Below are 72,089 nucleotides of genomic sequence, written 5' to 3'. Positions count from 1 at the left end.
GATGGAACAGAGGGACTCATCATCTGCAAATGTGCAACGCTACGACGGCGAAAACTCGCACATCAAGACGGTGCAACTGTACCTAAGTTTCTGTTACACCTTGCAGGTTCCGGTCAGAATATGTTACATCCTTTGACGCAGTTAGCGAATAGGCCGAAGAAAACTCGAATTCATTCTGACCTTCTGGCGAAAATTCGTGATGTACAATACCATTGTAGCCTATGTAAACTGTGAGCATCTCTTCTTTTTTGACAGACAACTACGTGGTTTTTTTTATCTTGATTCATTCGGAGCTCTCCACTCAATCGCATGATATCTGAATTGTATGTCGTACTTACAAAAACACGTCTCGTCTCCAGTAATGAACAACTTTGATTTAGTGGAAAGGCCTGGGCTCGAATTAATGCGCTTTACTCGAATTGTACTGTAATAGTAGTGCGACGGATTACGAAGTTTCAAGATTTTTTTTAATTTTTAAACATTTTTTAATTTAAAAATTCAATTAGTTAAATTAGTTATTTCTTTTATGTTTTTGTAAAAGTGTAGCGTATTCAACAATAAATAAAAAAAATTGTTATGTTATGTTATGTTATGTTATGTTATGTTATGTTATGTTATGTTATGTTATGTTATGTTATGTTATGTTATGTTATGTTATGTCATGTTATGTTATGTTATGTTATGTTATGTTATGTTATGTTATGTTATGTTATGTTATGTTATGTTATGTTATGTTATGTTATGTTATATTATGTTATGTTATGTTATGTTATGTTATGTTATGTTATGTTATGTTATGTTATGTTATGTTATGTTATGTTATGTTATGTTATGTTATGTTATGTTATGTTATGTTATGTTATGTTATGTTATGTTAAAGTATATTATGTTATGTTAATGTTACCTCATTCTCTATATCCATACAAAATATCTATCAAACAAATAAAATTAAAATTTTCTTTTGAAAAATGCAACCATCCAATCAGTATTTTCTTATGACGTTATCACCTTAAACTATCGTCAGTAAACCGACTTTACAGACAACCTCTTTTTTTATGGACATATAACCGCTATTCCATAACGTATGGGTTGGTACGTGACTACTATTTGAATTTCAGAGAGAACGTAGGTTGGAATCTCGGTGAAAGACCAAAATAAAGAAAAAGTTTTTCTAATAGCTGTCGCCTCTCCGAGTGTATTTCTGCCACGAAAGAGCTCCTCATAAAACTATCTGCCGTTCGGGGTCGGCTTGAAACTGTAGATCCCTTCATTTGTGGAATAACATCAAGCCGCACGCGACAAATAGAAGGAGGAGCTCGGCCAAACACCCAAAAAGGGTGTATCATAGGATTGTGAAGTCTAATTTAGACGACGGATATGTCAACTGATAAGTTTAAGGAATTGAACCACGATTTACAAAATAAATCTTCACAATTTTCATACAACTCACAGTTTGGATTTTTTTTTTTTACTCTTAGTCTATTGAAACGCAAACATACCAACTATGGCTATAAAAAGTTTGGTGGATCTAAAAATCAAAATTCTAGAGAAAGGCTCCTCAAATGCATTTTTCTTTAATACGCAAACTGAACCGCCATCCTCAATGTGATTGGCTACTTACTTTCTATGACCACAGCTTAAAATTTACGACTGTAATGCCAAGTTAATAAATTTCAAATTATTTTAAGTAATCGATTTTCTGCAAAAAAAAATTCGCGTTACTCATTTCAAATTTTGAATTACGTTCAAACACTGTAAAGCCAACGCGCCTATTTTTCAACAGTGCAGCATGAAAACAAGAATACCCATCTGAACATACACGCACACATATGGACATACATACATATATACATGAAAATGAGTTTGCAGATATTTTTAAAAATAGCTTACGTGTTTTATGTCATAAATCGTGTGACAATCTATGGTTCATTAAACGTTATTGCACATTCTTACATACGTACAGCAACAAATACATTGCAATAAACCGGGGTAAATATGTAAATAAAGTTTTACTCACCATGCCACATATGAATATATAGATATAATATTCGACCTCTGCTTTCAAGTTTACCTCACACTTATATTTATAGATTGTAGAGATGTCAGCCAACCAAGCTGCCAACGAACTCCACTCGCTCTCTCTGGCACGCCACTTTTCTTGAAAAGCTCGGCGACGACCAGAAAAATCGAAAAATCTAGTAAAATTGTGGGCAAGTTCAAGGAGAATATACCATATTATCTATAGTTTATTTGGCTATCTGTATGTGTGTTCGTGCATATGTATGTATATGTATTTATGTGCATGTTAGTCTTCGTTGTGTTCGCGACAGAGACTCATGCGCTTTAGAGTTAGACAAACTTACAGTAAGACCTTGAAAGTTTTCAGCGGCAAACACCATCCGCCGCATGCAGCTCGCTGAGGTGGTGGCTGCACAAATATTGATTGTTTTCGGAAATTACCGTTACCTTAAATTACCGTTAAATGTTACAGCAGCAGGGTTATGGTCAACACACACATGCATACATACACTTTAACAGCAATTGCATTACGAACTTGGCATGACGGCTGCAGTGGTCGTAAATTTGTTATTGCCTTTGCGACTAACTTTTGTCGGCATTGTAACAAATGGACACTTTCATACTCACACACACACATGCTATTTTATTTTGTACAAGTGTGTGTGGATGAAGAATGTGCATTTGTATATTATATATAGGGGGAATTCCATACAAAATAGTTCAAAAAAAAATGAGGAAAAATGTCTAATGTATTTTATTTATTTATTTATTCAAATAATAAACTCAAAATGCACAGCATTTCTTATAGATTATGAACTAAGAATAACAGTGCGTTTTACAGCTAAGACTTGGAAGATGAAAAATTCAAAGCCAAAGAATTCGAGAATAAGTTAGATTCTCTTAAAACCTTCAATATAGGATCTTGAGAAGCATAAGTTCTAAAATTTTAACTCGTTCTAGAAAGAAAGGCTCATTACTCCGAAGGTTTTGAGGAATAAGAAAATAAATGTGCACAAGAAGGTTAATAGAGTCAATGGCTTCACCTATAAAACCAAGCAAAAAAGAGAAAGATTACTCCTTCTATAAGGTCAAGATCAAAATTAATCAACCAGTTTTATTTTTGAAAAAATTTTCTGATAAATAAAAAAAGTAATAATTTGAATGAAGGACACCTTTATTTTGACCTTAACATACTCTATTGCTTGTCGGTTTGTATACTGTAGCTGGTCAGAAGTATATCATTGATGTATGACGCAATTTGCCAAAATTATACATTTTCCGATAGGATGATTAATTTTGCGCCACCTTGTAGCAAGAGTAATTATTCACTCTCTCTTTGTTTGACATTATAAGGGGAGCCACTGGCTCGACTCTCGTTATTTAGCACATTTTTTTTTCTTATTCCTCAAAGAAACCTTAGTGGTAATGAGCATATTCCGACTTACATATGTAGATTGAACGAGGGAAGTGTATGTCCCTTAAAGTATAAGGATCAGTAAAGCCTGAAACAAACCTTCGAATAAGAGCTAACGCAGAATAATATTTCGCAATTATGTAGCTTAAATGGCTGTGAAACAAAAATTTCGTGCCAAACACAACTCCAAGATCAGTGATTTACTTAAAAGTAGGTAGACATGAGCTACCAATAAAATAAGAGGATGAGATTAAAGAAAAAGATTTAGCGACAGACACAGGAAAACATTTATTAATATGCAAATAATGTGATGGACCAGGTAATAAATGAGGTCGAGCAATTAGAAGCTTACCGAATGTGACACTCAAGCATCCCCATAATATGCTATGCGGACGACGCTGGTTTAATAGCCAATTCAGAGGATGATCTACAACGTCTAATACACAAATTTGTAGTTACTGTGAAAATATTTAAATGGAGGTATCGACTGAAAAGACAAAGAGCTTAGTCATATCAAAAAATTCAATAAGGCGCAAACTGGAAATAGATCGAAGTGTTATTGACCAAATGATGAAGTTTAAATACTTCAGGGCGGAGATCTCCAGTGACCGCAACATTATTAAAGAAGTACGAGAAAGCTGTACTCAAGGGGGCAATGTATCAGCGTGCCTTAGAGACTTAATATGGAGGAATAAATACTTAAAAACGGAACGTATATATAACCCATAAGACCTATTCCGACCTATCGTGCAGAGGCGCGAGCTGTAAATGCAAAAAAAAACAAAACAAATGCTAGGCACTTTTGTTTTTGTTTTTTTTTTTGTTTTCCTTGTTCGGATAAGACTTAGTCTTGCGTTGGTTTCTTTAATCTGTTGTTTTTTTTTTTTTTTTTTGACAGGGTAGGTGATTAGCCTGCCGCTGTCAGTCTTAAGTAGTGGGAATACCCACCTGTCGTTGCTAAGGAACAACACCTTCTTACTGCTTGGAACGCCATCTGCGTCTTACATTTTTATGGCGGAAGGATCGCACAGATGGTTGAGGACTTCGCTAAATTTGGTATGTCTGCGCTATTATCGCGATTGCACGCTTCCTCTTGATGGCGCCAATGATGCATTGTGTAACTGTGTGGTTTTCTTTGTGTTTTTGCTTGTTTTAGCAGCCACAAAGCAAATAATGTGCAGACTATTGTGCGGGAGTAAGGATGGAAGGAATTTTTTTTGGGGGAGAATGGGATTGGAGGATTGTTTTTTTTTAGAAGCAGGGGAAGTAGGTATATTTGGAAAAGTGCGAGGACCATGCTTTACGTGGAATTCGAACCCACAACTTCCCACTTACGCTAGACTACCCAGCCCGCTAGGCTAAGCACTACGGAAATGCAAATTTTACGATCCAGGAAAACTCGTCTAAATTACGTAGGAAATGAAACAATATGGGAGAAAACGAAAGTTGCTGACATTATTAAACTTGTAAGGCTAGAAGACGAGCTTGGAATAACCAAATAATAAGGGTATCCAGTGACTGAATAATAAGGATTGCTGGAGATTCTAAACCAAATGGAAAACGTGCACTGAAGGGACCTCCAAAATGATGGAAGTAGAGCTGGATATCTATGTCAATTGAAGACACGTAAAATTCTTTCTATTATATTTTACTACATTCGAGCTGTGATTTTAATGAATTTTATGTTTACTCGTGTAATGAAATGTGATTTATGTAATAGTAGAGTAGAATGGGGTAAGATAGGTATGGGGGCACAATAGGTAGGTGGGGTTTTCGGCGCACTGTTTTCGCAGAGATCACTCGACTTATGTGAATTGAATACGTGGTGGGGAACAACGTTCGCGATTGTCATTTCTGCCGTCACCATTGATTAGTTATCCTAGTTCTGGCGTCTTTTAGTTTTTTGTGAACTTTCCTCCGACATAGCATTTTTTTTATTCTACGGTGCAGTGCATTTAATGTAAGTAAATATTTGTCAGGTGACTTTTATTTTACGTAGAAAATAATGCTGAACACGAATAATGTGTCAGTTTTTTGATATTTTTGTTTTTTAAAAAAATATCGACACTAACATAAAACATGTGCTTGGGGGCACTATAGGTCAGCCGTCTGGGGGCATTATAAGTCACTACTTTTAATGGAATAAAATAAATTTTAATTGTTTTGCAGCAAAATGGTGCATAATTATGTGCGAAAAACGCCGAAACGAAGTGAAGAGGACATAAAAAACGCAATCGCGGCAGTCCGAGATGGCGCTAGTGTTCGATCAGCCTCTAAACAATTTAAAATTCCGTTCGAAACATTACGTGCTTGCGTGATGAATTAAAGAAAAATTCCTAACTTTTATAACATGTGCAGTGTTCATACTCTATAAATAAAAGTTAAAACGTTAATTTCCAAGCCATGTACATTGTTCTTTTCCCCTCTCATATAGTGACCTATCGTGCCCCCCGATTTTGAAAATATCGAAAAAAAGTACCTTTGCCTTATTGAATGCAGCTTCCAAAATATTTAGCCAAACATAAGTCAGTATAACCAAAATGTTAGCAGATAAATAACCTTTCAAAATCTTGCTTATTTTTCAAAATCCATGCAAAAACACCGTAGCAAGAGCTCTCCAAAAAAAAATGACCTATCTTACCCCATTCTACTCTACATGAAGAAAATCAGGCAAGAAGCCTATAATAAAAGACAAAGAAGAAGAAGAAGCAAATGAAAACGATTTTGTACCACCAAGTAGCTACGTTATTGAGATCCCACTGCAAATACAATATATTTATAAGGCTTTTCAGACAGAACCACGACATGGTTGAGTTTCAGTAGCTATTGAAGAAAGAAATTTGGAAAATGTGAAAGTATGTGGCTAAGTAATTATGCTAAGTAAAACTGATGATGACGTACAAAATAAGTGGGTGCTGAGCGAAGTGTGACTCAAGGCGACACCTAAGTCGAGAATTACAAATGTAAGGAAATTTATTACAATATTTTGCGAAATAAAGTTAAAATTAAAAATCAGCAATCCTGAAAACCATCGAGTAATAAGTTTAAGTTGGAGATCTGACATCAGATTCGTAATGTGTGAGGTGGTTCTTGGCGTTGCATCCCAACAGGAACTGCTTCCTGAGCATCTTATTATACTCCTTAACTAAGAGCGCAGTAGCCTTGCTGTGAAGATGTTGTAAAAAGGGCGCCGGGAGACAACTCGTGGCTATTCTGATTGCAGTATTTTGGTAGGTTCAAAGTAGGAGACTGCTTGCCACTGGTGCCAGGTGACCAGATGGGCGCTGCATAATTCAGAACGGACAAGCCAATTCCTTTAAATGTCACCAGCAATATTTATTTATCTTTGACCCAAGTGCAACCGACTAACGATTTTAGGACTCTGTTACGGTTTCGCAGATTGCAATTGCAGTTATATGCACCGAGAAGGAGGGCAAACTATGAAATGTAGCGCTCAGTAATTTGGATTTACTGTATCTGTGACATCGACTTTGACCTTCAGTTGTAGTTTGACCTCATATGATCAGGTGGTGAATAGAGTCGCTATGGATTTAGTGTGAAGTGAGAAAATCTGCAGTTACAGTCGTTTACTTTTGAACACAAGCCAACGATGTCATTGGCTGACGTCAGTCTCAAATAATCGTGAGCGTGTGAGATCAATGAAACTCCCTCTAGTGGCTGCGTAAGCTTCGAGATATAGAAGTTGAAAGGCAGGGGAGCAAAGTCACTACCATTCAGCACACCTTGGTTTATCTTCCTCTGTTTAGAATTTCGATCTCAAAATATTACTGCCGAGTATCGACCACTCAGATATTCACATACTCGTAAAAATTATTAATAAAAGTCTGATGGATAGTGAAATGAAACGCAGTGCCCACATCAAGTTTGACACAGTTCGATAGAACGATTTTTCAGATAGCCAAATGCTCTTAAAATTGTAAAAAAACTTCATTCAAAAGAACTTTAATTGAATTTTGTGTATTGATACTTTAAATATCCTCTATTTTGCACCTGTAAAATCCACTATTTGACATTTTTGAAAATGATTGCTATAAGAAGGATCCGCATGTTCATTATTCCATTTTCCTTCATTTCAATACCAACTATTCCCACGCTAAGGGCGATTAATGCCCCGCTTTTTGAATAGCTCGAAGAGCTGGCCGGCGTAGACATAAAGAACATTTTAAGGTTTCTCAATCGCACAGATTGGATATAGTCGTGAAGAAATATTATAATTTATTGTTATTATTATTTGTAGGGGATATATTCAATATAACGCTAACTTAATTAGAGCACTGGCTACCAGGGCCTAATAATAAATAATCGTATAACTTGTTGATAGCGAGGATGTGGCAACAAAATGGTGCGGAATCACTGCTTGGATTCCTGGCTAATTACCACTTCTACCATAGTACCAACCAAATTGTTGTTCGGCTATTCAGTATTTAATATCCACTTCTTGGATGATTTTTGTAATAACAGTCAGTCTTCGGCAGGCCATGACAAACTTTCGGTCCTACATCTGCCAGTAAGAGTTTCTGATAAAAACCCTCCATCATTCGGAGACAAGATAAAACTGTAGGGAAACATTTCTAGGACAACACCAGAAATTGGAATAGAAGCTAAACGTACCTATGAGCCTTAGTGCCACCGAGTGTCTTGTCTCGGACATGCAACCTGGCTAACCTAAACGGAAGCACCTGCTAAGGAGTTAAGAGCTCACACTATTATTATCATTGCATTATTTATTGAATATCTAAGCGTGAAATGTCCCTTTCGGTAAACTTGTTTCGCAGCAGTATTTTATGGTTTAACTACTCCTTTCCCAACCATTTACCACCCCATCCAGCTATTTCAAATAACTTTGGATGTATGTACATTTAAATAGCTATTCTATAAGTACACTTGGAAATCTAAATAAATTAGTAAGTATGTATATGTGTTAGCATGTGTTTAGAATTTACACTGTATATACCTGTCAGGATATCAGTGAGCTCGAAATAAAACATGCATATTTTATGCGTTGCAATCAAACAGAACTGGACTCGTGTGGAAGGGCTTTAACGGGAGGAAGATGAATGAATAATTGATTCTTTCCAAATAGCGATTTAGCAGATTTTAGTTGTCTTCACAAAATATAGACGCCAACTCGTTCTAGTTCCCTCTGTATTTTGGTTTTCTGCAGCAAAGTAGTACTTTTCTTCTCTTACAGCAGAGATGGATCTTAATTCGCTAAACTATGCAAATACGTATCGTCTCTGCAGTGCAGAGTATAAACAAATGCGATCGGCTCTTGCCTCTTCTGGTAAAAAAATTTCTAAAGGGTTTTCCAATAACAGGTGTTGTTTTGAATAGCCCGCTATTTCGGTATATGTCACTTTTGAAGCTGTCATTTTTTGATATTTGACAAGTAGAAACTACGCCACTAATAAAAATGGAACGATACACGCTTACAAAACGCATTGCATTTATTAAAATTCACTATGAAAATGGTGAAAATTTGGCACTTTACTCTCTTAAAGATTCAACGAAATATGCATGTTGAATATTAAGGTGTCATATCGGTTTTAAGAAAAAAAAATATTGATAACATAACTTTCAAAATCAGTTTAATTCCAGCTAGATCTATAGCATCTCCCCTTGTGCGTGGGCAAGTTGAGATTATCGATAACTTCTAAGACTACTGAGGATTTTTATGCAAAATAATAAAATCTTTGTTTTATGTTGTATCGACGACGTAGTGCCTGGAAAAACTTCACCGAATTGCTGTTACTGTCTGTCTTTTCCCGGCTGTGGTGTACAAAATCTCACACGAAAGCATTAAAAATTAATATAATAATAATAACCAATCGATTTTTAAATTGCACAATCGAACTTCTGTACACCTGTTTGAGGCACCTGTGAGTAAAGTATTGATTAAGTCACCTTCTCCTACGCCACCGTCAAACTAGTGACGAGTAGTGAGTGAGATTTGGCTACCTGGCATGGCTCGGTAGAGTGACATTTCCATGCTCATTTAATGTGTTGCTGACGGTATAGCGCCTGTTCTTCACATGATTTGCATGATTCAAAATACACCATACACAAAGAAATATATAGATTTTGCTTTATTATCTTGATGACGCAGTTGAAAGTGATTTATTGAAGAATGTTTGAAAATATTTTCATTACAAAAAAAAAAAAACAAAATAATAATGTTAATGTACCTACTTATTTCATCATTAAAAAGATTTCTACTAGCCACAGTGTGCTGATTAAATGTGATGATGTGTTGATAAGAAAACGCTTATCTTATAAAAAAATATCATGTGCATACATACATACGTACATATGATAATGTAACGGCAGCACGAAGAATATATCAGACTAGTTTATGTGTTCGTTTGTGTGTGCGTATATAAAATAGACAAATGTTAATAAATTCTCATATTTGCATTTATGTATGCATGAATGTATGCATGTATTTAAACAGTTTCCTAAAATGCTTTATACATAAATTTACAGGGCCCGCCATCTATCGTTACGGATTTGAACTAGGTTTTATTTGAAGAATGGTAACACTGCCGAAATTCTGATATCGTTTGGCCGCCTCGGAGCTGCGATTTGACGCCGTTGGATTATTATCTTTGGGGTGCCGTCAAAGACCAGTGTTATGCCAACAAACCAGCAACAATTGAACTGGAGACCAACATACGCGATGTCATAGCTGAAATACAGCCGCATACAATCAAAAATGTGTTGAAAAATTGGACCGATCGTATGGGATGGTGCATGGCTAGCCGAGGCAGCCATATGAATGAAGTTGTGTTCCGTCATACACCGGAAAGATTGTACTTCAAAATAAAAAAAAAAACAGTTTGGAAAAATATTGAGTAGTTTCTTTTTTATAGCATTTTGAATTCCGTAAAGTTATATGGCGGACCCTGTATATACACCCAACTCTTTTTTACACGGCAGATACGTAAAAAAAATCGTGTAAAAAAATACATGCGACATATGGTGAATTTGGGGATACAGTGACCGTCAAAAGTCTACATGCACCCCCATTTCAACTGGATTGAAAGTTCAAAAACTTTACTGAAAAATGTGTTTACACAGTTTTATTTTTTTATTTTATTTTTTTTTTTATTTTTTATTAACGCATCTTAAAGTATAAGCAGAATAACGTTTAGAAATTACAACTAGTACAACGAGATAAAGATACTAACGAGCAATTTTTATTGAACATATATATTAAAAAAGGAAAAAACTAAGATGCCTCAATATTCATAAATTTATTATGAATGTATAAATATATAAGGTACATCTGCTACTGGGTGCCCATCTGGTCTAAAACTTTTTTACGCTAGAGCCGCCGACGATGAGTATTTGGCTCAAGCAAAGCCAAAGCTTCAGCGTTGACATGTGTACTTAAACGTTGTCTGTGAGCCATGGCGTACTTTTTCGCCACGTCAGTGATGGGTAAGATACCAAGATCACGATGGAGGTCGACATTTCTCACATAGTATGGAGCATTGACGATGTTGCGCAACACTTTATTTTGGAATCGTTGGATAATAGTCATGCAAGATTCGGTTGAGCATCCCCATAGCTGAATGCCATACGTCCAGACCGGTTTGAGTATTTGATTATATAGCAGTAGTTTGTTGTTCGTTGACAGAATAGAGTGTCTGCCAATAAGATAAAGAAGGTTTTTTGCTTTTAATTCCAGCTCTTCACGCTTTTTCTTGACATGCGCCTTCCAACGCAGTTTAGCATCAAGGGTTATACCAAGATATTTTGCCTCGTTGACGTACGGTATGTTTACGCTGTTTATGTTTTTTTCAGGCCGAATACAATGTGAACTGATTTGGAATTATTTAATTTGATACGCCATTTTTTTGCCCATGTTGCAATAGAACTCACCGCTGATTGCAATTTTGTCGTTGTAGTCTCGATCACTTCTCCAACTGCTAGGATAGCCGTGTCATCTGCAAAGGTTGCGGTAACGTGTTGCTCGTGAACCGGTAAGTCATACGTATACAAGAGGTACAAGAGAGGGCCTAGGATGCTTCCTTGAGGTACCCCCGCGCGTGCTTTTTGCAATGATGAATAGGCGTTGTCAAATCTGACACGAAAGTATCTGCCATCAAGGTAGGAAGAAAGGATTTCGCAATAATTCCTGGGCAAAATCAATTTTAGTTTGTGGAGCAAGCCCGTATGCCAAACTTTGTCAAACGCCTGCGAGACGTCAAGGAACACCGCTGCGCAAACTTTGTTTTCCTCTATCGCACACTCTATGGTTCTAACAACCCTGTGAACTTGGTCGATAGTGGAGTGATTTTTTCGAAAGCCAAATTGGTGCGTTGGAATAACTCTCTTGCTTTCTATAATCGGCAACATTGGTAGCAGAGAAATAGGGCGGTATGAAGACACATCATTTGGCGATTTTCCGGCTTTCAAAATCATAATTACTTCTGCTGTCTTCCAGTGCATAGGAACATATTTTAACAAAAAACACAAATTAATCAATTGAGACAGACAAGTAATACAATTATTGGGCAATCTCTGAAGAATTTCTGCAGTTATGAGGTCGAAACCAGGCGTTTTTTTCGTTTTCATTTTGAAAATTTCGCTCATTACTTCTTCGTTACTAACTGGTTCAATTCTGACATCGCTGTCAATCCAATTTGACGAGATGTCAATATCTTCAGATCCATCATTGGCATAGAAGGTTTTACAAAGATTCTCTGCAAATAAATTTGCTTTTTGCTCATTGGATTTTGCCCATTGGGTGTCGTTTATTTTGATGGGTGCTATGTGTTTTATCGGTCGGTTAAATGACTTTGCTGCCTTCCATAAAGAGTAGTCTGTGGATTTATCAGATGTGAGGCTCTTAAGAAATCGATTGAAATTATCATTTTTGAATATCTGAATTTAAACGTGTAGTTGTTTTGTTGCTTGGTTGAGTTTCAATTTGTCCTCAGGACATCTGGTTTGCTGCCAACGACGTCTAAGTTTTCGTTTTTTATTTAATATATCAGCAACTTGATATATGATGGGTATGTTTTCTTGTTTGATGTGACATCTTGCTGGGGCGTACTGTTCCAAGCTGCGTTTTGAATTATTTGCGTGAACTGAAGCACGGCATCATCAAGATCATCAGTAGTCACGATACGGTCGGTGTCTACCACTACAGCTTGTAATTGCAGTTGGAAGTACTGCCAGTCGGTGAAGTTATTAAATAGACGAGGAGACGTTTTATTTAGTACCGCATTCCCTGATATTTCTAAAAGGATCGGTGAGTGGTCAGAGTTCAGATCGAAGCCTTCGGAAATAGAAAGAAGGTTTGCGGGAATATTTTTGAAGACAAAAAAGTCAATCAAATCAGGTACTTTGTTGGTGTCTGTAGGCCAATATGTTGGCTTGCTAGTTGAAATTATTTCGCAACCTCTTTGTCTTATGGCTTTAAACATTTCGCGCCCTTTTGTGGTTGTAAGCCTAGACCCCCAATGTACGTGCTTAGCGTTGAAATCGCCTCCTATAATAAAACGTCCTTTGTATCTTTCGATGAGAGATATGCAATCTTCAGATTTTAGTTGATGTCTGGGTGGGCTGTATAAAGCTGTTAGTAATATTTGTTGCTCGAAGGCCTCGACAGAAACGGAAGTTGTTTGAAATTCCTCGGCGCTGAGTTGGTCTTCCAAGTGGTGGGTTATATTATTTTTTTTTTTTTATTTAAAAGCTTTTTTTAATCATTATAAACTTAAAAAAATCCATACATTAACATAAAGTAGCAAAGCTGTAGCAAAAACCTAAAACCAACGTTGACAAAAGCCTACATACAGTACACAAATATCTTACGCCAGTGTGAAAAACTTCACTTAACTCTAAGTAATATTGATTCTTAGTATTTAGTTGGCCCACCATTAGCATCAATTACAGCTTGAAGCCGTCGTGGCATCGAGGTGACTAAATTTGTTAACTCTGCAGAATTTATATTGTTCCAAGCTTCTATTAGTCGTTCTTTGAGTACTGAAGCGCTTGAAATCGGATTTTTTCTAATTTTTTTATCTAAAATTTCCCAGACATGTTCAATAATATTAAAATCTGGGCTTTGCGGTGGTGTATTTAATTGCCTTGGAGCATGGTAAAGCAGCCAATCCTTCACAATGTGTGCTGTGTGCTTTGGATCGTTATCCTGTTGAAAGACCCAACCTGGGCCAAGCTCCAAATCATACACCGAAAATTTCAGATTGACTTCCAATAGTGATTTGTATTTATAACGATCCATATTACCTTGAATAAATACTAATCTTCCAACTCCAGATACAGCAACAGCTTCTCAAACCATTGCATTGCCGCCACCATGCTTCACTGTTGATACCAAATTCTTCGGACTCAGTGCAATATTTTTTTCCTCCACACTTTTCCTCTTCCATCGCTACCGAATATATTAAACTTCGACTCGTCTGTAAACAAAACTTTTTGCCAAAAATCCATCCCCTTTTCCCTGTGTGCTTTGGCGAACTCCAGGCGAAGTTTACGGTTTTTTTTTCAGAAATAAGAGGCTTTTTTCGTGGTGTTCTACTATGAAGGCCGTTTTTGTTCAGAGCTCTTTGAATTGTTCTTGGATGAACACACTTGTTGGATGAGCTTGCTATATCCTCGGCCAATTTCGGAGCAGAAACTTTAGGATTTTTGTCAACTTCTTTCAGAATCAAGCTGACGTCTCTGCGAGATAGTTTGCTCGGGCGGCTACTGCGCGGCTTATTTTCGGTGGAACCATTATTTTTTAAGACTTTTGAAATTTCGCCATATGATTTTTTTTCTTTCCTGTGCTGAATAACTAAATTTCTAACGTCAACTGATATTTCTTTTCGAGGAGCTATTGTAGAAGCTTAAGCTTAGCATAACTGTGTTGTTTTATGTTAAAGAATGGATTTGTTTTGGTTAAGTCGATTAGAAAAAGATTTCAAATGAAATTGCATAAACACATTTTTAAGCAAAGTGTTTGTACTTTGTAAACAACGAAAGGGACTTCTTTCGGCCACTGCATGTTCCACAACTTTAAAAAATCGCGTACGATGAACAAACTTTAAATATTTTCCCAAAAAACTGTGCAAAAGAAGTAATAATGAAATCCATATTACATAAAACAAAAACAATTAAAAAAAAGTTAGTGTACAGTGAAAATTCAGTCCATAAGTACAAAACATAAAAACTCAAATTGAAATTGGGAATAAAAATCAATTTTGCAACTATTCATTGCTACTTGATAACAAGCGTACAAGCGGACTGTTCCAGAAATGCTATCATCAGTAGGTATAGTATATACGTCGGATATGTCTAGCACAACTGTCGGGTTAGATTCAAATGATTCGCTCGTTATTAACGACCTCTGCTGGTTTATTTGTTGTTATAAGCTCTGTTCTTAGTGGCTGTTTTTTTGGTTGCTCAAGTTGCTTATATCATTTTTGATATCCAGCTACACTAAACTTAAGATTACGTTGAAATTTTAATGCACGATCCATGTCAGGATCATGGGTAAGAAAATGTTGTTCCATACTTGTAGCAAATTTTAAGCCCTCGCGAATGACATCAGCCGTTAATAGCTGAACTTCACCTTCGTTTTCATCATTATCGGCTTTTTTATTATCACAAACCGTCATAAATTCGATCAAATCGTCTTCATCCAATGGGCTCTCTCGCATTAATTCACCGATGCCAGCCGTTTTCATGTTGTTCAAACCTTTGCCACCAATTGGATTCGATAGATTTATAATTTCAGAAAATACGGCTGATTTTTGTACTACGAAACTTTCACTTTTGACGCATGCTGGCAAAATTTTTTTCCAACAAGCATTTAAGGTCGATTGGCGCAACTATTTGTGGGCAAAAGAAGCATGTTTAATACAATCCATAATCGTAAACTTTCTCCATGCTTCCATAACATTCAAATTTCTTTTTTCTCCTAAATCTAAAATATATTTAAACGTGTTCCAAACCCGGCGCACAACTAGCTCACTCCCGAACGGGTGTTCGGAAGTTACCCAGAGGATACTTGGGCTAATCCCGGAAGTTGAGAGTTGCTTGACCCATATGTAGAAGAATCGTCCTGGCCACTGCCAAGTGAATGACGATCAGTAACTTTCCCCATTTGCGTGTACTTCTACACACGGGGCCATCAGAAATTAACTAAATAATAATATCCTCAAGTACTTAGGACGACTTTCCCGGTAACCCTGTATACTTATGTACTTATATAAAAAAAATGTTTTTGTTTTTCATTATAAAAAATGTTGCCTTATAATGTCATTAAAATATAAATCAAATAGGAATTATGAAATTTGTGATGAGAAAAGCAAAGTTGCCTAAAAATGTAGTTAAAATTTAATTTCAATATTAAAAACTTATAAATTTCCTACAGCTAAGATAACTCGGCTTCGATCGGAACGTACCACATTTTCTAGCAAACAGTTTGGAAAAAGTTATTGAAAATATTACAAAAATGCAATTCAGTAAATGTTAAATATTAATTAGAAATATGCCATATTAAAATAAATTATTTTTAGATGGAAACGCGTTGGAAATTTGCATTCGAAAAATGTCATAAGCGCTCATCATGTCAACTTATAGCCAGAGGGCATATTCAACCCCGTTTCATAAAGTTGATTATTCGCACTAAACTAATTATTTTATTGCTCGTAACTCAGCAGTTTTCCCCGAGTATTTTTTCTGTGACTTTATCTTGCTAGTGACTTAGTGAGTAAAAAATGATAGTGGGGGTACACGTGCGCACTTTTGTTTTCGGTAGCGGTTGCACTGTAATCAGCCCACCCAACTTTTAAGATTCACGCCAGCAAAAAGCAAACACATTATTATATTAATTATTTAACTTTTTCCGGTGTCAGAGGAAAATAAAAAATGAAGGCGCGAAAAATAGATGCGGCCTCGGGTGATGAGAAATCTGTTTCACAGACTAAAATAAGTCAACGAAGACTTTAACAGGGGCGTCTTTGCAACACTATGCGTGAAAAGTTGTAACATAATTCGATATTTTTATTTGTATTTGTAATTCTTAGCATAAACTTACATATAACAAATTCATTTACAAGATTTTGTTGTTCTCTTTTCAGAGTGTTGAAAAATTTATCTGGCCCAAAAGCTGGAATTAACGCGTGAAAGTTTTCGTACGCTTATTTATTACAATTATCAACGTGGATTATCAAGACAGGAGAGCATTGTTCAACTTACTTCGACTTTTGATATTGAGGCACCACCATTAGCCACTACGAAATGCTGGTGCAACGAGTTCAAACATGGCTGTCGGTTCCAGCAGGATGAATTTGGTGAAGATCGTCCACAAATGGTATCTTTTACCTGAAGCAATCTATGCTGTGCGTCAATTAATAACGCAAGATCGTCAGGTGACATATTACGAGAGAAAGGCATGATTGGGAATAAGTGGGACCAGACTAGCACACATTCAAAATTGCATGTTGCGGCAATTGCCCAGGAAACGAGTCGTGCCGAATGGTGTAAGAAGATCGGCGTTTGATTTAAATTGGTGTTGAAGAAATTCTGTCGCGGTGCTCAAAGCAGGTTTATGACATCGGGACAGGTAACGATTCTTGGATCTACGTATATGAGCCGGAATCAAAACAGCAATTGACAGTATGGGTATTCCAAGACGGGCTTAGTTAGGGTGGCTGTCGCAATGACACACTTAGACCTGTCGTAGATCTTTTGTTAATCAAACAAAAGTTGTTGTAGGAAGTAGCACCTCAAAGCAAATGATTATCTGTTTTTTCCAAAGATCTGGTCATGGCGGAACTGTAGTACTACAGAAGCTTAAGGCAGGCAATTCTTAGTGGTATATGACCACTTGTTTGCCGGTAGTTTTAAGATAAACGAATCGTCATTCGTCAAGACGAATCATCCTTCACCAAGCTACCTCTGCCGTATCGGCTCACACAAGAAAGTTTTTGAGCAAAAGAAAGAATTAATGGGTCATTCGTCTTACAACCTTGATGTGGCACCTAATGGCTTCTCTTTGTTCCCGAATATCAAATACAAAATGCCTTTTTAAACACCTGAAGAAGCTGGTGAAGCCTTTAAACAGTTCGAGTGGTAAAAGTGCTTTGAAAATTTGTTCAATAATTTAGAATGTATTGACTTGTAAGGGGAATGACATATTTTGAAAAATAAAAAAGCCATTTAGTTCATAGTAAAAATATATATAAATATAATGATTTTTACTATATTTCCCTAAAGGTACGTAGGTTAAAAATAAAAAATAGTTCAAAAAAACTAAAAAACACGTTTTTATTGCTAATCGAACTAAAAAGTAGAAAATAAATTTTAATGACAAAGGGACCTATAATGAAGTAATATCAAGTCGAACGATCAGTCATAGTCAACTACCTCAGAACAGAATTATAACAAAAACTAAGATACAAATAGAGTAATTCAAATTAGAGTTAAAAGCGTGGGATGCTTGATATAGTAAATATTACAATCATTCTATTGGCAACTACGCTTCGATTAGCAATAAAAGCGTGTTTTTTAGTTTTTTTTAAATTATTTTTTATTTTCTAATTTTTAGTTCGATTAGCAAAAAAGCGTATTTTTTAGTTTTTTTTTTAACTATTTTTTATTATGAATGAAAATTATTGATATCATTGCAGTCAGTGAATAAATGATTCGATATATTCGTGTTATATTTAAGGGGTTATATACCTTGTGTTTTTCAAAAAAATCAAAATAAATTTTATTTCTTTATCGTAAAGTACAATCCCTTGAGAACATTTTCCAAAAATTTCATAGAGATCTGAGCAATAGATCGAAAGTTACAGCGTTTTAAATTGTGCGTCGTCACGTCCTGAGCGTACGGCCTCATGCGGCGCTTGAAACTTTAAACGCGATTATCTCAAAAACGTGTTTTTCCAAAAATGCTTTTGCGGTGGACGCGATTGCAAAAAAAGTATTCAACCGATTTTTATAATTTTTTTTTAAATTGTTCGTAATTGATGTCGCCTCTTAGTGAACGATCAACTTTTTATGTATAAATTTTTATTTTGCAGATATGAATTTTTTAATGCCAATTTTAGGACTGTAGAAGTGGAGTTTTTTAAAAACATGTTCCTATTTTCACAAAAATCAAAATATTTAATATATTGATCGTTCACTAAGAAGATATAACCCTATACTAATGAAATCTTTTCGATTTTTTGATTTCAGTTGACTTGGTGGACTTGAATCGCGTCCACCGCAAGCCTCTTCCAAAAAAAGGGTCTTGGGGGAAAACGCCATAACTCCGCCATTTTTAAATATTTTTACACAAACAAAGCCTTTTTTTTTCTTTAAACATTGTAATATCCAATAATAAAAACTTTTATACAATAAAATTATTGCTACATATCTTTAAAAAAAAACCAACTTTCGTCAATTTCACCGGACCACAAGGTATATAACCCCTTAATTCGTTTCTTATCGACTGTGAGTCTAAATCTTTGCAGTTATCGGCCGTGATAAAGAAGTAATCGGGATGAAGAACTTATTTCGTGGAGGGAGCCTGAGAAACTGATTTACAAGAATAAATAAAGATTTTTCATTTTACAACCAAATTCACCTTACTTTTTGCCCACAGTAAAAAAAAGAAAATATTAATCCTGGCAATCCTAATAAGGATAATGGAAAACTTTTATCAAATTATTGCATTGCCATCGGTCCTTGATAGGTGTGCAAAATTTCAAGTCAATCAGATTTTTAGAAGCCAGTGAAAATTAAGCTCAAAGATTCCGTTACATACATACATACATACAACTCGAGCTAATAAAAGTGTGTTAAAAAAGTAACGCAATCCAACTAAAGAGTAACGAGAGGAGTAATGGAATACCCCTATTGTAAAACTGAGAAGTCACTACCCGCGGAGTGAGTAACGAAGTAGTTAGAATTTGGCAACAGCCTGGTAGTGCTGAACAAGAAATTTGCTTTTGCTTAGGATTTTCCTGCGGGGTGTACTTATGATTGACTGTGCCTGCATGTATGCACATATCTGCAAAGTAAATATTTCCGATGACAATGCAAAATCAGCTAATTGATTACGCTTTTAAAGAAATTAAATAACTATTATGCATGTGGGCAATTTTAATTGGTTTTTTGTACCACTTTATTCGATTTATTTATGTTTGAATTTACTGAATTTAGAAACTAATTTAAATTATCGCAAATACTTTTTGGCCAATCGTTCTGAATCATCCGAGTGGTTAACTATTTTACCATTATTTATTGAGGTTAGTCCAACCAAATGTGAATTTGTGTCATTAAACTCGTGAATATTTATGAGCATACGTAATATGCGTGTATGTGTGTGTGCATACATATTTACATACATGTATCTATTTATGAGTGTGTATTTTTTACTCCCAACACGCATTAATTTCGATAATAACTGAAAATGGAGCGAATTGCCAAGGGTGGAAAATCAGCAACGATGCCAACGATATCGGATTTTACCAACACATTGATGTTATGCAAATTTTTGTTTTCCTCATTTTATGCAAATCTATATTTGGCTATAAAGTTATTTATTTCTGATAAAACATTTGTAAAATTCATTTTCTGATCAACGTCAGCTTGAACTGTTTTAATATTTAATGACAATGCAAAATAAGTGGATTATATTTTCATTGAATTTAAAATAAGAAATTGATGACTATAGAAACAAAATTTTAATTTACAAATAATAGTAGAATCAGTGGGCCACATGCATAACGCCAGTGAACACTATTTTTAAATGCAATCACTAATCGGCCGCCGTAGTCGAATGGGTTGGTGCGTGACTACCATTCGGAATTCACAGAGAGAACGTTGGTTCGAATCTCGCTGAAAACACCAAAATTTAGAAAAACATTTTTCTAATAGCAGTCGCCCCTTGGCAGGCAATGGCAAACCTCCGAGTGTATTTCTGTCATGAAAAAGCTCCTCACAAAAATATCTGCCGTTCGGAGTCGGCTTGAAACTGTAGGTCGCTCCATTTGTGGAACAACATCAAGACGCACACCACAAATACGAGGAGGAGCTCGGCCAAACACCTAAAAAGGGTGTACGCGCCAATTATAAATAAATAAATAAAATCACTAATTTAGATGCATAGTTCGTTATATATGTGTAGTAATCAATACCATCCTTCGCTACTTCAATTTCGCAGTAGTCGCACGTCCATCATATTTGACACTTCTCAACTAACTAACTAGACGGCTGCAGTATACGAACAGACAAGTATTGGTGCTCATAAAGGCTAAAATAAAGATTTTCATCACTCCAATTATAATTTTTTTTTAATTTGCTAAAAAAGCTGTACAGAAACAAAATTGGATTATTAATTTTGCGCCTCCTCACACAAACGGACACTCATTTTTATATCTGTACATTTAAATATTCCGGTTTCTTGAAGGTAGGCGTTAGCGAAGATGTGTGCCACCAAACGACGGTTTCCAGTACGGTCTGTGGAGATTCTTGTTTAATAGTAAAAAATTAATCCGATTGGATGAAATTTCCGCATACAAAAAAGGAAATTAATTTGGTCAAAACTGATTGGTTAAGAAAGTGCAAATTATCCCAACGTAATTGAGGGATTGAATTGATCAAATATTTATATATAAAAATGAATGTTTGTCTGTATGTCATCGATGGACTCAAAAACTACTGGACCGATTATAATAAAAATTGGTATATATATGTATTTTTCTACGGAGAAAGTTTGTAGAATATGCTCATTGATGCCACTCGTCACCAGGTGGCGCTGCAAAGTAGCAACTTCTGCCCCGTTCAACCGATTGTCATAAAAATTAGTATGACTATATATTAGGCCGGGTCGATTTGTTGGGAGGCAAAAAAATCGCCCATTGCTCTGTGAAAATCATATTCTAGGGATCAAAATAAGAAGCTTTGCCGAAGAAATCATACCTCTAAAACGAATTCTGATGTCCCCCAATGACTATTAAGAAACCACAAGGACAATCGTTACAAGTGTGTGGATTAAATTTGGAGAATCCATGCTTCTCACGTGGACAGCTGTATGTGGCTTGCTCACATGTCGGAAAACCTTCTGATTTATTCACCTACGCACCAGATGGAAAACCCAGAAATATTTTATATCCCACAGCACTTCAATAAACATCGAATTGAAACTAAAGTTTGTAATGTCACAATTTTTTCGAAATAAACAAAATGAATAAAATGGTTTAGAATGAATTGAATATTTGTGTACTGATTTTTCTTTAAAGTTATTTTTCTCAAATTTATTTTAGTTGTTGGCGTAGCAGCGCGCGCCGGGTACAGCTAGTGCAATATACGAGTACTAATATGAAAGCCAATCATCCAAATGAACGAATACATTAACAGAGAAGATTAGAATTTTTAATGTAAATGTAATTAGATTTGTTTAATGTGCAAGTTAGATGCAGCGCCAATGAATAAATAACAAGTTCTGATTTCAGATGAGCAAATTCCTTTCACGAATTTGGCGTAAATGCCACCCTTTTGAACTTTAGCTGCAAAATCACACCAACCCTAAGCAACTCAACGTACGTCAGTGGGGAACGAACTGGTGAATACTTGTACATTGAAGGGCATCCAGTTTTGGGTGTGCAACTAAGTTTTAAAGGTTTTTTTTTTTCGATTTCAAAAATTTATTGTTAAAAATTGGTACAACCTATTTCATCCAAAATACTGTCCATCACTAGCTATAACTTTTTCCCACTTCTCTGGTAATGCATGGATTCCGCCCCAATAAAACTCGCTTTTGGAGGCGAAGAACTCATCAAGCCAATTTTGGATACCTTCAACCGAAGCGAAACGCACTCCCGTAAGGGCATTCTGCATCGACCGGAACAAATGGTAATCTGATGGTGCAAGATCTGGGCTATAAGGCGGGTGGGGTAGAACTTCCCATCCGCTACCATCGAGATAGGTTTTGACCACTTGTGCGACATGAGGCCGAGCATTGTCATGATGAAAGATCAATGTCTCATGTCTGGTCACCACTTTTCAATCGTCGGAACCAGTACTCGCAGGTTGAAATTGATGGAGCATTCTCACCGTAAGCCTCACACAACATCCGATAACTTTCCGCTGCACTTTTCTTCAGATGGAAGCAAAATAGCAATGCTTCCCGCGAATGAAGTTTTGTAGGCACAAAAGCTGACGTAGTCTTTGTATAAAAAAATTTTTTGTTTACACTTCGAGGAAATGACACAAACTAAGAAACGACACTTAATGATGACGCTTTCACATGAAACTCGTTACACAAATACTCAGTACAATTTGACACTAGTATTACTATATGTTTTAAATCCTTAAAAACTTAGTTGCACACCCAACGCTATCGACTGAATCTCACATAAGGAATCAGACTAGGAACGATTTTAAATTGTATCGTTACATTATAATTTGGTTTTTTTTTGGTTTCAATTTATTGACAAGGAAATAAAAAAATTGCAAAAAGTATTTGTTCTTAAAAGGCGACTACTTCATTACGCCACCTTACATTCACTACTCTTACAATTTCCTCGCGGATACGTAGTTCACATGTTTGCAAGGGTATACCTATATCATTGTCTATGTCTCATCAGTCAATTTGGTACCGATTTTCGCTAGTTCATCGGCTCTACAATTCTCCTCAGTGTCCAGTGGCCAGGAATCCATGTGATCATTAAGTGAAATGACTCAGCCATCTCGTTAAAAGATCCGCGGCATTTCATGGCTACCTTGGAGGTTGTCGACTGTCTTGTGAGGGATTTTATCGCCGTCTGGCTATCAGTGAAAATGTACATATCATCTTTCATTATTGTCATCAGTTCAGCCTGAAAGGCACTACAGTAGTCGGGAAGCCGAAAACTGAAGGAGATCCCCAGATGCTCGGAAAATATGACAAAGTAATTCAAAACATCTTAAGAAAACCGGTATACAGCAAAAAAAGAATTTGAATGCTATATACGATCCCGTTCGAATTAAATTTTAATAAAACTTATCATTACTATGTATGGTATGTATGCAAGTATATGTACGAGTGTTAATTGGCAGATTGCTTGAAATTTTTTTTACACATGTAACATCACACAATATAAAGATTTTTGCAAACGTTAGCTTTATTACTTAGAGTATTTCAGCGTGTGAAGCTTTTGCGACCCTGATTTAACAATCGATGCAATTGAATGGACCATGTAACTCGTAGCCGCGGTGGACATATGCCGGGTATTACATTCAAAAAGTAAGTGCCATGAAATTATCTACCAGACTATATTAAAGCAAAGAAATCATTCCCAACATATTTCTGTTCTTTATTATCATATTCAGTTCTCAAACTCTTAAAAAAATACGGAATAGCTTGAAAAAAGTTTAAATCGTCTGCATATAAAAAAAATATGTGAGTATAGTTAAAATTATTGTTTTAGAAATATTTTTTAGGGAAAATCACAACTTTTTTGTTTCGCAATTAATTAAATAAAATTTGAGTATTTAAATTTTTTATTTTTACATTTTTATTTTTTTGTTTCGTGTTAAATATTTACAAGTTTATGGGATTCGGCGTAGAACAAAGAAACTTGTCCCACTTTATTTATTATATTAATATGTAGGTAGCAGAAAATATTATATTATTATTAGCACAAATGAAAGAAAGAGGAAAGAAATAAAAGAAAAAGTTTTAGATACAAAATTCACACAAATATTATTATTAAATTAAAATATGAAAGAAGAATGTATTCAAATATTTGTTTTTAATTGCTCACGCTGTAGCCTCGGCACATACATTCACACACACACACACACACACACACACACAATAAACAATAAAACGGCTTTAAAATAAATCACATGATATGCGAACAGCCAGCCTGCAATGATTGACAAAAAAAAAATATGTATATTAACAAAATTTTGCAAAAAGTCAGTCAGGCACCATTTGGCGCTTACGTCGCGTAGCAACTAATTTCTATCTTAGCTTCACAACCCGCCGACTAAGAGAGATCTGTGTGGCAGTGATTTTAAGATCCGAATCAGAAGCAGCATGCAACACAATGCATACAAAATATGAGTATATGTAAATATGTCTATCGTACATGTCCATATGTATGTATAATATGACAGCTGCCCAGGTGAGCGTGAGACACTTCTTGCATGTTGCAGTAAATGACAAAAAACTGTCGCAGCTGTCCGCCAAACGACGTTTAAAAATAAATATTTTAAATGGTTTGCAGACAATGAAAAGAAAGAAAGAAAGAAATTTAGTCAAAGTCACACATAAATACGAGTATGTACATAGACATGTATAAATAGCTACCCTGCCAGGAATTATTCTATATTAGAGAATAAAAAATATCTGCTAGTGCTAGTGAGATTTCGTGAATTTCGAGCCACGGTCGTCTGATTTCTTATGGTAGAAGAAGCCTTACTATGCCGTTTTATGAGCAAAGGTTAATATCACTCAGTGACCGGTGACCACCGCTATGATTTTGGAAATGCAATCGGTGCTAATACCCGAGACGAAATTATTGTTTGCGTTCGAAAATACAGCTACAGTATGGATGAAATCCTCGAAGGTTAAATCATGTGGAAGACTATATGAGACCTTGTACAGACTTTGCGTACTGAAGATAATAAGGGCCTACACAATCACCTCAGATGAAGCCGCAATGGTAATTGTAGCCGTAATACCCCATTGATATATTGGCGGTAAAATGAGCAAGAGTCTACGTGTAAAAGGAGCAGCGCCGCACTAACATACCTATTAGTTATTGAACATATTACATTAGATTGTAGAAAATCGAAGGATGCATCTTCTCTAAAATGACAGAAGAGTTGAGGAAGCTCGACGAAAGAAATTCCTACATCGTTTTAAGGTGCCAAAGTTGTATACGTGAGTCGACTTTATGTCCAATGTGCCATGAAGAGGAAGCTGCTAGGCATGCGTTTTTTGTATGTCTACAGCAAACGTAATTTAGCTAAAATATTAGAAGATCCGATAATACTAGAAAATATAGTCGACATCATGATGATTTCAAATCATGCGAGAGATAAGATTTCGTCAGCAATTAGCGATATGTGGCATACATTACAAGGTCAGAGGCAATTAAATAGACAATACTTGGCAAAGAAACGCACTTTAAGTCGACAAGTTTAAGAGACAAGTATGTTGGGAAGGGAAGGACAGAGCTAACTGGGATGGTTTCTTTCCGAAATAATCAAAACTGTGGGAAAATTAAAGAATATTCAATTTTTGACGGACTGCATGCAAAGATTAACTGACGTAGAGCCTAGTGCTCAACCGCCTCCCGACGATTTACTTAATAGTAGTACAAGGCGGCGAACGGCACATTGTTGATAAGAGGTTTGGTTCGGGGTAAAGTCCTACACTGGGTAGGTAAAGGCTTTCGATGCTTCCTCCTCGTAAAACAGCCTTTAAATGCTTGCTGTAATCGTCATCTAAGGATTTGCGATGCTTTTGATTGGAAGTTATTTTTAGTGACGGCTCACAAATCTTGTGCATGCACCGATTCTGGGGTGTTGTAACTAGGAATATGTTTCTATTATGCTTTTATATCATTGCTTTTTCCAACACTATGACTAAGTAGTCATTCCAGTCTCTACATTGGCTCCTTTCGATCTCAAAACGGGCTTTTGGTTATCGCCCTGGGACTTTTTTTCCTCTCGGGAGCATAGAGCCCCGACAAGACTCATCCATCGTACAGGGTTACATGTTGTTGTTTTTGATCCATCCCATGTGATTTTGGCATTTGCTAGTTTGCACAGCATCGACCTTCTCCAAGTATTTTTTGATCGACCGCGACCTCTGCTCCCTTGTGGGCACCAGTCCAGTGCCATTCTCGTGATGTTATCTGCATCACACAGAGGATACTTGATTGAAAATCGTTTTTAACCACTTCAAGGTGTTTGATAAACCAAACTTTTCTTTACATGCAATAACGTCTGCACATAGAGTCATCTTCCAAATACAAAATTTATTGAATGAAAAAAAAAAAAATAAACAAATTTAAAGGTACCGGTTAGGCAGGATTCGTATGAATGTTGTGACAAAAGCATCGGTGTGGGATATCTTACAGTTCTGTTTGTTGAATGTACAATATAATTTATCGAATTTCGCACTGGTTCCAAACTCGTTTTTTATAAGGCAAAGAGTTTGAATGCGATCTATTATTCATAGCTTGAAAAGCCCAAGAGTTGATACCAGTGAATTTCTCTGCAGGGAACATACATACATAGGTATTCATAAATAACACATTCATTCAATAATATATTACATACCTATAAGTAAATGCTCAAGCGATAATAGGCAGCATTGATTTATTATACCAAGTTGGACGAAATTTCTAGCTCCGATTTTAGTTTTTCAAAACCAACAAAAAAAAATTCTGTGTTTGTATTCTTGTGCTTTTTGATTGGTTTTTTTATATAGTCGCCTGTTATTTTCTTAATTGCTGGCGTTGTGCTACTGCGCTGATTAAAGGTCACTGCTTTACGAATTTGGGGTGAAGTCATTAACGTTTCAGATTTGATGTTTTTTTGCTTGGATTGATTTGAGTATTTTTTTTAATTCATAATTTACGCTTTCTTTACTTTATTATGAAGTAACTTGACTTAATTATTATGTAAATTCTTTTAATCGCAATAAATTAAATCCAAAAATAACTTTTATGTGCCACAATACACAATTGGAAGGTATACTTTTTGAAGTCAAATGTCGGGTGTTTTTTATAAGAACCTGAGAATTTAACATGATAGCAGAAATAGTTTTTGTTTTAATATAATCTGGTAGATAATTTCGTGGCATATACAAATTTTTTGAGTAAAATATTCGGCGTTAATGGGTTACGTGGTTCATTCGATCAACCCAATTTTCGACTATTTTTTCCAACAAATCTGGTCATATAGCGTCACTGGTGGCTTGAATATTTCAATACATCGATTACTAAGTGCGCTGTATGGCAAGTTGCGGCGTTTTGTTGGAGCCATATGTTGTCAGTATTTAGCTGATTAATTTTTGGCAACAAAAATTCAGTCAGCATGGCTGGATAGCGCACGGCATTCACGGTATTGGCAGATCATTCTATAAGAAATAAGGTCCGATGATACCACTAGTGCTCTATGAACTTTTTTTTTACATATTTTTTTTGTAGTAGTGTAGCACCAAAGTAAGAGTCTTAAAAAGCAGATACGTGGCTTGTCAACAGGATTTTGGTACAATGGGAAAATTTTTCTGAAAAATAACAAAATGGCGGACTTTTGAAAAAAAAATTAGTTTAACTTTTTCGTTTCAGATGTCCTGAAGAGCCAAAATCCTGTTGACAAGCCATCTATCTTTTTTTAAGACGCTTACTTTGGTGCCACACTACTACAAGAAATATCTAAAAAAAAAAAATTATTTTTGTATACTACTTGATTTCAATAATAACATACTAAAATCTCAAAACGATCGCATTTTATTTTCTTAAAAAAAAAATTCCGAAAAAATATCTATAAACAATTTGTATTGGACCAGATTTAACTATTTATATATATATATTTTTTTTTTCTTTTCATTTTTTCTATATTTTAGTTTTTATTTTATTTAAAAAAAAATATAGTTAATCCTACAATAAAAACCATATAATTTTAAATATTGAACTTTTTAAAAAATTTAAAAAAATGTACAAATGTTCATCAAAATTTCAAACTTTTTAACCCATTAAGGTTTGGGGCCTTGATTTTAGAAAATTTTTTTGTTGGCGGTCCTGCGTATTTTTTAATAACAAATTCCGAGCATTCTATTACATGGCTGAAAATGAATGACACCCTCAAGGAAAAACAACAACGGATTAATTATCAAACTTAACTATCAATTAACGCAAGGTTTGAGTCACTTCAAACTACCCCAATATTGTACCAAAACAAATTGGCTACAGAGCTGTATACCCAGAAGTTTTCTAAAAATTCTAATTAATGTGCTTGAAATTTTGAAAAATGTTGAACTTTTTCTAATTTTGTTAAATTTTCTATAAAGTGCGCAACTATAAATTATATAATTTTTGTTGTCGTATGAACTATATTTTTATAAAAAATAAAATTAAATGGAAAATTAATTCATGGTAAAAATTTTGTTGTCGCAAATATGCCGCGCTACTGTTATTGCGAACTTAAGTGTAATTTCAAAGTTAACTTTCTAGAGAAGAGAGTTTTTGTCTGCATAGAAATGGGAACTTGCAAACCACAATCAGAAGTATTTTCGCGGAGCTACTTTGCAAATTTCATTCCGGTATGGTAGACCAGGCACACTTAGAAAGACTTTGAAGATGGGCAAATAAATAAATAGCTCTGAGTGATTCTTCCGCTTTATTTCGACGATAAAATTGGCGAAATCTTGGAGTCGTACTTATCAGATCGCTATTTTCGAGTCAAGCAAGATGATGCTTATTCAAGTCTTCGACAAATAAATGCAGGTGTACCTCAAGGCAGCGTTCTTGGGCCTCTGCTGTACCTTACCTGTACACATGACCTACCGTCTGATCCTAATTACGTCACATCAACGTTTGCAGATGACACCGCCTTGATTGCAGTTGGTGAAACTGAAAACGAATCGACAGCCACATTACAAACCGCGTTAAATAAGATCTGCCAGTGGACTAATACATGGAAAATTAAACTTAACCAAACAAAATCTGTACACCTAGTTTTCACAAACACTAAAATACAACATATACCACTATACATAGATGATCAACAGGTCCCATATTCAAACTATGCGAAGTACCTAGGTATGACACTTGACTGCAAACTTCGATGGAAAGAGCATGTCAAGAAAAAGTGGCAAGAATTGGACATCAAACTCAAAAACATACAATGGCTCATGGGTAGCAGATCAGCTCTCACGATAGAAAACAAGCTGTTGATTTACAAGCAGATACTAAGGTCAGTATGGAGTTATGGTGCGCAGCTATGGGGGTGCGCCAGTCAAAGTACGAAAAACCAAATCCAACACTTCCAAAATAAGGTCCTTCGGTGCATTGCCAAAGTACCATGGTACTGCAGAAGTTCCGACATTGAGCGCGACCTTAAAATAAACTCCGTCAACACTGAAATCGCAAAGATTGCAGTTAAGAATTTAAAACAAAATTGGATTTTGGTTTTTTTTGGATTTTCCTAAAGTATAATGTCTTAAAAATATTGTGTGAAAATTTGAAGTGAATCCGATAAATACTTTTCGTGCTATTCAACAATTAAAAAAGGGCGCTCGGGCAAATCGGCAATCGATAGCAAAACCTTAACGGGGAACGCCACTGTGAAAATTCAAAAAAATCGATTTTTTTTTTGCATTAATTGTTAGTATAACAACTCAAGAGAATGAGGTAAAAATTTCAAAGCGAACTCCCGATTCTATGTGCACTTAAGCGAGCGCCCGTCGGTTCGGCCCCGTAGCGCTTACGATACGATGCTTTATTTCAAACGCGTTTTTCTCGAAACGACTTTTTTTGATACGGTGGCAACGATTTCTCGAAGACTAATGAACCGATTTTAATTTTCTTTTTTAAAAATTTTTGTTATCGCATTGGCTATCGTTGTACGTAGCCGATTTTCAAAATTTTGAAAATAACTATTTTTTGGGCCTGTTGAAATTGAAAAAAATGGTGAAAACCACACATCAAAATTCAAATCATCACCATTTTGTCAAAAAAAACAAAAAAAAAAAAACAAAACGCCTGCGTACAACGATAGCCACTGTTGTGTAGATTAATAAAATTTTTGGTTTTTTGATTTCAGATGATTATTCATTGCCGTATCGCTGCCACCAGATGACGTCATTTTTTTTTAACTCGTTACGTTTATTTACATAAACTTGTCAATTTTCAATATTTTTTAGTAAAAATTTACATCAACATAGTTTAATACATATATAATAAATTGTCTTTTGTCCGATCCTCGAATCGATCATTCCTACTACATTAAAAAAAAATCTCAAAAATCGACTATTTTTTGGCCCCCCACAGTGGCGTTCCCCCATTTTTCTGTATACTTTCAATATATTCATATTATCTAATATTCGTTGAATGAGAAGCACAAAATCTTAAAGTCTGAGAAACTAAATTTTACCTCCAGTTGAAAGGAAGTAAAGAAAAAATTGTTAGTTTAATAAATATTTTTTTTAGCGTTACTTTGCAATTATTTTTCTTTTCTTGTGAATAAAATGATTTTTATCAAAATTGCAGTAAGAATAGTTTTGAATGAAAGGATCAAATTTCAAATGCTGTTGAAAATATTGAGAGATGTCTTTAAGCCTTTGAAAATGGATGACATTTTTGTAAGGAAAGCTTTAGATGTGATTCAGAGATTTTGTAATTAAACAAATCAGCAATTAGGCATATGCTTGAAGTCCTAAAAGAGGATAGCCCAAGTTTTGCTAGATTGACGTCAATGAATGAGCTTCATAAACTGGCTCGATGATATGATTTTTTGCATGGCATATGAGATAATTTTTTAAAAAACTTTTTTTTTTTATCAAATATAATATTCATATCTAACTAACTTACAATAATACAAGGTGGCGCAAAATGAATCACCTTATCGGAAAATAGGAAGTCGTACGCCAATCTTATTCGACACTTGTGACAGAGATAACCGCAGTATATAAACAGGCATGCAGTGGATCCCATAAAGATCAAAATAAAGATTTTTATCACTCAAAATATTTAAAAAAATTTGTTTATTTAGTAAAAAGTTATTCAAAAATAAAATAGGATGAATAATTTTGCGCCACACACAATAAAAATGGCTGTTGTTGTTTTTTGAAAAATCTATGAATTGGCGCTAAGGGAGAACTCAGTGATGTCGCTCTACAAATTTCAAATTTACGACGCATGCATTTGATTTCAATGATGATACCTTTTTCGCAGAATGCACTAAGATCGTACTACGCTGGATTGATTGGACTGAATATCTTGTAACAAAAAAGGAATTAGTTTATGCATACCTCGATCCCCTCTCCATCTGCATAAGTTAATCTTTTAAACATATGTACTTATATATAAATCTGACAGTTTGTTTGTTTGTAGTTTATAGACGCCTAAACTCTGCATCTGATTGCGATAAGATTTTGATAAGTTTTTGCGAGCATGTCTGGGATGCTGGGGTGGATATATTAATAGAAATCTTTTTTGTAATGCGATTTAGTTAAAGCTTGGAATAATCTTATCTTGAATAAATTTTTTTGTGGATATGGATGGCTTATTGTACAACGTTTCTAGCTACCATATAAGTAAAGTTTAAGTTCCCTTTAGTTTTTTTATAGAATTATAATCATACCATACATAAGTTCAATTAAATTTTAATTTTTGTGATTATATCTACCAGAATTTTTTTTTTAAATAATTTTTTGGGTTACAAAAAATCTGCAAGCAACTTCCAACTTTTAAATTCAAAGCGGCCCAATTCGATGCATTCGTATTGCGATGGTTTGGCTAGTGCATTGCGAACAATCGTGGCCACGCAAATTCATTAGATATCCAAATAGTATAATTTCGCAAAAAGAAGCAATTGCATTAGGCAACAAAATCATACGAGTTCTATGACGCGGAAGTAAATATCTTACTTAGATTTTATTGATGAAGGTCGAGAAACAGAATAAATATGCCAACAATGCAATTATGTTACGCTTTCGAGCAGCACAGCTGCCTAAATAAAGATTTATGTCATTGGCTGTATTTCATTGAAATCTCGCTTGCCACCACTCTCAGCCCTCATAAAACAGCAACCATTTATTGCCCCATTTTCATAAATGCTTAAATTATAAAATACATATTTGTGTGAGTAAGAAGCTGTTATGTACATGCCGAAGGAAGTGTTTAAATATGCATCGTAAACGCATCTGCATTCTCCTAATGTTTCCTTTTCGCTTCACATTGTATCATAATTTGACGCGTACGATAATTTCGCCCACAAGAAAAAACGCTTCTTCATATATGATAAAATTAATAGTCAATTTTGAGCGTAGCTATAAGGATTTCTGCTATAATATTTTATCAGTTGATGGTTCATATTCAGCCTAGTTAGATTAGGTTTGGCAGCCGCATCGCACATAGAGACAACGATGCCACTTAGACCACGAAATGGGTCCGTTGTGAGCCGCGGGGGCTGGGCTACATTTCCCTTTCCATATTGAATCATCCTGAGCTTTTGACAAAGCGTAAGAGGTTGTTGATACCTAAAGTGTATAGATTGTCTATATTCGTTAAGAAGTAGGATTTTAGAAATCGGTTCCTGCTTCTGGCTAGAGCCGGGCATGTGCAAAAAAGGTGTTGAATTGTCTCCAACTCCTCCTCATTTCTGCAGCTACGATAGAAATCATGCGTGTAAACGCCTAATCTCCTTGCAAGATTTCCTATGAGACAATGCCCTGTGAGGGCCCCTACTAAGGTCCTGATTTGAAGTCTACTCAATTTTATTATGCTCTTGGACAGACGTAGATTTAGCCATGGCCATGTTTGCCTAGCAATTTCACAGGAGTTAACGCTAACCCATCTTTGTGCGTTCATAATGAGAAGCGTACAAGCTGTGAGAGGTATATCCATATATTTAGCTTAAAAGGAAATGTTTTTGTTAAAAAAATGCATTTATTTACTTATTTACTTATACATAAAATATAAGAAGTATTAATTATTATATTTGTAAAACCTCAACAGCATAGTTTTACACCCAAGCAACGCCTGGTGGCCGCATTATCATGATTTTCATTTTCGTGGTATCTAATTTTCAAATGTCCACAACTTTTTAACGGATCACTCTTTTAAAAAAGTTTCTGGTGTGAAATTTTCTGATCTTTCAAATAGACTCAATTACTGTTTTCTTAAAAACATTTTTTTTTTCGTAAAAAAAAAAATTGCGAGAATTTTACCTCCTCTTTCTATCACAAAGGACGAATTTGATTCTCGTCCAAATGTGCTCTCCCCCTGAACAACCATTTCAGCCTAACCTAATCTATCCCCCTTTCGCCGCTGCGATTTTTTGTTTTTTTAAGTACCCGGCAATCTTTCTTTATTTATAGCCTTAAACCCCCATAAGGATATTTTTTGCGATTATGGTTTATGATTATATTACCAAGATTTCCAAAAACAATTGCAATACATTCACAATTTTCTCACTGTCTTCGTTGATGTTTCTGAATTTTCAGTAAATTTATGACAGTGACAGCGACTTTTCGTTGTACGATGAATTTTGAATTTTCGCAGGTTACGTTTATTCGAATTTCGATTTTTTTGTGGTGATGCCTTGGTACTCATGTCTCTCACTCATGCCGACGAGTTCGGCCATTTTGAATGTTCAGTTAATTGTTGAATTGTTGACAGCTGTTTTGCTTGCACGTGTTTCGGCTCGTCTTCAATTTTACCTATTCAAAAAGAGGGATCAAAGAACCTGTATTAAATTTTGTGTGAAAAACGAAACTAAGTACGCGGAGGCATTCCGAATGTTGACTGTGTCATACGGAGAAGCTTCTTTGGACCAAAGTAACGTTTATCGGTGGTACAAAATGTTCTCAGAAGACCAAGAAGATGTGAACGACGAAAAGCGTGTCGGACGCCCGAGCACTTCAACAACAGACGAAAAAATTGATGAAGTGAAGAAAATGGTATTGGCCAATCGTTGCTGAGGTCCTAGAAATCGATTGCCTCGTGCCATTCGATTTTTTTTTAAAATGATTTAGGCATGAGACGGGTCGCCGCCAAAAACTACCAAAACTGCTCAATTTCGACCAAAAGTAGCATCGCATGAACATTGCTAATGAGATGTTGGTATCTGAACTTTGTCCGCGACGACCCAAATTTGCTCCAGAGGGTCATAACTGGGTTTATGGTTATGACGTGGGAACCAAAGCTCAATCACCTCAATGGAAGCTACCGCATGAACCAATACCGAAAAAAGCGCGCCAAGTTCGGTCGAATGTAAAAGTATTGCTTGCCGTTTTCTTCGATTGCAGGGACGTTGCGCATGATGAGTAAAACGGACAACAGGGAACATTACCTGTAAGTTATGCGCAATTTGCGCAAAGCAATCCGCCAGAAACGCCCGGATTTGTGGAAGAACAAAAATTGGGTCTTGCAACACAATAACGCCCTTGCTCACACATCGTTGCTTGTGCGTGACTTTTTAGCCAAAAACAACACATTAATGATGCCACAGCCACTGTATTCCCCAGATCTGGTCCTCTGTGACTTTTTTCTTGTTCCCGAAGCTGAAGAGGCCCATGAAAGGACGACACTACGCTACGATTCACGAGGTAAAGACGACATCGAAGGAGGAGCTAAACAAGATAAGAAAATGATTTTTTGAAGTTTTTCGAAGATTGTAAAAAACGTTGGCACAAGTGCATAATATCTCATGGGGATTACTTTGAAGGGGACAAAATAGATATTAATGAATAAATAAATAATTTTTGAAAAAACACAAATTTCGCGATACTTTTTGAACACACCTCGTAAGTCGTGAAATAACGAAGTTGCTCTGATAATTGTGAACTGTGAAAAGGTGAATTGCCTTATAACTGTCTGGATGCCTAAGTTACGCAAACAGTTTTTCTTCCTTTTGACAGCAAGTACGTCATTTCAATTGTGTTCAGACCATTGTCTTGTGTAAACACAAGGTAAGGTAAGGCAATTAGCAGCAAATGCTACCGGCCAGAAGATAAAAAAATTTTAAGCGAAATATTCGCGAGCGTATATATGCCATGGGAAGTAATATCACAATAATCAACTGACCTCCGAAGGCGCCATACATCAGCAGGGCCCTTCAGTTGTAGGAATCAATCAATGCACATACTCGTATACTTGTTCAAATCACTATTAAACACCTAACTTACATAGGTTCCAGAGCACAAGGATAAAACTGAGAACGAATTATCGGATCCATTGGCTAGAGAGGCTGAAGCCTCTTTGTTAATAGCTACCGGGGCCCCGCCATGGAATAACACACCAACAAGGAAAAGATTAGAAGTGAAGAGCTAAGGCTAAGAGACGTGAGCTAGCACCAAATAAAGGGGTTACACCCGGTGAAGTACCTTCTGGGAGGTATAATCACAGGCAACTAATATCCCTCCCTAAGGATAAACTGAGATTGCTCACGAGTCACAGGTCACTTTAAAGTGAGTGCTCATCTGCACTGGATTGGTATATGGTCGAATGACTCCTGCCCCACAGTCCCCGGAGACTTTAGCACACCTTGTTCTCGAAAGTATCGTTATAGCGTGAGAAATGTTGAGACATCTTGGTGGAATGGGGCTGGAAGAAAGGCCCTACACAGTTCTATCTTAGGTTTAAACTGTGTTTGCAAGAGGTACTGTGATGAGTACTGGGCACAAAAGGCCATGATGTCAAAGTGTAAACCTCATTATCATTCATCCATGCAATTTATTAATTCGTAGCCGTACGATTTCTTCTCAAATACATTTCGTTGGAGAAGTATAAAACACTATACTTTAACAAAAGCCATGTAACGTAAAGTTTCAAGCTCTGCCCAACATTTTTGAAAATTTTTCTTTCTTTCAACTTTTTAACCCGAATTTTGGGTATGCAGTTTTATACACAGAACGTAAATTTAATCATCCAATTGTGTTTTTGAATCACTTTTTCACTAAATGAAAAAATGATTTTGAGAGGTGTAAATCTTTATTTTGACCTTTACGCGCTCCATTGCTTGTCCGTTTGTATAATGCAGCTGTCTAGTCCACAAGTGTCAAATGTGATTGACGTACGACGCCAAAGTGCAAGTTTCAAGTGTCTAAAAAATACCGTTGGTAGTTGGTAATTTTCTTTGTTGTCCATGCAAGGGTTTTTTCTGCGATATAAAAAACTCGGGCATGTACGACAAAACCTTGTAATCCAGCAAAATCTGATAAATTTTGTAATTTTTTCCACGAAATACCTAAAACGTAACTGAAACCAAAGTTGCATAAATACTTTAATATTTTTATCATAATTTTCACTCCTCCATTTTTCTTTTTATTTGCTGCTTTTTCATTTCACATTCTTATATACCTAAACACATAAATATTTGGTGCGTTACATCTTTAATTGCCGTTTCAGGTGGGCGTGTAATTTTGTTTAAACAGGAAATTAAATCGAAATCGAGAAGACCAGAGAAAATGCAGGGCATATTGTTGTCTTTTTAAATTTTCTATATTTTTGTTTTCTTTTCCGTTGGAGGCTTCTCTGCATAGTTGGTATTGCTTTGTTTGTTTGTTTGTTGTTATTGTGAACATTTGGCACTTGGCCAAAAGAAATTTTGGTTAGCGCGCGTGTCAATTCTTATAAGGTTGAGGAAAGTAAATCCAACAATAAACCCAACAGGGAAATTCCAAGCAAATGTGGCACGTTTCTGATTCAAAGTGTGTGATAATTATTACAAATGTGAAGAAGTAAGGGACTAATCTACAAACTTAAAACGCAACATTTGCGGTCGTGCATACTCTACGTTGGTGAAAACGAGCAAGTACGAATTAAAAAACTACAAATATCGATTGGACTAGAATGTGGAACATAAAACTGAATGAAACAAAATCAGTACACCTAAACTTTACAAATAAAAAAAAATTATCATCATATGGACGGGCTATATATTTTCAGTAAACGTTCCATACGCTTTCAGCGTACAGTACTTGGGCATGACACTAGACGCCATGCTAAAATAGAAGGAGTATTTTAAAATGAAAACAGCTGAGCTGAATATCAAATACAATCAACTTAATTGGCTTATCGGCAGATGCTCAAAGCTGAGTGTTGAAAACAAACACTTAATTTACAATCAGATTAATAAACCAGTATGGATCTATGGCGTCCAGATGTGGGTATGCCGATGGAAAAGTAATGTTAGGATGATACAACGCCTTCAAAACAAGATACTCTGAAATATCGTTAAAGCACCTTGGTTTGTTCGGGACGACGACATGCACAGAGATCTGCAGGTGCGCACAATCAACGACTCAATAAACTCTTTCGCTACTAAGCATGGAGGTTGAAAAGGAGCTAACCACTGGACCCTGTGGTTAACCGATTGTTATATGTATATCCGTGCTTTGAAAAAAATATTACTTGTTAGTTTTGTTAACTAGGTGTTATAGCATGTAATGTAAATAAATATATCATGTTAAAACAAAAAATTCCAAGTAGTCTAATGGTAACTAGTTTTTGTCTAGTTTCAAAGTGACAACTTTAGGGTAAAATCATGTAGGAATATTTATTGTTTTAATCATGTTGATCTGGGGGTTCACAATTGCTGTTCTTCTCCCCGCAGTTAGTTGCTGTGTGGTCTATACCCAGAGTAATGGTTAAAATTGACAATTGAGTTCACCGCAAACTCTACGAAAACTGTCAGTATTAGTAAAAATCAATACGCTATCTTCGAAATAAGCAAAAATTGGGTAAGTTTGTTGAAAACATTCATTTAACTCATAATTAAGCACAAGTGCATACAGTAACACCATTATTCTCTATAATTGACGAGTTTAAGTCTTTCTCTTTATTATAATTGTCTGATTTAAATGTATTTATATGGAATTTGTTATTTGAAGAGCTTCAATTTGATCAAAAAAAAATTTATGAACTTTATGTACAAAAAAAATTAAAACTGGTGCAAATGTTGATGTGTTATTAGATTGAGTTGATCTCCAATGAATTATATTTGTGTTTTTAATACAAATTTTAAATTAAGTAAATTAAATTACCATCTGCTTTTACTCTCCATCTGATTGCATTGCAAGTAAGAATTTGTGTGTTAAACTTTACAATTTTTGGCTGGAAATTAAACAATTCCATATGAGATTTGAGTATAACTAGAAAAACTTCACCAGGAGTGTTCATGTAAAAGAAGTAGTACTGAACTAGTTCTAAATCCATTAGTATTGGTTTAATGCAAAGGTTTTGAGTTACCCTACAGGGTGCATTCGTATATACCGAAATATATTTAATCATGCATGTGAGTATGCATACATTTACAGCAGATAATACAGAGTGATTCAATAAAAGCACAGATTTTTTTTTTCATAAATAAAACACAACCAAATCTGTTGAAACGAATTTTTTTTCATAATTTTTTCCAGTCTATGAAATTAATGTATGAAACACAATATCCTTAAATCCCACTACCACTACTGCGGTAACACAGGGTGCGCATATACAAATTTTTCATATCTTTTTGGCATAGTTCGGGCTGTATAGCATTCATAAATCTTCCAGTAGGTTAGGTGGTTAGAATTTGCCCACGGTAGATAACAGATGCCTGCCGTAGAAAGTGAATAGGTCCACACTTCAACCTATTAGTTGTAAGCAATAACTCAACATAGAAGTTACAGAAATGATGGTAACACTGAAATGGAATGAGGATGAGAAGACTGTTTTCACTTCATCGTAAATTTTTTGAGGAAATTGAGCTCTGAGAAATACTCTGAATGCTCATGAAGTTAACACAATAGATCTTTCAGCCCGCAGTGCTTAATCCGCTCGTATTATTACGAAATCCTTTCTAAAGCGTATTATTTCGTTCTTCAGTCCTGGAATCATCCAAGGGTTATTGACAAAGATCATACTACTTCACGTAGCCTCAGAGAAAGAAGTCCAATGGTGCGAAATCGCAATATCTCAGCGGCAATGCGTTGTGGTAACTTCGTACGCAATAGAGGCATTGCTTCATGCGCTGCGTGGCAAGTGGCGCCATCTCGATGAAACCACATACTGCCCAAGTTCATGTCATCTTATTCTGTCTATAAAGAGTTGCTTACAATACTATTTACCGTTCACCACAATAACGTAAATGACATCACTTTCAAAGAAGTACGGTCCGATGACTTCGCCAGCGCAAAAACTACTCCAAATAGGGGCTCATTGTGATTGCATAGTTTTTCCTTGAATGTCTCAAAATGTATTTTTTAATCTCTCCCTTTAGGTGAAAATGTTAGGTTATGTTGAACGCAGAAATTATGCCATGCGTCAAATGCACTTCTTGCTGAAGGACCATTTGAAAAAAAACGTTCGGATCACTTTTAAGCGTTGCTCAACTGAGTATTGCTCCATGAACTAGTTAGGTAAAGGCTACACAACCAATTCTCTACCAAAAGCCAAACCAAAAAGAATTATTATTTTTTTAAATAAAATAAAATTGTTGTTAAAAACATTTTTTTATTAAAAAAAAAATAAAACAAAATGTATTATATTTTATTATTATTAAAAGTTTTTTTATTTCTTTTTTTTTTAATAAAAAATATTTTTTTTTTTTTAATATTGATAAACCTGTTTGAATTTTTTACTAGAAAAAATCTTGTTTTAAAAACTTTTTGATTATTTTGTTTTTCTTTTATGGTAATACAAAAAAAAACTGTTATTTTTTTATTTGATGAAATAAAATTTTTGGTTATTTTTTTTTAATTTTTGTTTTTTTGTTATTGCTACTGTGTTAAGCTTTAATTTAGTAGTCATATACTATTTATTTTGTTAATAAAAACAAATGTTTTGATTAAATTTTTTTTAATTTTTTCAACTTTTCTAAAAATAATTTTATTATTTTCTTAATTATTTATATGCTACTATATTAGTGTTATGTATATATAATTGGCGCGTACACCCTTTTTGGGTGTTTGGCCAAGCTCCTCCTCCTACTTGTGGTGTGCGTCTTGATGTTGTTCCACAAATGGAGGGACCTACAGTTTCAAGCCAACTCCGAACGGCAGATATTTTTATGAGGAGCTTTTTCATGGCAGAAATACACTCGGAGGTTTGTCATTGCCTGCCGAGGGGCGACCGCTATTAGAAAAATGTTATTCTTAATTTTGGTGTTTCACCGAGATTCGAACCAACGTTCTCTCTGTGAATTCCGAATGGTAATCACGCACCAACCCATTCGGCTACGGCGGCTATATTAGTGTTTAGCTTTTTTTTTTGTTTTTTTAAATGGAAATACTTTATTTGCAATCTATCTTAGAATACGGATATTCAGCAAAAGAAATCTTATTACCTAATGACAGCATAGTATTTACACTGGTGCAAAACTACATAGAAAACTATAGAATTTTTTCTTTTTACAATTCTTATGCATATTTTATGATGTTATTAAATTTAATTTTTACTCGAAAATTGTTTAACTTACTTCATGTATAACTTATATTAGGATTTTAAAATTTATTGGAGCATTTTAACAATTTCATATTTAGCTCTTGTTTTTTTTTTTTTTTTTTTTTTTTTTTTTTTTTTTTTTGTTTTTATTATTAATATTAAATTGACAAATTTAAAGGAATGGCAAGTCTAAGACATGATTGCGCTTTAATCGTCTAATTTCATTGGTTGTGTCCAACAAGCAAATGGCATTTGTGTTTACATGATTTGACAGTCTTTCAATGTATCTCTTAGAATATACTGAGATTTCTCTCTTAACAAATGGAATACCTAGATCCATGTGTATGGCTTCGTTTGTGATAAACCAAGGTGCATTGACAAGTGTTCGCAAGGTCTTTGCTTGGTAGCGTTGCAAAATCTCCACATTGGACTTACTAGCAGTTCCCCAAAGCTGTATACCGTAGGTCCATATAGGCTTCAATATAGCTTTACACAATCTAACCTTGTTTTCTAGACTAAGTTGAGATTTGCCCCCAAGTAGCCAGTACATTATTTTGGTTTTATTTTTAAGCTGTTGATGCTTAGCTTTAATATGATTTTTTCATGTTAAGCTTACAATAATTAATTATTTATTTTAGTTTTTTTGTTCTTGTCAAATCATGTTAGTGCAAGATTTTAATTGTTGATGTACATACAAAATACTAAATAGTCTTAGTTGTAAAGTGCATCTGCATCACACTATAATCACCCTATATATGCTTATACATATAATATGTATGTATGTATATATATACAGAGAAATGCGTTTAATTTATTGTGGCACTGAAATCTATGAGAAACATTGTTGAGCTTTATATACATACCCTTATATGCACAAGAATAGATGACTTTTACAGCCCAATGGCAAAGGCTGGCCAAGCTTTGCCTCCATTTTCATGTTGTTGTACAAAAAGAAGTACAAATAAATCTATGCCACTTTTTCTGCTCACAAATACACTCAGAACTTTGTCAGCGACTGCTACTAGAAAACACTTTTTCTATCTTTTGTTATTTCATATCCACATTGGGCATTAAACCGCTGACTAGTTGAGTGTTGGCCACGCTCAAGCCCACTCAGCTATGGCGGCCGCTGTCGAAACTTGTTCTGCCTAAAAAGGAACTGCTCACTTGGCATAAGAACCAACAAAACCTCCCACCTCCTCCTCTTCTACTGTTGAGTTCTACTGACCCCACCATTGGTTGTGGAAAAAGTGCGCTACACTACAACCGGAAATGGTAAAGTAATTTGAGGCAACAATGCGCGAATTGAAATTACTGCTAATTCCTGTGTGTTTTTGTACCATTTCCAGCACACACATAAGTCCACATGCATACACACATACTTTCGTAAGCATAAAAATATTTTCACATTGCACGATTTAAGAATTTATTTATTTTTTCTCTTTCGAGTTTTTCTTTTATCTCATTAAAAGCTGCTCGCAATTGAATTTTACTGTTCTCATAAAAATTTGACAGTAAGCTCCTCTGGTGTAGCACAGAAGAATGAAAGACAGAAAAAATCACAATAATAATTTACAAAGAGAAAATTAAAAAAATTCTATAAAAAGAATTTCGTAATTATGCATAGGTGTATTATTTATTTTTGCACCCCATTATTTCGTTTGCAATTATGAGTAATTCACCTGTGCTATTGGCATTTTGACAGCATTTGCGGTAAATGTTAATATGTTCTTTTTTAATTTTATAATTTATTATACGCCATTTCCTTTTCATAAATAAGTATAGCAGCTTACATCAGTGTTCGCAATAATAGCAGCGCAACATATGTGTTGCTAAACTTTGAGCATTTTTTCCTTTTTCCTATTTTTAAACATTTTTTTTATAAAAATATACTTCATACTATAACAAAGGCCATGCAACTCAAAGCTTCCAACTTTGTAAACAATTTAAAAAAATTAACATTATGGGTATGCAGTTTTGTAGCGCATTGAATTTTGGCATGAAAAAGTGTAAATTTCAGGAAGCTCAAAACCCGCGTTGGTTTTTGATAATTCTTTTGCTGACGGCGTTATGCAGTTTCTTCCATATAATGAATGCTCGACAATTTCAAATGATAAAAAATGATTTTTCAAATAGCTACAAGCGTATGTCTGCCATGAAAAAGCTCCTCTTGAAACATCATCTGCCGTTCGAAGGTGGCAAAAACTGGAGGTCCCTTCACTCGTCGAATAACGGAGGACAGACTGAGACACACCCCAAAAATAGGAAAATGTGCTGGGCCAAACACCCAAAAAGGGTGTTGAATCTTTCTATTCTATTTTCCGATTCAAAAATTAAAAATTTTGTTGTCATTTTTTTTAATTTGTACGAAGTTTGAAAATATAACTTAAATTTTCAAACTTCGTACTTCGTGGCCTTTGTTGTGGTATAAACTATATTTTTATAAAAATATAAAATATTAATAAAATAAAAATAAACAAATAGTCAACACTTTTTCAATATGTCGCACTGCTATTATTGGGAACACAGGTGTAGTAAATATGTGTAAGTAGCTGTTTATAGGTTTGCAAATTGACAGCTCAATTTATTGCGCCAACTGTCTTTAACGATAGTCAATGAACCATTTATGCATCGCATCCATTTGGACTACTCGTAGTACCTTTTTACTCCATTCATACGCACGTTTGTTTACATGTGTGCAAATTTTTACAAGTCCATACTCGTACAAGCATACATAAGCACTAGTTAGTTAGCCATGTGTCGCTAAAATTGACACGCGCCAACTGAGTGCTGGATGAGTAATTCCGTTTATGGTCCGAAATGATCAAAGAACGAAAGTAGATAAAAAAGACTTAATAAGAGTATTAGTCACTATTTTTATATAATGTTAGGAAAGTGTGTAATTTTTGCAAACAAAAAAAAAACTGATGTTGAGTTCAATATAATATTGTAACAAATTTTTTGTTCTTAATTTTGTCTACGAAAAATGCAAAATAAAAAGAGGTTGTCTGTAAAGTCGGTTTACTGACGATAGTTTAACGTGATAACGTCATAAGAAAATACTGATTGAATGGTTGCATTTTTCAAAAGAAAATTTTAATTTTATTTGTTTGATAGATATTTTGTATGGATATAGAGAATGAGTTAACATTAACATAACATAATATACTTTAACATAACATAACATAACATAACATAACATAACATAACATAACATAACATAACATAACATAACATAACATAACATAACATAACATAACATAACATAACATGCTGTTCAAGCAAGGTAACGACGCATGAGCAAGATAACGACGCATTTTTTCGTGCGTGCAGCCTGTTAAATCGAATTATAAGACGTTATCACGTCAAAAACATATTTCGTAATAATTGATTTGGCCAGTTTTGGGCATATTTGATATTTTTCCACAAAAATTTCAGCTTTCAAAAAAGAAAAAAAGTGAAAAAATTAATAAAAATAAAATTCTGGAGACTTTAGTAATAAAGGGTTTTCCAATAAGAGGGGTTATTTTGATATTCAGAGAAAAATGCTTTTTTTAATATAAATGATCGGAGGGGTCACCGCTATTAGAAAAATGTTTTTCTTAATTCTGGTGTTTCACCGAGATTCGAACCTACTTTCTCTCTGTGAATTCCGAATGGAAGTTAGTTATTCATGCAAAATGTATTAAAAAAAAAATTAAAAAAAATTGTATTATTGTATATATGTGGAAGAAGGATTAAAGAATTGCAACAGAATTTGCACAGAATTGCAGCTATGACCGATTTCTTGCCGTCGGGTTTTTCATCGCAGCAAATGATTAATTACAAGCAACAGCAGGCAAATGACAAACAAATAATACACATTTATTCGATTTACAAAAGAAAATCCGCAAAATATCAATAATTTGAAAATAAGTTGTTTTTATATCAGTGAGCTTAATTGAGTTGCTGATAGACGAAGTCCAAAAATACAAGTGCATGCATCCTCGACTTATCTCAAAAGCAAAACCGTAACGCGCAAAAGAAGGGCGAAACTTGAGAGGAGATCGGGAAAGTGGTAAGTGCAAGCTATAAGTATTGTGAAGTGCATAATTTGTTCAATGTGTACATAATTTTGCTTATTGCTAGCAGTTTTTCGAAATTGTTCAATTTGTCATGCACTCACAAATTTAAAAAACGAAAAAGAAAGAAAAGAAGGAAACGAATTTCACTACAAAATTAAGTTTATTGTCTGTAAACACAAAATAGCAACTGTAAACTATCCCGGACGCAATTGTATTTAACCAACCGAATTTTCCGATGGCAGTAAATCAGCTGTACACCCGCCGTCAACCTGTTACCAGCTGTCCGCTGTAATTCTGTTTAGTGCAAGCAGCAAAAAATCATCGCTTGTATAATCTTAAACTGCTGCGCATAACGGAAGAATAACAGTATCCGGAACAATCCGGAGTTCCTCGTAAGTTTACATGGAAAATGTAAAATAATTACATTGAATTACATTGTAATGAAAATTGGCAAGTTGCCTTTATATTAAATTATGTGTACGAATTCTCAAAAACGCATATGTAGATACAAATAGAGATAAACGCTTTAATGACAATGAGGAAAATGCTGAGTAAAGCACGTTTAATATATTAGTTATTGGTTGATTGAAAAATGTATTTTGCCACAGATATGTTTATATATATACAATTTTATAGTTTCTGAGTACAAAAATATTTTAAGTCTCAAATGGTATTAGAATGGAGAAAAGATGCATTGGAAGGAAATGTGATATTTTTGATTTAGCTTATGAGCAGAAAATCTCCAAATATGGGAGCATGCATGGAAATTAAATCATATGCAGATATGACATGTCAGTACCGAATAGTCTTAAAATAATCAGCAAAGCTGCCAATTCCTTAACACTATAACTGCCATAACATGAAGATGGGATGTACAATTTTTAGCAGATTTTCGGAATTCACAGAGAGAAAGTAGGGTCGAATCTCGATGAAACATCAAAATTAGGAAACACATTTTTCTAATAGCAGTCGCCCCTCAGCAGGCAATGGCAAACCTCCGAGTGTATATATGCTACAACATTATCTCAGATCAGTTGGCATACCAACTTTCAGGTTCATTGCTCTATAAGTGTATTATTAAATATACTTTTGAAGAATAAGTATCTGTGTCTTACATGAAAATAGAAAACCGAAGGGCCTAAGACCACTTCAAATTAAAACGGAAATGGATTCAGGACAGAAAAAATCTGCACTGTCATAATCAAAGATCAAACGGTGGGTCTCCGAAATTAAAAAAAAAAATCGCACCATGTACTCAAAAAATCTTTTAGGTGGAAGTGTTGGCCATTGGACACACTATAGATACAAAATTATTATTAAATTAGTAAAGTCGTACTAGAGTAGGCATACAATTGAATGAATACTGAGGTGCAACAGGAGTGCTTGGGATTTTTTTTTTTCATTTTCCTTATTGAAATCGCATGGCGATAAGAAGTTGGCTATTATAAAGCCAATTATAATAATAATAAATATCACAAAATGTTGCTGGCCTTTCCACACTAATCAAATTTGAAAAAATTTACGAAATTTTACACAACTACAGGGTGGGCCATATAGCGTTTGCTTTTTGAACCACCTATTTTTTTGAGAATGGTAACATAAATGACATGTCAAATGTGTTTATAATTTACTTAAAGGTTTGGCATTTACGAAATGGGACGCTATACGCTTGAACAAAACTGGGTAATATTGAAAACTTATTTCCAAAGTGGCGAGTCTTCTTCTTCTTTTCTGGTTTTCACATCGGTGGCTTCGGCAATAAGCAAAATTGTCGGATTTGGGGCTCAGAAAATCCACACGTTACTATAGAGATGCAAATGCATCGACAACGAGTCACTGTTTGGTGCGGTTTTTCGTCTGGCGACATCATCGGCCCATTTTTTTTCGAAAATGAGCGAGGAGCCGCGGTTACAGTAAATGGCGAGCGTTACCGTGACATGCTTAACGAGTTGTTTCCAAAAATTGAAGAGGATGACATGGACGACATTTGGTTTTAACAGGACGGTGCAACTTGTCACACTGCCAAAGTTACACTCGAACTTTTGGTTACCGTTTTTGAAAACCGAATAATCAGCCGAAGTTCCGATATCAATTCGCCGCCTCGAAGCTGTGATTTAAGCCCGTTGGACTATTTTTTGTGGGGAGCCGTTAAGGACAAATGCTATGCGAACCATCCAGAAACGAGTGATGCTTTAAAACACGAAATCGAAGTTGCCATTCATGAAATGGGAAATCGAAAATGTACTTAAAAATTGGGTTGATCGAATAGCCTACTGTAAAGCCAGTCGTGGGAGTCATTTGTACGATATTATTTTTCATTCATAAATGACAATGTTCAATCTTCAAAATAAATAAAAACGTTTGAAAAAATATTGATCAGTTTTTTTTTTTATAGCCGATTCAAAAAGCGAATTTTACATGGCTCACCCTATATTAAGGGGTCCCGGTGGTCTAGAGCTATTAGTTGCGCAACTAAGTTCAATAGATGCCGCCAGCAGTGTGTGCTAGTCGATTCTAACATAACCTAAACGTCATAAACCAAGCATAGACATATGGTAAACAACTGCTTCGACACATTACTGATTTTGTTTTGGTATCATTACTTTTGGTTTTGTGAAAATGTCTGATTTTACATGCTTTGGGAATGATTCAGAAACAGGAGACTTGGGTTCCTTATAAATTAAAATGAAGGGATGTTAAACGTCGGTTTTTCGCCTGTGAACAACTGCTCCAGCGGCAAAAAAGGAAGGGAGGAAGGGTTTTCTTCATCGCACCGTGACGGGTGGTGAGAAATGGATTCATTACAGCCATCCAAAAAAAAGAAAGTCATGGGCACTGTCCGGTCGTGCTTCTACGTCGTCGCCTCGGCCGAATATTTACGCTGCGAGGGTTATGCTATGTATTTGGTGGGCCAAGTTGGTGTTATTTATTATGAACTGTTAAAACCAAGCGAAACCATCACTGGGGATCGGTATCGACTTCAATTGATGCGATTGAGCCGAGCGCTATGCGAGAAGCGGCCGCATGATTACAGCATGATAACGCTTGGCCTCACGTTGCCAAACCCGTTAAAACCTACCTGAAAACACTCAAATGGGAAATTCTACCTCACCCAGTATATTTTCCAGATATTGCGTCGTCCGATTATCACCTGTTCCGATCGATGGCGCATGGTCTAGCTGATCAGCAGTTTTATTCATATGAAGACATCAAAAAATGGCTTGATCCGTGGATAGCCTCAAAAGGTTAACAGTTTTACCGAGACGGTATACGAAATCTACTAGAAAGATGGGAAAAAGTAGTAGCCAGCGATGGGCAATACTTTTAATGATTCACTTGTAACCATTTTTCAGAATAAAGTTGTATTTTCATCAAAAAAAAACAGCGAAAACTTATTTGCGCACCTAATAGAAAATTTAAGGGTATTTTCAGGAATTTGTTTTACAATAAAAAAAAATTTAAATTAATTTTTCAATTTTTTATGCTTTTTATCTAACTTCTTTTACATACAAAAATGATAATTTTTTTTTTAATTTTTAAAAATTTAAATTATTATTAATATTAAATTTAAAAATGGCGCTAAAATTGACCCTCCCGAAAAATTGAATTTGGACGGTGTTGTCCCTTTTGGCACTTCTATTTATCAGAAACACAAAAACCAAAAATATTGATAATCAGTATGACTGTAGCTATGTCCCGTACCAGATTAAAAAACAACTTTTTGACAAAATGACGTGGTTTTGAATTTGACACTCTAAAATTCGGGGTTTTTTTTCAGTTTTTAAGTCAAAAAAATGCGAAATAATTGATAAAATGATTCTAGTACGTGCGATAGCCATTGATGCTGTGAACAACTTATTAAAATTTTAGACGATTCATTTGAGTAGTTTTTTTTTTTTGACAACACCAGGGCGAAAAAAGTCGTCTCGAGATAAATGACTTTAAAGTTTGAGGTACAGGAGCGCGCAGACCGCTCTCTACCTAGTTACTGGGCTGCAGAAGCTGTAATATTTGGAGTTTCCGCATGAAAATTTCACAGTATATTCTTAAGATACTATACTTTCGAAATAGCGAAAAACAAAAAAAAAAAATGTTTTTTGAAATTTTTGGACCACCTAATGGCTTTGATATATCGAAGATGATTAAAGTAATATAATATGATAATAATAACATTATTTTAACAAATCTATTATTGCGACAAGCTCAGTTAATCTCGGTGAGGACTGACTACATCGTCCCGATGGTAACTTTCAATAGGAATTTTCTCTCTTCCATCTAAGGAAGAATGGAATAAGGGATTCTCTCTAAACAACTTCGATACCATAGCCTATACAGACGGCAGTAAAATGGATTGTGGTGTTGGAGCTGATATATATTCTCATAGACTTGGAATTGAAATGTCTATGCGTCTCCCTAATACCAGCAGTGTCTTCCAGGTGGAAGTACTGGCAATTGGGGAAGCTTGTAGGCCACTAATCGCAGATCCCTCTTTTAAGGGCAATATTGCTATTCTTTCGGATAGCCAAGCTGCAATCCAGGCACTGGACACGGCTATAACAACCTGTAAAGTGGTGGACCAAAGTAGGAATAGCCTCACCACCTTTAGTGAAAACCATAAAGTAACCTTAATTTGGGTCCCGGGACACCGGAACATAGAAGATAACGAAAAAGCCGATGAACTGGCAAGAGGGGAGCCATGAATAGCGTTCTTGCAGTACCGGTATTCACACCATTAGGTGCGGCCAAGAATGCAATTTCCCTAAAATACCTTCGAATCGCAGATTGTAGATGGAGAGACCAGACGAAATGCAAAATCAGGACGTTATGGCCCACCTACAGTCTCAAGTAATCGTCGACATTGATAAACATGAAACGACGGGACGCCTGGAGACTAACGGCAGTCATAACTGACCTTTAGTCTGTGGGAGAACAAGCCGCCAAAATGGGCATCCCTCACAACACATACTGTCACCGGAGAAAAAGAAAACAATCTTCCATTTCCTCTGTGAATGCCCCACGCTATGGAAGGACAGAATGTTAACCCTGGGCAAACCGCTGTTCGAGAGTCTCCTAATAAGGTTCTTAAACCGCACAGACTGTGCTGTAAATAACTGTTAAAAAAGTTGGTAACAAAATGGTGCGGAAGCGCTAGTTGGATTCTGGATGAATGATCACTCTAACCAACCAACCAAGCAACCCACTGTGTTCGTCTGAGAAGACCTTTACTGAAATTTTCCGAGAAAGATTTTTGAAGAATCCCATAAACTTTATATTTTTCAGATTTTCAAAAATAACGCTTTAAACTGCCCACAGGGGTAAGAAATATTGGCTTAAATGTTCCATAAAAATATGCGTCACTTAGTTTTGTTATAAATTCTTAAAGGCAATAGTAATGGTAAACGTAGTTTTGTATGAGTTTTTTTTTTTAATAATTTAGATCAACATGAGGCCAAATTAGGAATATTTCAATACCCTGGAAAGAAATTGTGACACTTAGGGATAAAACGGCAGTATTCTACGGCTCTTCTTCTTTCATAATTGCTAGACCACATTTCTGTCTTTTTTCGTGCCATTTTGTTGCACAGCGTTATCAATAAGCTTCTGGTCAGTATAAGTAGATTTTCGTTTCATACAAAATCAAATTAATTATTATGCAATTTGCAGTATAATTCAAAATATATTATCGCCAATGGCCAGCTAATCATATCCGCGTAACATAAAATTTGCAAGACCCCAAAAAAACAATACTTTTTCCATCGGCAGTTGTGACCATTTTAATCCCTTTTTTAATCAACAAAAACGCTAATTTCCACTTGCAATTCCACGTACAACAACACACGCATACAAATACAAGCATACGCATAAGTATACATACATTGTGTAAAATAAGTACCCGGAATTTATAATTTAAACTCTCCCGGGAATACCTGACACTTCAAATTTGGTTTTTTCATATTGGTACACATGTCCTTGAATGCACAAGCCTTATTAGAACGGGATCTATTACTTAGTGTGTTTTATTCTGCAGTCAAAGTGAGTTGATCTTTTGTTTACTTGGCGAATTTTACTATGGATTTTTGCAAAAAGAGCATAGGAAGGAGGTCTCTGAAGACATGGTTTCCCGAGCTAATACGGACCCTACGTTCATGAAACGCATGATAACTGGTGATGAGACATGGGTCTACGAGTACGATATGCAAACCAGTCAGCAATCGTCTGAATGGCGCTTCGAGAACGAGCCGTATCCAAAAAAACCACGCCAAAGCCGGTCAAAAGTGAAGGTTATGCTCACGGTTTTCTTTGATTACCAAGGCGTGGTGTACTCTGAGTTCCTTCCAGAGGGCCAAACGGTTAATAAGGAATATTATTTATCCGTTTTAAGGCGTTTACGTGAAGCCATTCGCCGTAAACGGCCCGAATTGTGGAAGGACAATTCGTGGATTCTGCACGACGACAACGCGCCATCGCACCGAGCCTTGATTGTACGCGAATACAAGACCAAAAACTTAATAAATACTATCGAACAGCCACCGAATTCGCCAGATCTCGCACCCTGTGACTTTTTTCTCTTCCCAAAACTAAAATTGCCACTTCGGGGAAGGAGTTTTGAGTCGATTGAAGACATTAAAAAAAATTCGCTAAAGGAGCTGAAGGCCATCCCGGCGCCGGCCTACCAGCGGGCCATGGATGACTGGGTTGTTCGTTGGAATATTTGTATCGGCTCAAAAGGAGCCTATTTTGAAGGCGATCCAACAAATAATGATGAATAATATGAAAAAATGTGTTTTTTTTTTAAATTCCGGGTACTTATTTTACACAATGTATATATATGAAATCCAAACCAATAAATACGCTCATTATGTAAAGGCAAAAATAAAATTTGCATGCGTGCAAAATGGGCTAGCCTTGGTGCCCTTGGCCTAAATAAAAAATTTACAGTGACACTCTTTTACTCTGCTTGCCCTCGAAGCGACAATAAAAAAATATGGTTTGGAGAAAAATGAAAAGCAATAATAAAGCAAATGGGTCAGCCAAATATCGCAGAAAATGGTGAAGCTGCGCATTGTACGAGTATGAGCTTTTGAGTTTGCAAAGAAAATTTTTCAGGCAGCTACTTTAGCAAACGCGTAATGGAATATTCCGTTGTCACTCAGCCAGAGAAGAGACAAACAGACGAGTTGACAAGCTGATAGGTTTGTAGTGTGCAAAGTATATAAACAACGGGGCAACGGTATCGCGTGTAGAATGTAAAAACTTGGAAGGCAAACTTGGTTCAAAATATTGTATTCTTGTTTTTATTTATTTTTCTTGTTCTTCTTGTTTTTGAGTACCTTGTTCCTATTCTTTGCTTTTGTTAGAGCAGCTTCCTCAATAACTTCCTAACTCAATATCAAAGCACGCTTTTATATACAACAGGGTGGCCCTTAATCCGGCGAGAATGAGATCAGCCTCAGATCAGATATGTCGCCGGGCTAAATTGATATAAAAGATCTTTTTTTTTTGTTAACTTTAACCCTTTCGCTCCGACTTTTGCAGGGGATTTGCTCAAACTTTATTTTTGAATTTTTGGATACCCATTGGTACTTTATGGGCATAGAAACCAGATGAAGCTTGTAACTTATGCAGATAACGGTATTTTGAGGTGGGACATATGTGTCCCAACAGTATTTAAAAATGGGATATATTTGTCCCAACAGGGTACAAACTACACCTAGAAAGTAGAAACATTTTTTGGTAATAACGTACGATTTGTACTTTTATTTATTTTATGAATGTGATGAAGCGAAACATTGTATACAGAATGGCAAATTACAAGCCCGGCAAATAATTTTTGTTCTTTTCTCGACTTTTCGATTGGCGCATGCTACGCACCAACGTCTTTTAGACTGCTATATGAGTAAATGATCTCCCACATTTGTCATTGATTTATACCTATTCGATGATCGTCCAGACCGACGGGATCGTTTATATACGGTAGGTTCCTTTCCTTTTTCAATTAGCGACTCAGCAATCTCGACCAGCACTGGTAAGAAGGCAGGTTTCTTCCTATTCAGCTCAGAATATATAACCCAAGTGTTTACAGCAGCCATCATCATGCCACGATAAAATACTTTTTTCCACCATTTATTTGATTTTCTGTTTATATCATACAATCCCGACATTTGATCTGCCAAGTCCACACCGCCCATTATTGCGCGGTACGTCTTTACGATGTCAGGGCATGGAAACTCTGCCTCAGTTCCTCTTTCATTTTGCGTCTAACAGTGCTCATTTCAGAGTGTGGTAGTTACTGAGCAGCATTACCTCTTTGACGTCCTGCCACTTTACCGCTATGGTACCTGCTATCAAGAAAGTTACTTAAAAAATTAATTAAAGGGTTTTAGTTTCACTTCGTACCCGCCGAATTAACTTTGAAAATAGCTTCGCCTCGCTGCAATTTTTCTGGTATTTGCGGAACATTCTTCCGGTTGGACATGAATGTTCCTAAAGCTGGATATTGTATGTTGTTAATAAGATTAACAGTGGTGAAAAAACGATCAAAGCAAAGTGTCACGTCAGGGTTAGAAATCGTTGCAGCAAGATCATTAACAATTCGTTCGCCGAGTGTCCTTTCAAGGACAGATTCTTCTTTTCCACAATAGATACTCGTGTCATAGGTGTCTCCAGTCAAAGAATCGCAGCGAAGCCACATTTTGATGCCCCGTTTCACTGGCTTGAGTGGCATATATTGCTTGGGCAATGTACAAAGATATGCTTCTTGGAAACGATTTGCGAAAAATTTCGTTGGGGGTTTAGTGGCGCCCAATATTTACAGCAATTTTGCATTCGCGGTGGTCACTAACCGATTTTCTTGAAACAAACGACTCATTCGGTGTGCTCCAAATAACCGTGCCTGAGGCTTCCTCACCTCGTGCAGGTTGATCGTCTATGCCACCATTCTCGTCACTCAATCCGGTCTCCTCTAAATCGCTGGAAGAATCGTCATTGCCAGTGGTTTTATCTAACTCAGAACTATAAATATCATCACTTTCGTCACTAAAATCAGTTCCTGATTCCATGGATTCATCATCATCTTCTTGAAGTAATGCACTAATTTGATCGCGATTTAATTTCGACATTTTTGCTGTCTACGAAGTTGCAAAAATAAAAAAATTAGCTGTGTGATACATTATGTACAACGTACTGCTGGGACATATATGTCCCCATATAAAGCCCTGCTGGGACACATGCATCCCAAAATTAATTTTCGCTGAATATTTTTCACAAAACTCTTATTAAAATATATATTTGTACTTACCAGTAAAAGGGCAATATTTTTCTTTAGAAAAATCAACACTTCTTATAAAAATACGCATTATTTCACCAAAATTACGCGTAAATTTGATGCAATATTAGCGACTGCTCACAAACAACTGATCAAAACTAAACACGATTGAAACAGTGTGGAATGCGGATAACGGTAAATTGTAAGTATTGTTCGCAGCTACTGATTAGGACATTTTGGTTGAGTTTCCATGAAAATTGCAAGTTTCAGGGTGAAGTGAAAATGCTGTGGGATATCAGTGTCCCAGCAGTAGCGAAAGGGTTAACTTATGCAGCGAAACTTTTTTATTTGGAAGTTTCAGAGACTAAAAAGTGAAAAAATCAAAATATTTATGGTGATGATTATTGAGACTTCTGCTAAAAAACAAAAACAAAAACAATATTTAATCTCATAACTGACTATCAGACTTGGTAATTGCAAAGAGCACTTGAGTTTCGATTTTCCTTTTTTTTCGAAATAGTGCAAATATTCTTATTAGCATCGAATTTCTAAGTTTTGCAATATTTCCCGACCGATTTCAGCCAAAACTTATTTAATTTTAAATTTGAACTCCACAACCGAAAAAGGGTGAAAATGGGAAAAGTGTGATCGTAAATCCTGCAAACCATGACACCCCATAGGTTTTTCAAAACTTTAAGAAAGAAACTAGGTTCTCGGCATTGCAAAAGAGAGATATGGAGCTGTCTAAATCATGCCGATGATACCCTGACAGCGTTTCCCTGCTGGAACGCGCAGTCATCGCTAATACAAGGTGGCACAAAATTAATCATCCTATCGAACGATTTGTATTTTTTGCAAATATCTTCGGACGTCAAGCAATGGTGCGCGTAAGGGTCAAAGTAAATATTTCCATCACTCAAAATCATACTTTTTATTTAGTAAAAAAAAATTATGCACAAACAGAAATTGATGCGTAAGTTTGTGCCGCTTTATATTTTCTTGTATACAACTGATTAAGATTTTTTCAAATAAGCGACCTCATTTTTTGGACAATAATATAAGTTTGAGACTTTCCAGGTGCAGAGAATGCCGCCTCCACTAACCAAAGTTTCTGTTAGGTATCTGAACTGTAACATCACGAAGCTCATACAACAACAACTTATGATTATGAGTGACTAAATTAACATATCTCGCATCGGAAACCACAGTTATGCTCCATCCGTTGGTTGTCCATTGCATGTACTCTAGCCCTGCTGTTATGTGTTGTGGTTTAAGCGGAGGTTTGCAAAGTGGTTGCTTCCATTTAATGTAAGTAGTGGATCGCAAAATGCGACACACCTGATTTTTTTACAATGGCAAATTACCGTTTCCTTGTATTTTAATTTTTGTATATATTTTTACTCCGCTCGGGAGCAAAGGGCCTCGACAAGGCTCTTCTATCGTATACGGTTCTGGGCTGTTGTTTTTGCGCCATCTCATGTGATGTCGACATCTGCTAGCTCATGCAAGCTCATCTTTGGCCGACCGCGATCTCTGCCCCCTTGCGAGTTTTAGTGCAGTGCCAATCTCATGGCGCCACCTGGTGGTTTTCTAAGCACGTGACCTATCCATCGCCAGTTTCTGCGATAGGATTGGTTTCCAATTCGTTGATCTCCACAGCGCGTCGCCGAGACCATCGGCCAAACACCATCGGCCAGAATACTCTACAGATGATGCGGAGGAATTTATTGACGCAAGAGTGTAGCCTCTGTGTGATGGTGTTAGATACCAGCCATGTTTCATTTCCGTACAAAAGTACTAACTTCACACATGAACTAAATATTCGCAGTTGAGAGCGCCTGGAGATTTACGAACTTGCCCGTACAGTATGAATGAATGAATGAATTGAAAAGGTCGAGCCAAGGAGCACCAGGAGATTTGGTGGCCCCTAAAACACTCAGGATAAAAAGCCCATTGTATTTAAAGCTCTGGAAAGGGGGTAGATAGGCAAGGAGGGAGGGAGAAAAGTATCATAGAAAGAGATAGGAAAGAATAGAGACAGAGATAGAGATAGTTAGTCCTGTGAGAATTTTCCAAATTCTTTGGCAAATCTGTAAATATCCTCCAGTTTTAGAGAACGAATATTACTCATTCTCATGACATCGGGACCCAATACTCGTAGTCGCGCTCTAGCAAAGGCAGGACACTCACAGGGAAAGTGCTCAGTGCTATCCGCCTCCTCCAAGCATGACAGGCATACCGGGTCCTCGATGATTCCAATGGTGGTCATATGCTGACCCCATGGGTTGTGTCCTGTAATGATGCCGACCATCAACCGAATGTCTTTCCTTCTAAGTTTTAGTAGAAAGTTTGACAGTTTTCTGTTCGGACTTGTCACAAAACACTTTGCAGTTCTGCAGCTTTCTAGACCGGACCATCGCTCTTTATGTAGATTGCTTACATAATCGTTGATCCAGTTCTTGATTCCTGCGGGACTGATTCCGATTATTGGCTCTGGCCCCTGTGGGGGCACCGCTGATCCACGGTTGGCCAATTCGTCGGCAATTTCGTTTCCGTGAACACCGGAGTGTCCCGGAACCCATATAAGTACAAGCCTGTTTTGTCTTGCGACAGAACTAAGCTTCTTCTTACATTCTTGAACAATCTTTGAGGTTTGCTTCGCGTTCTCCAGGGCCTTCAATGCAGCCTGACTGTCACTGAAGGCTCCAATCTGTTTCCCGCTCCATCTCCTCTCGATTATCCATTCGGCTACTTTTAGGATGTCAAAAACTTCTGTTTGGAAAACAGTTGCCATTCCCCCCATAGCGTAGTGATACTTATTACTATCGTTTAAGTACCATCCGGCTCCAGACCCTATTTCAGTCTTGGACCCATCGGTAAAGAAAATATCCGTCAAACCTCCCTGCATGCCTCCTGGATTGCTCCATTGCTCACGCAATGGAAATCTGACATCAAATTTCCTTCCGAATGAAACTGTGGGTATCAGGTCATCTTTAGGTGCCAAAAACAGTGGATACTGCTCCGACTTAAAGATTTCTCTGTGTCCCGAAGTTCCATCTTCGTGCCAGAAACCATATTTATGGAGTCTTCTTCTTCTTAATTGGCGCTATAACCGCTTACGCGATTTTGGCCGAGTTTAACAAAGCGCGCCAGTCGTTTCTTTCTCGTGCTAACCGGCGCCAGTTGGACACACCAAGTGAAGCCAAGTCCTTCTCCACCTGATTTTTCCAACGCAGACGAGGCCGCCCCCTTCCTCTGCTACCTCCAGCTGGTACCGCATCGAATACTTTCAAAGCCGGAGCGTTTGTATCCATTCGGACGACATGACCCAGCCAACGTAGCCGCTGGATCTTTATTCGCTGCGCTATGTCTATGTCGTCGTAAAGCTCATACAGCGCATCGTTCCATCGTCTGCGATATTCGCCATTGCCAACATGCAAAGGTCCAAAAATCTTACGCAGAATCTTTCTCTCGAACACTCCAAGCGTCGCTTCATCGGATGTTGTCATCGTCCAAGCTTCTGCGCCATACGTTAGGACGGGCATGATGAGAGTCTTGTAGAGTGTTAGTTTTGTTCGTCGAGAGAGGACTTTACTGCTCAGTTGCCTACTTAGTCCAAAGTAGCACTTGTTGGCAAGAGAGATTCTACGTTGGATTTCAAGGAGTTATGGAGTCTACACATTGCTTTTATTGCTTCCTGTTGTATCTTAAGATCCAGGGGGAGCAAATCAAGCATAGCATTTAGGGCATCTCCAGAGGTTGTACTCATGGCACCCGTGATGCATAAACATACACTTCTTTGCAGCCTGTATAGTTCCCGGATTGTGGACTTAACCATGCTCCGTCGCCACCAGACCACAGAAGCGTAAGTGATGATTGGTCTGATAAGTGCCGTGTATATCCATAGGACCACAGCAGGTTTCAGACCCCAAGTTTTGCCAAAGGCTCTACGGCATTGCTGAAAAATCTTGAATGCACGATTCACCTTCAGTGAAACGTGTGTCTCCCAAGTCAGCTTCTTATCCAAGATTACTCCTAGATATTTAACTTCGTTGGAAAGACCAAGTGTCACACTTTTCAGTGTTGGAAGACTGAGTCCATCCAATTTCCGTTTTCTCGTAAACAAGACTATAGTTGTTTTGTTCGGATTAACGGAAAGACCTTGTCTCATGCACCAATCATCGATTTTGTCAAGAATCCTCTGCACTTCCGTGCAAAGCCTCCTTAAGGAGTATGCATTCGCCCGAACGCCGCCCTTGCTTTGTTTAGCCTGCAGTTGACATCTTAATCTGCTCCGCCGTCTATGATGATACTGCATCCGAGGTAACAAAAAAGCTTTCGACAAGTTACGGTGAGTTTATTTTAGTTGCCTCGTGTTTAATCGTTTCAATCAGCCGCTTTGAGAATTTTTGAATATTTTTTGTCGGTTTTTTGACATCAAATCTTTCTTTTTTAAGTTTAAAGTTGCAAGCTAATTAGAATGTAACTTTACAGTAAAATCAGAATCCATTTGATACCAAGGTTGCGGTTTTATCTAAATTTCTTTTCCTATCGTTTTTAACTGGTCACCCTATACAAAGATGCCCACCCTATTGCATACAAACGCACATACGTATGCATATTTATTTTTCTACTGAATGTCAAAGAATATCACCTCACGCGCGCGCGCTGACATTTATAAAATCACAATATTTGTTGTTATTAACCAGTCAAAGTGGTTAAACCTTTTAAGCAACGTGCGATGTGCGTGTCAGAAAATTCCGGCTAATTTCACCCTTTGCCAAGCGCATCTATTTACTAACAACTTTAGTTTAAGTGAATGATTTTGGTCTATACACATACATACAGATTATCATAAGACTTAAGCGGAAATTATTTTTGTCCGCAATTTTGCTGAACAGAAATACTGCCAGCCTTTGATAGCAAATGGTGGTAGCTCGTTTGAGCCCCTTTTGTTGGAGCCATTACTTTGATAAATTTACCACAATTTTGATTTGTTACAGTTGATAAATTTACATGTTGATAACATGTGATAAACGGTAGAGTAAGTAGATTGCACACAGTCATTACATACTTACACATAGCATACTCATGTACGAGTTTGTATGTATGTAGATACCTTAATATTATAAATGTGTGTATTGTGAAAACGCTGCCGCCATACAACTGACGTGTAACTATCAACAGTTGATCTTCGCATGGTGGTTTACATTCCATTGCACATATTTATGTAAATATGTATGCTCTAGAATGTATAGCCATGCACGTTATGCGCACATATACTCTGTGAAAAAAGTTCCAGCAATAGATCATTTAAAATCCAGCTTAAAGGGATTGCCAAAATTGAAAAAACAAAAATCTGACAGTAAATAAAAAATCGTATCTGGGTGGTACGTGACATTTGAGAGAGGTCAAGCTCAGCGAAAAAGGCCAGATTTGTAGAAAAGACTCGTCCGTTTTTCATCACCATCATAAAATTGTATGTACTGTACCTGACCCAATCTAAAATATTGCGCCATCTAGCTGACGCCCGTTGGTGACAGCGAGTGCTGCCAGGTTTTGCCTCACTGGATCTCCCCAACGGATAATGCAACTTCCTCTTCCTCGTCGTCCACCAGTGGGTTCCCTCTCGAAGGACTGCCATGCCAGAGCACTTTCGTTCATCCTCGAGACATGGCCGAGCCAGCGCAGTCGCTGTATTATATCAGGTCAGTCCATAAGTTCGTGCTTATTTTACCCATAATTTCTCTTTTGTACGATTTTTGAGTACAAAAAATTATTCGCGGAATATAACGGAACCATGTATATTTTCTTTGATATATTGTACATTCTACAAGTGATTTTAATCGCGGATAGAAGCACGTGTTGTTAAAAAATAAAATAAAATCTTCGAACGCGTATAAGAGGCATATTTTGTATATTTTTTATAAAAGTGGTAAAAATGCAACAACTGCTGCTGCAGAAGTAAACACTGTTCACGGAGAGGACACCGTGAGTGTAAGGACTGCACAAAAGTCGTTTTCAAAATTCCGAAGTGGTAACTGCGACGTGGAGGATGCCCCGCGCGCTGGTCGCCCTGAAATCTTTAACTCCGACGCCTTGCTCGAACTCGTGGAATCTGAGCCAAATTTGACAGTCGATATGATAGCTCAGAGGTTAAATTCATCGCATTGACAGTTTACAGACATCTGGTTCAGTTGGGAAAGGTTTCAAAGTTGGGAAAATGGGTTCCGCACAGGCTTTCCGTCGCCAACCTTCAGCAGAGAGGAGAGAATGTGTGTTCTCAGCTGCTGCGACGGCTTGAAAATTAAAGTTTTTTGAACCGTATCGTTACTGGTGATGAAAAATGGGTCCTTTACAATAATCCTGTTCGCAAACGCCAATGGTTAGGTAAAGAGGAAACACCAGAACCGACCCCTAGAGATGGCCTTCACCCCAAGAAGATTCTCCTGTCTATTTGGTGGGATATGACCGGTATTGTTTATTATGAACTTCTGGAACCAAACCAGACGATAACTGCTGATTATTATTCCCATCAGCTATCAAACCTGAATGAGGCATTTATCAAAAATCGACCGTCTTTAGTGAATAGACGCAAAGTTTTGTTTCACCACGACAACGCAAGACCTCATACCGCAAGGCAAACATTAGGCAAGCTGAACGAGCTCGGATGGGAGCTAATGCCGCTTCCTCCATTCTCTCCGGATATTGTACCTTGTGCTTATCACCTTTTCCGTGGACTTCAATCCCATATGAGTAACTACTTCTCAAAGGAAGCTATAAAAAGGGATATCGAAGCGTATTTTGGCTCCAAGTGCGCTCTTATCAGTTGTTGTCATCGTCCAAGGTTCTGTGCCATACACAAGGACGGGGATGATTAGATTTTTGTACGGCATTGTTTTCGTTTTCCGAGAGAGGGCTCTACTTCTCAATTGCCTACTGAGCTCAAAGTAGTACCTCTTGGCAAGAGTTATCCTTCATTTAATCTCTAAGTTGACGTTATTCTAGCTATCTACACTGGGCCCTAAATAAACAAAGTCCTTCAACACTTCAAATTCGCGGTTGCCAACAGTGACGTGTTGTCCAAGATGCGAAGACTCTTTGTATGTTGACAGCAGGTACTTTGTTGTACTCTCGTTCATCGTAAACCCACTTTTTCTGCTTTCTTCTTCAGACTGGAATACTCTGAACATACGGCGCGGTTGCTCAGGTCGACAATATCAGTATCGTCAGCATACGATTAACGTACGACACTATTTGCAAAATGTATAAATCTCCCGATAGGGTGAATCATTTTGCGCTACCTTGTAAAATCTCCAAACCTTTTTGCGTTTTAAGGAAAAAAATTTTATGGACATAATGAGGTTGAAATTTTTTGCTTGAGTGTTTTTCAAGTAGAATAAGTGTAAAAATGCATATCGGAGCAAATAATACATTTAATAAAATTTCACGACAAATAATTTTGTTTAGCAATTCAACCCATTAGCTCTCCTACGTAAGCCACGTAGCCAGAGAAATAAATTCTTTAAAGCACCACTCATCGGAGAGTTGTAAAAGCGGTAGGCGAAACGTTTGAATTACCAGTCTGGCACTTCCCAAGTAGCACTAAAGCGCAGCTTTGATACCGTTTTGAGACCTCCAACGAGCAGATATCTACAGCCAACCAGAGATGTTGATGTAATGGAGAAGACTGATGGGATTGAGGTTGGAGCACTGGCCCAGGCAGGTGAAGGGAAGAGCAACCAATCACCTTAATCGTTTAGCTGCCAAGTCCGGACATTTACAGAAAAAGTGTTCAACACTCTCCTTCTCTGACAGGTCCTCACAGCTTCTGCAATGGTGGTTATTTGATAAACCTAGCGTATTCGCGGGAGTGCTGATCGTCCAATAACCGGTACACACAGCTACAAATTTGGAGTTACTAGAACTTTCCTGCGCCCTGTACTGTCCTGCGTCTATTTTCCTGGGGCCAAAGGGTTTTCGAAATTTCGCGAAGAAATAGAGCTCCATCTGTTTTGCGCTTTTCTGAGAAATAATTTGTATAGTACAATTCCTCTTCCCACAACAGTCAGGGGGTGCCGATGACCGGATGGGAGACGGATTCAGTTGACCCCTTCCTGGCAAACTCATCAGCGATTTCATTTCTCTCTATGTTCCTATGTCATGGAACCAGTATCAGAGAAATGTTACCTGCATACCCAAAAGATTTGAGATCTTCCTTACAGTTTGAATCTGCGCCATGACGTTGTCAGAGCCTTGATCGCAGCTTGGCTTTCGGAAAAATTTTTCCCGCGTTCCCTAAGCATTCTGAATGCCTGCAGGATCCAAAAACTTTTGAAAACCATTAGCAGTATTCGGCGGTGTTAAGGAAGTACTAGTGGCAAAATATCCGTTATATTCCACAGATTTGGGTATGAATACCATGCAAAGTTAGACAAAGGATTGAGCTGTTAGTACCATCTCTAATGCTTATATTTTCGAAATATTTTCTATAGATTAATTAAGATTTATAACGCTTACCCAACTAAGTTCGAGATAGCGAAATTCGCAGAATCGACCAAATAATGACTTGTTTACAAAGCTTTTACGCGCACGCTACCTGACAGCTGGTGCTCAAAAAGTGGCATGTAAATATTTAACAGATGCACCAATCTCAACAAACAAAAAATAATAATTTTGACAATATGTCGAGCGCGGTTTGCTTGAATCAGTTATTCCGAGTACTTCTGTAACAGAAGTTGTGTTAAAATACATATGTATTCATAAACGCATTGTGTCGTTGCTGCGATAAACAAGTGACGCATCGAGATACAAAAAAGTGGGTATGCGAAAAACGCGGTGCTGCTGCGTCCAATGCGGCAGCTATTAGTCAATGACGCGCCCTCTTATCACATTGCGTGTTGAACAACAATAACGCTTGAACTTTGTTATATAGTATGTAACTAACAGCATTGCTCCCTTTTATTAGGCCTTGCCATTTCAATGGTCAACCGGAAGCTTGAAGAGTTTTTAGTTGGAAATCTGACCACCGAGAAACTTTTCGAGTGGTCATTATTTTTTTGTTTTTTGTTGTTATCGGCTTCCTCTTTTCTGGCGGAAGAATGAAGTACTTTGCATGCAACTGCAGCGATATCTATTGACTATCAGCTGTAAAAAATAAGAAAATTAAGATTGCAATTTCAACTTTATTCAGGGTTCTCTACTACGGCCGTCTACTGTAGATATGTACATAGGTTGCGAAATTTGTAGTTTTGTAGAAATTATAGATAGAAATTATAGAAGATTTAGCCAAGTGCCAACTTAATTTCATCAATTAGACATCGAATCCAGACCTTCAGTTAATAAAATGACTTCTACGTGCTAGCACCACCCGTTCATTTTAAAATAAGCCAATTAAAAGAAAATTCAAGCACATCAAGTCGCATGATCTTGGCGGTGAACTCCCTTTTCTTTCAAATTTCGTCCTCAACAATTTAATTTTTTCGTGGTTAATATGGCATGTAATGCCATCCGGTAAAAGCCGCATGTCTTCACTATCAACTTCAGCACTTCATAGCCAGAAAAAATTTTCTTCATATCATGGCAATGGTTGGCCTTGACGATGACCTTAGTATCAAACTCGAAGTAGGAAGATCTAATCATCCTACCAGCAGAAAATTCACATTAACCAGTGGCTCATGGAACTGTCAAGAATCATTCGGGAACAATCAGTACCACAATTACGAAAAACCATAATTCACTTATCCCTCCTGTAAGATTCTTTCTATTCACTTTCGATGCTGCGAAAGTCTGCTAGCTTCGCATGTTGCGTCAGTGAGATCTTCTGAAATCAATATTCGCAGTAAACTGTTTCGAGAAAATTCCAATTGCTATGGGCGAGGAAAGAGTGTATTCAATACTCTCATTAGCTGCTTGGAATACAGCTTGAGCTCTTTGGAGCTTAAGCACTCGCCTCAGACTTCGCAATTAAACGGCTAACTGTACGGCGAAATACGGATTAAGAAGGCAGATAAACCCTCATCCGTTGTGAAATTTCGCAGTTTCTATGCGTTGTGTATCAGATTAATTCACCATAAATTAACGTAATACAATTTACTTAGAGTCCTTCGTGAAATTTCTAGGGTATTTTATCAATTTAGTACTTCAATATTCTGAAACAAAACTGTTGATTAAATGCCTTTCATGCGAATCAGTAATATTGAGAACAGCGCTCTTAATACATTATAGTGTTTCACTCTTCATACACAAAAAAAAAAATTACAAAAATGGTGCTGTTTTTGAAAGTGAAATTTGACTTTCACCAAAATATTTTAGCCCAGCAGCGGGTTATTGGACAGAGATTGTTCTGCACTAACGACTGAAAACTGGAGAATAAATTCCTCGAGGAAGTTTATGCAAAACAGCTAGGAATAATAGAGTCGTTCTTCTTCATATTGGTGACAATGAAGGAAGTTGTTTAAATTGCTCATATTTGCAGGCATTCAAATACATAGCTCATAAATGATTGCTTTGGCACAAACAACTCCTAAACTGTTGCGGACTGAGGCAGTTCCCTCGATGGCACGGTCCAGCAGTTTGCTTTGCCCGTGTCTGGGTGCCAAAGCAAACCACCATATTTGGCAACGAGGAAGTAGATAAACTTTCACCCCCTACAAGCTTATTACAAAGGAAATCGCTGTAGAAAAAACCACTTTAACACTAGAAGTACGATCAGACTCATATGAACAGGAGCGGGAAACGCTGACAGCAGCTTCTCAGACTAGACAAATAATAGTTATCCGCAGTTATTGGGCTGCATTATCGAGAGACCAACGAGAAAGCTGAGAGTCACTCCAAACTACTTCTGTCGAAGCTACAGGAATGAAGAGGAGTCAAATCTCAAGACACTCTGTAGAAGCAGACAGAAGTTTTTGAGCTCAGAGTGTTTTTAGGATCTTAGTTAAATAGCTGAGTAAAATATATGATGATTTCTCTGATTTATCGACACCATATGTTGGTTCCAACAAAAGAGGGTCCAATTACAGGTGCCGTAAGTCAATAGAGTTTATTAGTGGCTAGTCTCAGCCCTCAACCCATTGTTTTACTTATTAAGACGTAATTTCGGTCCGTCCGTCTGATGTTACAAACCATAAGTTTACTATTTAGTGAAACCCAGCAAGGAAACCTTACTTGAAGTAAATAAAGTTTATCTTAAAAAGGAGCAAAATCGACCAACAAGCGCGCCTACGTTTGATATAATATTTGTTTTCACAAAATAAAAACGAAACAAAATTACTCAAATTTGGTAAAAATTATGAACCATAGAAAAAAAAATACGACGCAAGTGCCACGCCCACTTTTGGATAAATGCGGGTGTAGTCCGGTAATGACTTGGTACTCATATTGTTTCCCACCTCAGTTAGATCCGACTTGAATATTATTGTGATAATTAAGGACCATGCCTTTTTTAATATATTTAGTCTAAATTTCCGTTCGTCGATTTAATGTTACAAAAATATCTCACATTGCCCTTATTTTTTTTTAATTTTACAATTAACAGCTAGCTCAAATAAAATTTTACTATTTTACTAATTTGTATTAAATTTTACCACAGCAATTTTAATAAAATTTGCGTATAAATTTCGGTTAGGATCGAATTCAGTCTTCTTTACTTATTTTCGGTGTTATTTCTTAACTGATTCCATCTTTTACTCAGAAATGTTAGTCTGAGCTAAAATTCACGTTTTTATATGCATGAGGGCTAATACATACATACATATGTATCTTTGCCGCATTTGAGAGTACTTGCAATATTACACCTATATCTTTTCTTTAAGGTTAAACCTAGACCCGCCTTTCCCCATTTATCAATAATTTACTTCAATAATTAATTCCAACTAAATATTATATCATTATGCTCTTAATGATTATGATTTCTGTATATGAATATATACATACGTACATATCTATGCCATGTTTTTCAAAATCGAACGAGCGTCATGCATTTGAACCTGGACAATTGGGGTTCAACGCGCGCAATTTAAATGCCTTATTCGCTATTCATTCACTGCTTGGGATCAACTCGCATTTCATCTAAGCATCAGGTCAGTCCATAAGTTCGTGGGTTTTTTGAAGTTGGTTTTAAATTAATAAAAAAGATGTTTAAAGTATTTGTTAATCAATAAGATATTTTCATTCATTATTTACAATGTCTTTCCAACGTTTCCTGCTCAAAAAATTGTTTGTCCTTGGAGCCAAATACGCTTCGATATCCCTTTTTATAGCTTCTTTTGAGGAGTAGTTCTTGTTACTTATATGGGATTGAAGTCCACGGAAAAGGTGATAATCACAAGGTACAATATCCGGAGAGTATGGTGGATGCGGTATTAACTCCCATCCCAGCTCGTTCAGCTTGCCTAATGTTTGCCTTGCGGTATGAGGTCTTGCGTTGTCGTGGTGAAGGAAAACTTTACGTCTATTCACTAAAGACGGTCGATTTTTGTTAAGTGCCTCATTCAGGTTTAATAGCTGATGGGAATAATAATCAGCAGTTATCGTCTGGTTTGGTTCCAGAAGTTCATAATAAACAATACCGGTCATATCCCACCAAATAGACAGGAGAATCTTCTTGGGGTGAAGGCCATCTCTAGGGGTCGGTTCTGGTGTTTCCTCTTTACCTAACCATTGGCGTTTGCGAACAGGATTATTGTAAAGGACCCATTTTTCATCACCAGTAACGATACGGTTCAAAAAACTTTAATTTTCAAGCCGTTGCAGCAGCTGAGAACACACATTCTCTCCTCTCTGCTGAAGGTTGGCGACGGAAAGTCTATGCGGAACCCATTTTCCCAACTTTGAAACCTTTCCCAACTGAACAAGGTGCCTATGAACTGTTGCATGCGATGAATTTAACTTCTGAGCTTTCATATCGACTGTCAAATTTGGCTCAGCTTCCACGAGTTCGAGCAAGACGTCGGAGTTAAAGACTTCAGGACGACCAGGGCGCAGTTACCACTTCGGAATTTTGAAACCCACTTTTGCGCAGTCCTTACACTCGCGGTATCCTCTCCTACTAAAAATTCTCCTAAAATAATACAAAATATGCCGCTTATACGCGTTCGAAGATTCCATTTTTTTTTAACAGCACGTGCTTCTATCCGCGATTAAAATCACTTGTTGAATGCACAATACCTATATCAAAGAAAATATAAATAACTCCGTTATATTCCGCGAATAATTTTTTGTATGCAAAAATCGTACAAAAGTGAAATTGTGGGTAAAATACGCACGAACTTATGGACTGACCTGATACATACATACATACATATATATAGCACGTTTTTATGAATGATAAGTGTATAATATATATACTCGTAAAAATGTTTGTATGCCTACTAACGCAGATTAGACGCTAATATTTTTCAGCACTGAACTCGAGCAATTGCTGGATGATTCATTGGGACGGGCGATTTTTCTTGCGCATATAAAACCTGATGCCTACAAAACAGATTTGAAGATGTGGTGAAAAAATGTTTGAAAAATAATAAAAGAAAAATATAAAACCGGAAAAAATATTTGTAAACGTTAAAATATAAGTCATATTTGAATTCGAGTAGCGTGCTGCAACTTATTTTCCTTCCATAAATTATATTTTAATGCTTTTCTTTAGGCAATTATTAACTGCGTTTTAGCTTTTACGCATTGTTTACGATTAATGCCTTCTTTCACAAATTATGAGGCGCCGTTGTTTTTATTTATTAGGGTTTTGAATAATCTGTGACACTCACAGAAAAGGAAGCGCGAGAAAATGGGTTCAAAATCAAGGCTAAGACCTTGAAATATAGTAATCCAGAATGTGTTAATATCCACGGCACATTTGAGAGAAGGAGGGAACACTTCTTAACACTTTTGAGTGATGAGAATGTTAAAAATAAGGTGCTCCTAGCAATACGAGTATTTACAGACGAAATTTAAGCCTCTCTGTCCGACCAAGATGAGATGAGAACACCAATAATCTGATTTTATAACATCAATACTACTGGAGTCGTTGCTGTACTAGCTGAGCGAAGAGCGGATAGTGCGAAGGATTGATAAGGCGCATGTGGAAGGTGGAGCGAAATTAATTACCCTATTGGAAGATTTAAAAAATTAGAAGAATAAATTTCGGGCACAAATTTTCAATAGAAAAATAAAATTATGTTCTAAAAATGGATGGACTAGCGAGAATGGAGACTAAAATTTCAAGGCCATGCAACGTTTTGGGCATTTGCGCTCCGCGAGAGAGAAAAAAGATATAACGTAGAGGAAAAGGAGAGAGCGAGCTATACCTTATATAAATATATAGCTTAGATACACTTTAGGCTATTTTTCCGGAGTTTTTCCTTGTGGTTGCTAATTTCTAGTGAGAAATAACACTGCCTACTTGTTGGCGCGTGTTTGTTGGTGCAAACTTGTAGGAAACATATTTTTGGTGCCTACTTTTTGGCGTTATATATCTTGGTGCCTACTGTTTGGGGCGTTTTTAAGTCCCAATTTTTTTGGCGTCTTTTTTTTGGCGCTTATTTCCGTTTCCTGGCTAGTGCTTACTATCCATTCCGGTCTCGGATTTATTGGTACTACCTTGCGGTAATTAGTGCCGTTGCTGCGGTCCTGGAATCGCCGGCATTGGTGTGGGTGATAAACGCTCGGAGCAGTGCGCGTTGTTGCCACGGTTTGTGTCCGGCGTTTACCTACACCGGTCGACCCTTCTCCGTTTTTTGTAAATTTTGTCTATTTGTATTCTCCGCAAATGTTGTGAATTTATTTAGATACATATATATTCCTTCTCTCTCTCTCTCTCATTCTCTCTCGAGGCTCTCCCTTTTTCTTTGTCTGCCACTTCTGTTATGTTAATTTCGAAAACACTTTTGCTACTCAGAAGTGGGTACTTCCAAAACGAGCTGTTTAAAGGCTTAAGGCGCTGAAAAGCGTTGATCTCGCATTTTATTATTGATTTTCAAGAACAAAAAGAAATCATTGGGCACCAAATCAGAGGTATAATATGATTCATTAACTCGATATTTTGACTGCTCAAAAACTTTCTTGTGATAGCTGCTGCGTGAGAGCTCACATTATCTTGATGAAGGGTGATGCATCTTCGGTGGCTGGTTCTCCTTAATGCTCCGCGAACAACTTTTGGTGGGTTAAGCTCGTCTTGGAACTTCCATACTGTGGATTGCTATTTTCTGCTCATATGCATAGGTTCAAGACTATTCATCTGTTACGATTTCACCAATCGACACAAGTTTGTTTTCCCGAATTGCCGAAGTATGCGCTATTTGGCTTCGAAGTAAGTTGGTAAATGCCCTTCAGTTTCGATAATCCACGTCAAAAATGTAATTAATCATCGCACGGATATTTTCACGAATTAATTTCATATTTTGAGCCAGATGAGTTTTTCAACTCACTGCAAAAAGAACTGATAAAGCTCATAAGAGAAAATGTTATATGTAATAATTCAACTTAAAACTAAACAAACTCTTCGATAAAACACACGTAGTTTAGAAAAGGCGTAAAATATGAAAGGCACAGAAGGTCGCCTTCAAATTGCTTCTCAGTGACTCGCCTGCCATCGAGCCAGACCGGGTCATAAGCAGCGCTTTTTGTACCGAACCATCACGGGAGATGAGAAATGGCGCCTATCCGAGTATATCAATATGAAGCAAAGAAATTAGTGGGTAGTGGGAAGCTGGAACTTCTGGAACTGGTGCACTCAGGAATGCTCGAAAAGAATGGCACGATCAACAAGAAGCTCTACAGTGCCCACTACACCGCGTCAATGAGGCTATCCGATTGAAAAGATCTGATTGACATGGTCAAACCATACTCCTTCGCGACAACACCAGACCCCATGTTGCACAAGTCGTCAAAGTTGCACTCCTAGAGAGCTCGAATGGGAGGTATTTCATCATCCGCCGTATTCTGCGGACCTTGCACTGATCGATCACAATATTTTCCGCTCCCTGTCAAACCATATGCAGGGCATTAGTTTTGATAACAAAGAGGTCCTGTAAAACTGGCTTAATAACTTCTTTGATACCAGACCAGGTGATTTATGGCGGAACGGCATCTACAAATCGGTCGAGAGATGGGAGGAGCCCGTAAACATCAACGGCGAATATATATTTGATTAACTTATAGATATGACTATTATTTTTTGTTTAAATAAAAGTCTTCGGTAAAAACGCTACGAACCTATTCCCCAACCTAATATTTAAACAAGCGAAAGTGTGTGAAGATAAAAGAAGACGCATACATTTACGGATTGATCTAAAATTCAAATATACTTAGGAGCTGCGATTTTTCTGTACATTGTTCCTTGTTAAGAAATAGGATTAGACTCCGTACTAAAGCTGCTACCCAAGGACTTAGATAGCTTAGTAAAAATAAATATAATCAAAAATGGATTTGTTGTTACCCAATATATTATTCACTTTTGCCATCTTTTGAATTTATTTTCGAAGCACTTTTCCCACTCCTTGTGTAGTTTCCAAAAGAAAAATCCTTTTGATGGCTAAATTTTCGTGTAATACTTCATATGCTTTTTGTGGAAATCCCTGGAAAGTGTAAATCTATGCCAGAGCGTGCCATATTTTTATTGTATGTTACATATTGATCTGGCAAGTTGAGTTCACTTATAGCATTGAAGCATTTGTTTGGAAGACTTTTACGAAATTCGCTCCGTAGCAAAGTGCCGCCACGATTGAATTCGGAATAGCAGCGAATCTGACTGCCTTAATATGGCGCTTCATCTACTAAATACCAAACGAGTTGATTGTCGAGACATACTATCGTTGGCTTAGCCCATGTCAAAAGTTATCATTTTATCATTTAATTCCAATCCAGTTCCAGCGACCAAAATGAATATTTCAAGTGCCTGAAAGCAACACAAAAATGTCATTTTGATGATAGCGATTTCAGATTCGACATATTCGCGCTGCAGCTGTCATATCTCAAAGCTTAAGCAGCAACCTACGCTCGTGTATTTCGACCACCCGGTACTTGTTATCTTACAAAAAATATGTCAGATTGCGAAAATGCAGAATGCGGTGCCCAATATTTCTGGTAACATTGCGAACGCATTTCGTCTAGGCGAGGTCATAAACGCCAGGTTGCCAGCTTAACAACCAACTAAGCAATTAAATAATTAATTGTAAATTTCTCTCTTTATTTCGTATTGTTCACTAAATTCATATTTATATGCTTAATTTTTACTGGGAATCACATTGGATATCATTGGGGTTAAGTCGAGTTTAGATCGAGTTTTTATCACTTTTTATTACCCTTCGAATCGACGTTTTTGTTTTCGGGTATATTCAACTGAGCGGACTGCTTTTTTGCTTTTGTTTTGATTTGTATCCTTTGCGTACCAAAGTTAAGAAGACTGACAACTAATTTGAAAGGGAAAACAAAACGAAAAAACCGAAAAAAAAGAAAAAAATAAAACCGAAAAAATATAAATATAAAAAAACAATAAAAAACAAAAAATTAGTATAAACAAAACAAAAAACAAGTTTGTTACCCCTCAACGCGCAGTAAACAAATACTGATGAAATTTCACTTCCAATAATCATTAACTCCACAAAAATTAGTGATTATTAAATAATAATAAAAAAACGAATTTTGCTCGCCCAAATATTTCGCTAATGATGCAGCGCAACACCTCGAGTACGCCTTTGTTTAAACATTTAAAACAGTTGACTTTGATTCGATAATTTTATTTTCATTATTTTTTATGTCTACCTATTTATGGTTGATTACCCTTTTAGCGCAAAAAGTAAAATAAAATTAAAAAAAAATATTAAAACTCAAAACGTTCATAGGCACGTGAATTCAATTGACTCACCAGCTTTCGTGGTGGCAGACACGCGTTTTGAATGCCGCATATGCGCACGCGCACCAACACACACAACGCCGGGACTTTGGGAATGCATATTCGTGATTGGTAAGAACAGAATTTTTTTAGCAACAAGTGGGCGCTATGCCAGCTATTAATCAGCTTAGCTACTTCGTGTGCAGGTGCACAAGCATACATACATGCATATTCCTATAAACATATACATACATAAACTGACTACATAAATACAGAGCTTGGGTAAATTATTGTAGTCAGGCTGGAAAAGAGAAATACCGTTAATAACTGTTATTTGGTTTTTCGAGATTGAAAAACTTGGCCGCAGATCAAG

The sequence above is a fragment of the Anastrepha ludens genome, chromosome 2 (assembly GCF_028408465.1).
Source record: "Anastrepha ludens isolate Willacy chromosome 2, idAnaLude1.1, whole genome shotgun sequence".
NCBI lineage: Eukaryota > Metazoa > Arthropoda > Insecta > Diptera > Tephritidae > Anastrepha > Anastrepha ludens.
Note: the sequence above shows the minus strand (reverse complement) of the source record.